General features: G+C 38.0%; 1 protein-coding gene across 1 annotated transcript; it reads right to left on the bottom strand.

The window, feature by feature from the left end:
- Positions 1–641: 641 nt before the first annotated feature.
- On the bottom strand, positions 642–48,992 carry LOC140235836 (toll-like receptor 3). Its single transcript, XM_072315833.1, is given in 3 exon segments — positions 642–830; positions 832–2,724; positions 48,504–48,992. Coding segments are annotated over 3 exon segments (2,571 nt in total).
- Positions 48,993–60,502: the final 11,510 nt, after the last annotated feature.

The following is a 60,502-nucleotide window of genomic DNA, read 5'->3' as shown; positions in this document are numbered from 1 at the left end:
TACATTGTAATGTTGCCAGTGTGAAGATTGTATAGCCAGGTGTACAATATGTGTATGTGTCTATGGAGGGGGGGGGGGGTGTTCTATACTAAGGATCGTTCTATTCAATCTCTTATAAACTAAAAATACCATTTTAAACCATCCAACAACATAAAAAAACTTCCAAAATTTAATTACAATTTCTACACATTAACACACTTCTTAATATACGTACATACACATATACATACATAAAATTCATACACATAAATCTATTTGCCCACATACCTACTTACGTACCCCCACATTACTGTGATAACAATTCAACCTTTACAATGATACATTATTATACAATTGATACATTGCATATCATATATCAACATACATTTGCTTAAACCACTACTAATATTCTCAGTTCCTATCTATCTGAATTATATTTTAAACATATCAAACAATAAAATGTTTATTCCACTGACATTTAAATTATATTGTGAAGTATTGAGTAGCTGTTGATGTAAGTGTATTACAAAGATATAGTTTAGAGTCTTTACTAGATGAGTCTTTGCCCTCTCTGTATGACTGTGAGTAACAAGACTTAGAATAACGTCTAATCTGTGGAACCAATTAAACATTATTACGCTATAACTTGTCATGTTCACTTACTACGGGGGAACAAGAGGGTTACAGTATCTGTTAAAGATCATGTATTTTGCAAGCTGTTCCCAGAAGTAAGGCTGTCCCTCAAGGTCTCGCGGCCACATAAGGTATGCCCGGTTATCACTGAGGAACAGACGGATCAGGAACGGCAGATCAGCGTCCGGTATTTCTTCCCGAAACACCAGCACGATTTTTTTCCATCTGCACCTCATTAACATGGTCCAGGGCGAGTCTGAATTTGAGAAGGAACATGTGGTCCCTGAGAGCATTCTCGCTGATGAGAAAGATCACCTTGAAGCTGTTTTCCACAAGAAGGTTGACGGAATCAAGGTAGTACATCCCAAGCTGAAGGGCCTCATCTCCGATGGCAAGTCGGCCATATTCTGGCAGGTTCTCTTCCATCCCACGTATGAAGATCCTATCCGTCCACTCCTCGTCTGCATCGTGTGTGACAATGTACATATCATATTTGAAATCTTCTCTTTGCTCTCGTGGAATAATTTCCCGGTAACCAATGAAGTGGATCTTGCACAGAAAGAGCCCGTACCTGATTTTCCAGCGATTGTAGTAGATCACGATCAGACCAAGTGTAACAAACGCAGCGCTGGCTACCAATGAAAAGTAGAGTACATACTGTGGGCCACACTCTCTAATTGGATTAAATTCAATCAAAAGCTTTCCTGCAGCAGATTTGAATGAACCTTCGTGAGAACACCTGGTTGCGAGACTATATTCAAGCTTGATAGACCTCTGAGCTACCCACTTAGGTAGCCATTTAAGGGAACAGTTGCATGCCCACTGATTATATTCCAATTCAAGTTCCAAAATAGTATGCAGTATAGGCTCGAATGTTGTGAATTGCAGCGTGACGAGCTTGTTGAATGAGAGATTCAATCGGGTTAGATTCACAAGGTGTTGAAACAGATCGGCTTTCAAGAAATTTAGATTATTGGAAGCTAATGATAGTTCTCTCAATTGGATTGTATCTTTGAAAATATCGCCGAGAATGTAGCGTAGCTCATTGCCTGCCAGGCTAAGAATCTGTAGACTGAAAAGCCCATTAAACACTGGAAGTATTGAAGACAGTATGTCGCATCCATTAAGGTATAACACTTGCAAAGTTGGTAGATTTTGAAAGAAATCGGTGGGCATATAAAACATGTTGGTACCAGCAAGGTTCAATACGCGTAAATCACGCAGTCCTTCAAAAGAGGACATACTATTCTTGTCATCCCAAAGGTCAAAAACATGTATGCCAGTTTTCTCAAAGCTTATTTCCTGCAGAAGAGGTGTGTAGTTTTTGAATGCTCCAGGGGCAACCATGTCTGGAGGAATTCCCTCTGCACCCCAAAAGTCTAATACTATCAGAGAAGGCGCATTCAGTTGAAATGCAACTGAGATAGAGCACTTAGTCAAACTTAGATAATTCAACGAGATTAGATCCGAGAGAACCACGTGCGATAATGGGTCCAGATTGTTGTTCGATAAATCTGAAAACTCTAGATTCTTCAAACCATTGAATGCGCGAGTCCCTATTCGCGCAAAGGCGTTCAGTCCCAGGTAAAGTGTGGTGAGATTTGTCTTCCACACATGATTGTCCAAATTTATAGAAGAAACTCTATTGCCTACCATGGACAGCACTCGTAGCGAGGACATACCCGAAAAGTGGCTAGGTTCAATCGCTTCCAACCAGTTGGAATTAAGGGCCAGGTTATATACATCAGTCAGATTTTCGAATCCTCTTGGAATAAGTTGTCTAAGTTCATTGATACCGAGGTCTAGCTTACGAAGGTATTTTCCCTGTAATGCACCGAATAGTCCAGGTCGTAAGGAAGTGAGGCCCATGTCTCTGATGTATAGGTATGTTATTGATGACGACGACCTTGCACCCTCAAGTAGGTGCTGAAGCTCTTCCTCTGGTAGCAGTATTCCACTCATATCCAGGCCTTCGACTCTGAGGGAGGGAATGGTGGCTGGGCTAACGAAGCGTATCGGGTTGTAAGAAAGATCTAGAAGATCTACTCTGTAGTCCATGACAAAAGATTGTTCTGAAAGCTCAGTAAAATTATTGTCCGAAAGTGAAACGATGTGAAATGCCACGTTGTGTCAATCCGTCCAGCTGATATTCCGCAAAGCGTTGTCTTAAACCAAGTGTGGCTGATACAATCATCACCTTGAAGATATCATCCGAGACATGAGAAAGGTTAGTACGATTTAGTTGAATGTTTGCTAGGGCAGCGTTGGCAAACATGTCCCCTCGTAGTACCGGTAGACGTCCGTTATCCGACAAATCGAGACTTCGCAGAAATGACATCTTAAAGAACGTGCCACTGTCAATGAAAGAAATATCGTTTGACCGAATGATCAGGGCCCTGTTACATAAAACCCTTACCGCTGGACTTACCGCTCCTTTCTAGCGGTAAGTCTTCAAATTAGCGGTAAATTTTATAATCCTTGATGCTGATTGGCTGTGACACCTAATTTTGAAGGTAGTTACCATTGAAATTCAATGGTAAGTTTTATGCAATGGGCCCCAGAACTTCTAATTGCTTGTAGGATGAGAACGATGTTTTGTACAAGGCGGTGATCTTGTTGATGCTCAAATCGAGAATCTCAGTGTCAATGGGCGGATCCCTCGGCACCGAAGTCAGGTCCATAGCTAGACACGTCACGGAGTGAATGTCTCGCTCAAAGAGACATTTCCTAGATGCTACTGGTTTAGAAGTCGTCTGCCCTGCAGGCATCGATAAGAGGCTGTGTATTATTAGAGTGAATAGGACGAGATATGTCTTGTCTGGGCAAGGCATGTCTACTACCATTGTCGCCGTTCTCTGTACCAAGAACAAAAAACAATGAAAAATATTGACATTTAGTCAATCATGAGAGCTTCTGCTTGTAAAACAGTATTTATTTATTTATTTATTTCAATATTCTTTTAGCAGGGTAGCCCTTTCAGTTGGTTGACTGTTCTACCAAGGGGCCCTGCTCACATTATGTACAGATAAAAATGTCATGATCATCAAAGTAAAGTACAAACAATGAAATAACTTATACTACAAATCAACCACTACACCACAACAAGTATACAAACAAACTCAAACATTAATACAATTATAGCTTAATAACAGCTTGATAGGGCAATCAGAAAAGTATTGCCACTTCACCTACCCCCCCCCCTTATAATTGTTATCATACAATATCATCAAATTTCGGATTTCAATATCATTTCTTCATACAAAAGAAAAAAAATTAATGAACTTAGTTATATATACACAAAATAACAAACAGGAATCTCTCTCATACATATTCCATATGCATGCTTTCATAACCTATCAATCATGCATAATTTCTTAAAAACAGACAATGACTGCGCATTTCAAATAAAATTTGGCAAATTATTCCACATATTTGAAGCTTGATAATGAAACGAGTTTTAAAGTAATCTGTTTTGGGGGTATTTATGAATAAGGGACAATTAACGGCATATCGTGTATGAAATGATGTGTGTCTTACAGCAATTAATTGTCTGAGATAACGTGGGCTCATCCCATTGATTATCTTATAAAAATATATGCAAGTCTGATACTGAACTCGTTGATGTATTGATTGCCATTGTAATTTGGAGAGCATTTGCTTATGTGGCGTTAGTATACTGGCTTTCAGAACAATTCTTGCATACCGATTTTGTAGTTTTTGGAGTTTATCCAGATGATAATGTGCACTTCTACCCCAAACAACAATACAATAATCTATTTGTGACAATATCAAACTATTGTACAACAAATGCATTATACTTTCTGGCAAATAAATACTTAATTCTACGAATATATGCAATTATCCGAGAAATCTTACTAAATACTGCATTGATATGCATATCCCATCTGAGATTACTCCTGAGTTTACATTGCTCTTCCCATTTGGTACAAGAATAAGGTCAATGCATGTACGACTACGATCAGTAATTCTCGTGGGCTTGTCAACAATCTGTTGCAACTGAAGGTAAGTACATAGATTATGAATCTTGTCTCACATTGGGTTTTGACTCAACATGTTGATGTTAAAATCACCAAGTATTACATCATTTCTGGAAGTATATAACACTGTTTCTATGCGTGATTCTAGCTCATCGAAAAACTGTGCTGTACTATTTGGTGGTCGATATACCACTCCGACATACCATGGCTGGGATTGTTTTACATTAATCTGTAACCACATGAGCTCCAGTTGCTCACATTCTAAATCACATCGTCTTAAATACAGCAAATTTGAATTTATATAACAGATCACTCCACCTCCACAGATGTTTTTGTCTTTTCTTTCAAAATCATAACCATTCATTTGCAATTCATCGTCAGATATTGTGTCATCTAACCAACTTTCTGAAATGGTTAGCACGTTAATTGGGTTGTGTAATAAAAAATATCTTTTATGATCCATCTTATTTCTTAAACTTCTTACATTCAAATGGCCAATCTTGAGGCCCGTGCCTTTAAGTTCACTGATGACAGGACTATTATCCATCTCAATCGGCGGACTAACCTTCATGCAATTATTGCTTGAAATTGATTCAAAGTCATATTCTTGATGAGCAGCATCAACAAAAGGAAGTTCCTTAAACGTGCATGCATTACAAATCAAATCCTGATCGCTCTGATATACGGCGAGTGGTACATTGCACTTTAAATGACACCATTGTTTACATTTCACACAGAGTATAGCATTCTGATTACTTTTTACAGGTAAGTTGCATGCAAAATATGGATACTTAACGTGTCTAATATATCTAGGTTTAGAATTAAATTGAATACTCTGAGAAATCGACATTATGAAAAAAAAAAACATACCTATCTCTGTAACACAAACTGCATAAATCCATTCAGAGACGGTCAAGATCACGTGCGTTTGCGATGTTTATTACTTTGTTCTGCGTAGTGAGAGCACGAATTCTTCCGTCGTTGGACCAGGCTTTCGACACCGAGTCGTGTTTGAGAGTTTTCCGCATGAGTTCTTGTCGTCGGGGTGTGAGGTCCTCGTGTATGTAGATCTTCGTTCTTGTCAGTTTCGATCGCGCTGCATACACTTTCTGCTTCATGTTGTGTCTTGCAAATTTCACGATGATGGGTCGTGGATGCTCAGATGGTTTCCTTGGAGTGACACGATGACTTCTGTCGAGATCGCCTTCAGTGACTGTTACGTCGAGCTGTAATTTCGTGTTGATGAAGTCTACGACGACCTTATCGGTTATCTCACCACTCTCCTCCTTGATTCCATGCAGTCGCAAGGAGTTGCGTCTCGAGTATTGCTCGTGTTCCTCTTCGACGTCTGTGCTTTTTTGCAGCTCTTCTTCAAGACGCTTGATCTTGGATTGCAGAACGGCCATTTCCTCTCCTTTTGATTCAAGGTCGTGGTTTATGGCTTCGTAGACGTTCTGTGATACGCGTTCCATGATGGCGTCCGTGATCAGCTCCACCAACTTGTTGATGAATGGCTCTGCAGAGATTATCTCTTTTATTTGTCCCTGTAGTTGAATGGAGTTGGACGGGTCAAGGTGAATGGCGGGTCTCCGATGAGCATTGTCCTTGCTTTCGGTTGGTTGAGCAGCTGAACAGTATTAATCGACCTATCAGTAATATAACCGGGGGGCCAAAAGCTAAAAACAGAGGTCGAGTTGCACTCTCTCTACAAACTAAGTAGACCATGCTTATTTTCACGTTTTTATTGTAACAAACAACATTCCACTGGTCTACCTCAAAAAATTTGTTGCGAAAGCCTCCAAATCCAAGATGACGTCCAAGATGGCCGCCATATTTACTGAATTTGTTCTTTAAATGATAGAATTTGATAAAAACATCAAATTTCAACAAATGTGATGTCATATGAAAGAGAATAAAATTGTTTACAAGTTGATACCATTTTTGTGGGTTATTGTGATCACTGGATTGAGATTTTAAGGAAAAAACACTCATTTTTGATATTTTTCTGGAAAAAGGAAAATCATGAAAATGCTTGATTCAGCATAAATCAGAGAAAGACTGAAGGATTATCTTGAAACGTTTCAAGAAATTTGTTTGACATATAATGATATTTGGAGAAAATTAGGGGTCAACACCATTTTTGGTTCAGGAGTTATAATGTCTCAAACTTGAAAACTCACTACGTAAAAATGGCCACTTCAGTTGTGACCAAGACCTTGTTGGTCATAAAAAAGTCTGCGCACACCAAGACTACTACACGCACCACTGGCACTGGCGCTGGTAGCAGCGCCAGTAGTGCGTGTAGTAGTCTTGGCAAATGCAGACTTTTTCTTTGACAAACAAGGGTTTGAGCCTGCAAACTAACTTTTCACATCAAGTGGTAGCTCAGGTGATGCTGATCGCTATTATTTCAAAGTAGATTGTTCTGAAGCAGATGAGATGAAGCAAACAAAATTTCAAATAGAGGTAATAGCTTGAAACTTGGCACCAATCTTGTTATAGATAGTTTAAGACACAATTTAGATCAACCGCTCAAAAAAAAAAAAAATCAAGATGACAGCCATCACAGTTGACATAGTGTATTTCGCCAAATTAAATGTATCATTTCGATTTTGATACAATTTTGTCTGTTGTGATATCTTAAACCGTCTTATGTTTTTATGGACACATTTTTAAAACCAGTGATATTCTACTCTCCGAAAAAGAAAACACAAATCGAGTGGAAGTTTTTACTTTTGATGTGAGGAGTGAATATCAGAAAACGGTGAATTTAGAGTGAAATTGGAGTGACTTTTGAGTGAAAATGTTCATTTTCACTCATTTTAGAGTGACCTTAGGCAGGGCTCCACACTAACTTTTATTTTTGGTGGCCCAAAGGCAAATATCCGACCTTTTTTGGTGGCCCGATCAGGCCACCAAATTCTTCATTTCTGACATTTTGGTGGCCCGACGTGCGTTTTTTGGTGGCCCCGGGCCACCGGACCAACGTTAATGTCGAGCCCTGCCTTTGAATAGGGATCACTCGTCACTCTTCGAGTGATCCCCGAGGACACTCTAAAATAAATGAAAATGAACATTTTCACTCTCGAGTGATCCTGATATCTAATATGGGAAAGCATCTACCAATGGCATAAGCTCAGATCAATTGTGACACTATAACCCACATGAAATCAGCCCAAAAACAATGTAAGAAAAATCTGATAACAGTAAGTACAGTTTCAGCATGCTTATTTGTAAATGTGAATATACAGCACGAATAATCAATTTGGAAAATTTTATTCGAACAATATACTGAAAAGTAATTTCGCACAACACATTTAAGAGCAAAGTTGAGAAATGTCGGATTTTTTTTTTTTTTTTTGGGGGGGGGGGTTCGGATCAGAAGGGCTTTCAAGGACATCTACGGATCAGACATTATTATACATAAACAAATCATCATTCACGTTTCTACAACAGCAGAGTAACATACAAGTAAAAAAGCATATAGTATCTTTGATACAGAAGCATTTCTTATTTTATCAAAGATTGGGCCTTACCCAAACAATGGAATGAGTTCCATCCCCCCCCCCAAAAAAAAGACCCTGAATATGGTTTACACTAGTACAAGATCGTTCGGATGTATAGAAACATGTAATAGACAGAAAGATAAGAAGATTAATATACAAATGATGCGCAGGATAGAGTGCGTTAGTGTAGGCGTATAGTGCACTCGAGGGTATTTACAATTGTGAAACATGCACGAGGCGAAGCCGAGTGCATATTGCACTACATTGTAAATACCCGAGAGTGAACTACGCCTCCACTAACGCCACGAAATAATCCTGTGCATCGTTTGTTTTATAAAATGGGTCGAAAATTCGAAAACTAACAGCATTTGTCAGCGTTTTTCACGTACTTTTGTGGGTCAAGACGTCCGAGGATGTTCGTCCCAAACATTTACGCACGTCGCACTCGGAAATCCCGCACATGTAAGTACTGTACGTATAAGCGTATACGTACGCCACATGATTGTTGTGCACAAGAAAGGCCGGCTGGCAGCCCGAACGAGAAGTTGTTTACAGGATTCACAGCGCGTATGGTAGCGCGCGACGCACTTGTAACAACTGATTAAGTGCGCACTGCTAGTGTAAACATTGTGACGTCAGTGACTTTACGCTTTTTTGCAAGGCCGTGCATGATAGTAAAAATTAATGCACGCACACGTGACTCATTTCAGCGCTTCCAATTGGCTACATTCTTGAACCCATTTTATAAAAATATATATCAAATTATAAGTTATAAGTTGAGATTTAACTTTGACGCAACACACTTAAGGTATTGTTTGCCATTGGGAGAGATATCACATTCGATTTATATGTGCAGGTTAGTTGTATTACAAAACATTCTACCATGTAAAAAAAATTATAATAAAGCCTAAAACATACGGAGATATCACCATTTCTTTTCAAGAAACCATAACCATGATAACTGTTAACAATTTAGTATTTGAATTTGAATTTGAATTTGAATTTGAATTATATATATGTATATAAAAAAACATTCTTATCAGATCTATTTAGTACATCTAATAATATTTAGCATTAAATATACTGATTTAATTTTGTACATTAGTTGTTCTATCCCTAACTCACAGTTTAGAACTAGCTTGAGGAATTAACCCTATAAAGCCCAAGGGGGGGGGGGGGCACATTGTGCCCTCCTACCAGATTTTCGTTTGCCACTCCTTCGCCCTTAATTCGATTTCAACCGAATTTGGTGACTTTTCCTAAAATCTATTGCAAACATTTTGATATATAATTGAGCTATATTTGATGTTGCTGGTTGCCATGGCAACCATAAACTGACAACCATGTCAGTCAGATTTTGCATTTTTTTCTGTTCCCATTTCATTTAACAGCATTATAGTGTATGAAATGGGTGTTTCTTGGCTGAAATTTGTTGAAGGTGCAAAATTTGAAGTAATTATGGTCCTGGAAAGTTTTTCTTATTATTTCCTTTGTTTTTATGTGACAAAGGCGTAAAACAATAGATATGATAGAGATAATTGAAAATAATATTTCCTAAAGATTGCCCTTATATTTTGAGTTATTTTGATTCCTTCACCAAAGTTATGCCTCTAATATCATTAGTTTATCATATCATCAATTTGCAATCTCAAAATTCCAGTATTATGCAAATATGAAATGTCATAACTATACATGTACCCATCCCAAACATTTCATCTCAGGTCTCATAATGTATCACTATGTTGATATGAATAGCGCCCCCACGTGGTGACCTTGAGAAATTTCAACAATAACAAATAATAAAATTCCACTTGGTTATCATATGTGGCAAATATAAAAATGATTGGTCTATAACAAGACATATATAATGGGGATAAAGAAATTACATAGAATAATCATGTTTTTAGCATATTTCCTATGTATTTCTTTATATTTTGGTAAATAGCGCCCTCCATGGGTGACCTTGTGAAAATTTAAATGTACGGTCATGTAGAGTATGAGTTACTCTACCCACGTGCCAAATATGACGATGATACATCAAATAATAAAAAAGTTATATAGGGGGGGGGCACAATGTGCCCCCCCCCCCCCTCCATGGGCCTGCGAGGGGTCAAAATAGCTTGGGCTTAATAGGGTTAAGTAAAGCCGGGTTTTTGTTTTACGTGCACTAATGGGAAATAATGCCTTGAACGACAACCTCGATTGATTACTGCCATCTTGAATTTTGTGTGGATACTGTTTTTTTCGCTAATTATTACACATTGGAAAAATTTGTGCCAAATTCCAAGCTCCTATCCCTTTTTGGAAAATACTTTCTGTTCGATCTTATCTGCCTCAGAACAATCTACTACGATGAAATGCTACAGTAATAGCGACCAGCGTCACCTACCACTTGGCATGAAAAGTTAGTTTGCATGCAGGTACTTGCAAGTCACTCGACCATTACAGTATTACATGTGACCATGTAAACACATTGTATGCAAAATTTATAATGCATGAATATAATTTTTTCAAGTTTTAGATGTTAACTTGTCAACAGTGTATGATATTGTCTGTAATTCCAGAAATATGAATTATGTCTCAATCTCAGTAAATCTCAATCTCAATCGCAGGTTTCAAAATAATTCTTCAGTTCTTCTTTGATAAATACTAAATCATGCATTTCTACATTTCTTCCTTTTTTCAAAAGAAAATATGGATTCCCCCGCCCCCCCCCAAAAAAAGAAGCAAACAACCCCCCCCCCCCCCCAATTTATCACAATACACAGGTTAAGTGGTATCAACTTTTAGGAAGTTTTGCTCTTCTTCATATGACATCAAATTTGTTGCAATCCAATGTCTCTATCAAATTTTATGTTTGATATGTTAAATTCAATAAAAATGGCGGCCCTATTGGACCGCATCTGTACTTTGGAGGTTTTTGCAACAAATCTACTGAGGTGTACTTATGGAACATTGCTTAGTATGCTTACTATTATGTATGGTTTTGTTTATAGAGAGAGTGGAACTCGAAAAGTAAGCACGATCTTGGATTTGACCCTCTGTGACGTCTTTGGGAACAGATGCGTGCAAATACATATTATGTAAGATGGGATTTCAAGCTTGAGACATTATGACTCCTGAACCAAATACAATACTGACCTCCAAATATTGATTATATGGGAAAGATTTTAATTTCTGCGTGGTTTTCATTAACATTTTTAATTTAATTTTTTGTAACTTTTTAGAGAAATATTCATGGTGCATTCTGAAAAATGTCTCCATAAAAACCTAAGATGGTTTGAAATAGCATTAAAATGTTCAGAATATATAAAAAACCATATAAATAGACACCAAAACAGACAAAATTATATAAAAATCGAAATGATACATTTACTTTGGCGCATTACACTATGTCAGCTTTGATGGCCTGCAATCTTGAATTTTTTGAGTGATTGATCCAAATTTTGTTTTAAACTTTCTATAGCAAGGTTATTTCAAGCTTCTACCTCTATTTGAAAGCTATTTTTGCTTCATCTCATCTGCTTCAGAACAATCTACTTTGAAATAATAGCAATCAGCGTCACCTGAGCTACCACTTGGTATGAAAAGTTAGTTTGCAGGCACAAACCCTTGTTTGTCAAAGAAAAAGTCTGCGTTTGCCAAGACTACTACACGCACCACTGGCACTGCTAGCGCCAGTGCCAGTGGTGCGTGTAGTAGTCTTGGCGCGCGCAGGCTTTTTTTACGACCAACAAAGTCTTGTCACAACTAAAGTGGCCATTTTTACATAGTGAGTTTTCACGTTTGAGACATTATAAATCCTGAACTGAGAATGGTACTGACCCGTAATTTTCTCCAATTATCAATTATATGTCAAACAAAATTCTTGAGATGTTTCAAGATAATCCTTCAGTCTTTCTTTGATTTATGATGAATTAAGCATTTTCATGATTTTCCTTTTTTCAGAAAAATATCAAAAAATGAATGTTTTTTCCTTAAAATCTCAATCCAGTTATCACAATAACCCACAAAAATGGTATCAACTTGTAGAAAATTTTATTCTTTTTCATATGACATCAAATTTGTTGAAATCCGATGTTTCAATCAAATTCTATCTTTCAAATAACAAATTAAGTAAATATGGCGGCCATCTTGGATTGGGAGGCTTTCGCAACAAATTTTTTGAGGCAGACCAGTGGAATGTTGTTTGTTACAATAAAAACTTGAAAATAAGCATGGTCTACTTAGTTTGTAGAGAGATTGCAACTCACTCGTTAAGTAAGCGACTTTTTGGGGTTTGGCCCTCCGGTTAATAAGAGGGTTTCTCGGAGGACGACTGCAATGATAAACTGAACACAGTGAATTACCGTTTCAGATCAATTGAGTCATCCGACTCTTTTATTTAAACAAAGTCGGTGCAATGTGGGATGTTGTCTCCCGAACGTCAATACAAAGTCACCGAAAGAAAAATATTTTTCGGGAAGAAAAATGCAAGACAAAAAACTATATGTATATAAATAAATTGTTTTCTGGTATCCTCATTTCTAATAAGCCCCTATATGAGCACGTGCATTTCTACGTATGAAATCCCCCCTATAAATAAAGTCCCTACATATCAAAGGCACTTACACATTGTCGATAACCGCGCGATGACTGTGCAGTGTTGCTCAGGCGAAGCCGGATCCTGGCGTCGGATACGCGGTTCACGCGAGGTGGCGGACGCCTGTTCCTGCAGTCCGTCGCGGGGTGAAGTGTATACGGGTGTGGCAGCACGGCGTGGCCGGATACACACGGTCGAGTGGCGTGGGTATTGTCCGGTTCGCGGGTGTCTGCCTGTGTCTGTCCGCAGCTGGGCGTGGGATTACTCGAAGACTCCAAGACTGGGCGGTATCTGCCTCCGGATACGTCCTCCGGACAAGTCCGGATACTCAGTGCCTGGATACGGACGACTAGAAATATAACAAATCCCTTGTCAAAATAGGTTTCTACCCAACTATTAATCCTCAACTCCTATAATACAACATTTGTGCTCACCCTTGCAGTAGTGTATTAAGGTACAAATATATCTGAACATCCTCAGCGTATTATCACATGGAGCTTTCTCCTTTCATGTTCACTTTAACCTTTCTTACGAAAGAGAGCAAAAATCTATGTCACATTTCAGTTACGTGCAATAAGTTGCCATAGAATGAAATACATAAGCAAAGCAATACTCACTACTAGGGGACCTCTGCGAGTAATTAAAAATTCACACCCTTAATGGGACAGTTATCACAATCCGGCGATATAATTAATCTACCAAACAATACAAATCTCTCCCGTAGAAGCTCACTCTTTTCTAGCTGCTTTTACTAATTTTGCATATAATTATGCTCCTTACACAATATCTCTCGTGTTTCTAAAATTCCCATCCGAATTTTACGGAAAACATACTTTCTCTTAACATTAATTTCTGAATCGATTCATAGCTGCACTTTATCGATCCTCATACATATCGCCCTGAACGTAGATATGTGTATCAACACAGATCAATAATATTACTAATATCATAATTAATACAATTATCGAAAAAAAAAATCATCGTAGCAATTACACCAGCAACAAAACTCGTCGTTTAGGATTTGAATCTCAGTGCTATTTCTTTTACTCAAACGGTCTCACTTTTGGCGTAATACAAACAACCTACCCCTCTCACTGCCAGACCGGTTCTCTCTCTGGCTTAAATACTTTGGCTCATTACGTACACAAAAGCAAGCATCATTTCATGCTATATTTCGAGAACCTCGCAGTATATTTACTTTATACTCTGTAACATTAACATTTCTTTACGACTATTCTAATCGATCCCCCCCCCCCCAAAAAAAAAAAAACAACAAAAAAACCTCTTTCCTACCGGGTGCTAAATTGAGTAATAATATGAAATTCTGCAAAACTTACAGCTTCTCAGTCCCTTTTCCTTTTTGAGTGACGGCAGCGGTGTCTACGGGGAATGCACCAAGCGACGCAGTCGAATTAAGTGCAATGATGCTCAGGCCCTGCTCTTGGCTTGTCAACCCGTCTGCGCACCTTCTCGCCAGCAAGCCTCAAATGCAACTGTTCACTCTCACTGCTCACTCACTTCACACTCACACCCTAACCACACATTCCTGTCACATACCATTCAAATAATATTTAAATTATCATTCCAAAGTATTTGTCTACATCTCACCAGCTCCCTCTATTGACACCAAAACAAAATATACTATATCACCAATGTCAGATTCATTTTGACAGTCGTATTTTAGCACAAAGAGATAAGACAGTATAGTCAATAGGATTCAGCTGCGAGATATATTTTTGTAAATGTCTTTATGAGACAGATTATACACAGGGGCGGATCCAGGGAGGACCACAACCGGCGCACGCCCCCGGCCCCTTTATTTTTGTTGAAACAAAAGGAAAAAAAAAAAGGAAAAAAACAATGGGGGAGTGGTGCGTGCACCCCCCTTTAAAGGGGGAGTCTTTTAATTTGGACATTGGGGCTATATAGAAGGTATTTGAGCTCACTAACACGATTCTGGCGTTTTTATCCACCAAAAATTACTCAGTAACAAGAAATCGCTCAAAATGTTCACTGATTTGGGAACGCCCCCCAAAATTGACAGCTGATTGGCTTATGCGATTTGACGTATCAGGGGGTAGACCCCGCGAAGCCACCGAGATCGTCTAATGCGTTGGCAATGTAAAATGAGTGAAACTTTATCTATTTTTAAATCAAGATTCTACCAGTTCTGACAATCTTTGCGTCCCAAAAGTGATTTGAATATGTTGTTTAGACATTTTAGTAGAGGCCCAGTGACGCCACTGACATTTTTTTGAACACTTTACCCATGATAATTGCCTTTGTGGATCCGGTTTACGTTTGGAAAAAACTAGATATTTTCTGCGAGAGAAAAAGACAAGTAGACGCGCAGACAGCCGCTTTACTGCTGACCGTACATTGTGACTCTGTGTGTGTGCGTGGATGATAACAACAAATTTCAACTGGAGACTGGATGGCACTCTAATTTTTACGATAACAGCGTACCTTGCTAGCTCCGCGGATATCGCGTTGCATTAGCTTTATACACGGCAAACAAGCTGGTAGCACTACGTGGTCAACAAGACAGTGTTCTCAATATGGATTCACTGACCGCCCCCATCGCCCCCCCCCCCCTAAGATTTGGACCGGGGATTTGGGAGGCGGAAAAAAAAAATGCGTGTATACTGTTTGCATGCACATGAAGCGGGTCTCCTTTGCAACCTTTCATCAAATAAGATATTTTTTTGAATATTTCACTCAAAGTGTGCACCAGATCGTTGAATTTCAATTCAAAATATGCAAAATTTCTCGTGCTTGGGAGGGGGTATCCCCCTCCCAAACCCTCCCCCTCTGTGCCTCTTTCCCTAGCTTAGTACACTTTTTAGATTTACACACACACACAAATATGAATAATTCTGAGTGCACATGCAAGACTTATCACTTATATTCCGAAAACTCAAGGTTCCCTCATGTATAAGGGGAATTTCCCCTTTTAATCGACCCTTTCCTCCCTCAGCCCCCCCCCCATCAGTTTTTTTTTTTTTTTTTTGATTTCCCAAATGTTGATTCCATCAATTATGCGTATACGAGATATCTCAATTTCAGGCAAAAGCTCCATCGGAAGGGAAGGGTGGAGATAACACTCGCCCACGCCTTCTCCCTGCTCGCCCGCCCCTCCCCCCCCCCTTCCGCCATGCATAGAAGTAGACTGTGGCTATACCCAGATCGCTTTATTTCAATTCTAAAAACGCAAAAGCTCCGCGAGCGGGAGGGGGAATCCCCCTTCCCCTAAGCTCTACCTCACTAGACTTTATACATACACACAGATGGTGCACATTCGGAATAAGAGCTAAATTCCGTGATTTTAACACTTCGATGAAAAAGTATAATATTGCACCAAAAATTTGCACCAGATCGCTGAATTTCAGGTCTGAAAACGCAAAAACACCTTCGTGTGGGAGGGGATATGCCCCTATCTACACCCTCGTGTGCATGCTTTTTCTGTTTGATTGCTGAACTGCAGACAGCGTTCATGATATTCAGTGTAAGAATTAATACAAGAAGATTATTTAAATGATATACCATTTTATAGGCAAATTGTTCAATAATAATCTACGCTAAAATATACTGCAACCTTAAACAAGTGGGACTGTTTCAACTCGTTGAAACACGCAAAAACATGCATCAAATTGCACCATTTGCAACATCAAAATGCAAAAAGTTCTCACCGTGGGAGGGGGGACACCCCCTCCCACACCCTCCCCTCCCCCTTCGCTCGCTCCGCTCGCTCGGGTTCAGTCGCGTTCATGATATTCAGTGAAAAGAATTAACACAAGAAGTGTATTTAAATTGTACCATTTGATAGGCAAATTGTTCAATAATAATCTACATCAAAATATACTGCTACCTTAAACAAGTGGGACTGTTTCTCGTCGATAAAACGCGCAAAACATGCATCAAATTGCACCATTTACAACATCAAAATGCAAAAAGTTCTTACCGTGGGAGGGGGGACACCCCCTCCCACACCCTCCCCCCTCGCTCGCTCCGCTCGCTCGGGTTCAGTCGCGTTCATGATATTCAGTGAAAAGAATTAATATTGAGAAGTGTGTTTAAATTATACCATTTTAAAGGCAAATTGTTCAATAATAATCTACAATAAAATATACTGCTACCTTAAACAAGTAGGACTGTTTCACGTCGATAAAACGAGCAAAAACATGCATCAAATTGCACCATTTGCAACATCAAAATGCAAAAAGTTCTTACCGTGGGAGGGGGGACACCCCCCTCCCACACCCTCCCCTCCCTCCTCGCTCGCTCCGCTCGCTCGGGTTCAGTCGCGTTCATGATATTCAGTGAAAAGAATTAATACAAGAAGTGTATTTAAAAATATACCATTTTATAGGCAAATTGTTCAATAATAATCTACACTAAAATATACTGCTACCTTAAACAAGTGGGACTGTTTCACGTCGATAAAACGCGCAATAACATGCATCAAATTGCACCATTTACAACATCAAAATGCAAAAAAGTTCTTACCGTGGGAGGGGGGACACCCCCCTCCCACACCCTACCCTCCCCCCTCTCCCCCCTCTCTCGCTCCGCTCGCTCGGGTTCAGTCGCGTTCATGATATTCAGTGAAAAGAATTAACACAAGAAGTGTATTTAAATTGTACCATTTGATAGGCAAATTGTTCAATAATAATCTACATCAAAATATACTGCTACCTTAAACAAGTGGGAATGTTTCTCGTCGATAAAACGCGCAAAACATGCATCAAATTGCACCATTTACAACATCAAAATGCAAAAAGTTCTTACCGTGGGAGGGGGGACACCCCCTCCCACACCCTCCCCCCTCGCTCGCTCCGCTCGCTCGGGTTCAGTCGCGTTCATGATATTCAGTGAAAAGAATTAATATTGAGAAGTGTGTTTAAATTATACCATTTTAAAGGCAAATTGTTCAATAATAATCTACAATAAAATATACTGCTACCTTAAACAAGTAGGACTGTTTCACGTCGATAAAACGAGCAAAAACATGCATCAAATTGCACCATTTGCAACATCAAAATGCAAAAAGTTCTTACCGTGGGAGGGGGGACACCCCCCTCCCACACCCTCCCCTCCCCCCTCGCTCGCTCCGCTCGCTCGGTTTCAGTCGCGTTCATGATATTCAGTGAAAAGAATTAATACAAGAAGTGTATTTAAAAATATACCATTTTATAGGCAAATTGTTCAATAATAATCTACACTAAAATATACTGCTACCTTAAACAAGTGGGACTGTTTCACGTCGATAAAACGCGCAATAACATGCATCAAATTGCACCATTTACAACATGAAAATGCAAAAAAGTTCTTACCGTGGGAGGGGGGACACCCCCCTCCCACACCCTACCCTCCCTCCCCTCCCCCCTCTCTCGCTCCGCTCGCTCGGGTTCAGTCGCGTTCATGACATTCAGTGAAAAGAATTAACACAAGAAGTGTATTTAAATTGTACCATTTGATAGGCAAATTGTTCAATAATAATCTACATCAAAATATACTGCTACCTTAAACAAGTGGGACTGTTTCTCGTCGATAAAACGCGCAAAACATGCATCAAATTGCACCATTTACAACATCAAAATGCAGAAAGTTCTTACCGTGGGAGGGGGACACCCCCCTCCCACACCCTCCCCCCTCGCTCGCTCCGCTCGCTCGGGTTCAGTTGCGTTCATGATATTCAGTGAAAAGAATTGATATTGAGAAGTGTGTTTAAATTATACCATTTTATAGGCAAATTGTTCAATAATAATCTACACTAAAATATACTGCTACCTTAAACAAGTGGGACTGTTTCTTGTCGATAAAACGCGTAAAACATGCATCAAACTGCACCATTTACAACATCAAAATGCAAAAAGTTCTTACCGTGGGAGGGGGGACACCCCACTCCCACACCCTCCCCCCCCCCCCTCGCTCGCTCCGCTCGCTCGGGCTAGGTCGCTTCGCTCCCTCGCAGAGTAACCGCCCCCCCTAAGATCAAATCCTGGCTACGCCGTATGGATTCAGACCTTGATTCGCCTTTCTGGCTACGACCCCCACCGAGATGATGAAGGCGAAGGTAAAGCAGCCCTTCGTCAGCTCCAGCTCCAGCCCCACGCAACCCTAAATCTAATCTGTATTGAGTTTACCCCGCCCGTAGCCGTACCGTTCTGGAGTATATGAACCCGACTCTTCACCTCCCGCCCCCGGGGCAGTGGCCCGTGAGGATGCTGCTCGACGAACAGGGTGATGGCAACGAGCCCGCGACGAGGTTGGGACTTGGGAGATAATAATTTGGATATTGGTAACTATCATTAGTATCAAGTACGCTGAGAGTCTAGATAGTTCACTCTAACGTGAGGCCTAACGTTAATTTTTGCAGAATGCAGGTCGATTGGGGTCGGACAAACCAAAACAGAATTTTGTTTACAATACAACATGAACGTGAAACTGGAGTGGAAGAGGGACATCGGTAAACGACGGTATGAATTGAAAGGCTATGCACTGAGCTGGCGAGGCACATTTGTCATACAAGCTCTCATATCTCTCGATCTCATTCATAATGTCACAAGGACAAACTGATTTTTCAGATCCCGATTTTTTTTTTTCGCATTTAACTGTATTTTACTTGAGTCTTGGTATAGAACTTTTGATGTAATTCATAGTGTACCGTACCTGTATACGCATGTACCCGGTATATAAGGAGGTCATTTCTCTGGGCCCAAAGGACCTTCCTATAATGAGGTAATCGACTGGTAAATTCCAACCAAGTTTGTTTCCACTAGGCCCTCTACTACAGTTTCACATGTAAATTGCCGAGCACTGGCGAGACAAGTTATGAAAGGATAAGTAAACAACTGCTGTTTGCAATAAGGTACTCGTGTTTGCCATACCATAACTGCAATTTCAATTACCGTATGTGGCTGGGCTCAGCAGTTGTTGGAAGAGTCTGGTATCAGTGGTAACCTCTCTGGCAGTAGGGGTTCCTATAGGCCTAGTCATGAACGATATTTTGTTCACACTAGGCTAGAACTCAAACAATGATTTCACTAATGACTAACATAGTCTCAATCTCATTGTGTGACAGTGCAGTACTACTTCAAAACACCAACTAATAAACACAAAGAAGGAAATACAATGTAGGAATGTGTTGTACGTTATGTTTCTTTTTCCCCCCTTTTTTTCTTCGTTTTCAGGTGCCTCTGTCGCAGCTGTGTTCCCACATGACCACTGCCAGGGAATCCATTTGCTGCAAAGAGACAGAGCACATAATGGACAAGATTGAGAATTACGGTACACGAAAGACATTTCGATGCTCCAATATGCTGTATTACAGCACATCCAGATTTCTCAACAGTGGGCCTCGATGAATGGGTGAAAGAAACTGGAAACTACCAGGACACCCAACAGTAGGACTATGGAGAAGGTGCTTGAACAAATGCTGCAGATAACAAGTGAGTTTGTTAGGCACATTTAATTCCCTATTTTGTTTTCCAAATGTTGCAATGAAAGTAGTAGGTGTAGGCTTTCTCGCAAGAGATATTGTTTGAAGCGGAGTGTATGAATGGAAGGATTAACGAGTGACAAAAGGCGACGGAAGGAAAGGATTAGGCCTATTGATAAAAGATGCAGCTGCAATAGTAGGAATAGAATTAAAAGATTAACTAGTATAATCCTTTCTTTGTGAATGAATTTGGCGTTGGTAGTATAGGGACAGCTGTGGTAGAAAAGGGGCGATGAAAATGAAGAAGGTTGCTTTGGTTAATAGAAGGGGAAGCGTTAAAACAAAGGTCCGTCGTTGCATCAACTGCAGCTGGATGGAGGATTATTCCGGTGCGTCGGTGGAAGAAAAATGAAGGGAAATATAGAAACAATGGCGCTGAGAAAGAACCAGACGAAAGATAGAAGCTATATAGGGTGCCGAGCGTCAATCTCTTGGTTACTTCTCCTATATTTACATCGTTGACAACGCATACCAGTACCTGCAAAGATGGCTACTCCGAGCAAACTTCAACTTTGCAACGCAGTGGAAACCAGCCAATCCACCATGGCATCCGAGGGATCTCCTTTTATGTATCAGGGGAAAAGGACAACGCCTTCTATTGCGGCTATACGGGTAAGTTGAAATAAACATCACATAAAGTTATATGCATTTTGCGTACGTGAAATTGCATAATATGCACTGCACAGCATGTTTGATCGAGTGATTTGTAGAGGAAGGAGTAAAACGAATGAAATACAAGTGCAAGGAATAGTACGTTTATCAAGCTGTTTTACGGTAATGCGAAAGGTAATAAGGTACGCTTTTCCCCCTTAACGTTGATTTGAATATCTGCATAAAAAGCATTGACACTGTATTCATCTAGACAAAATGAGTAACAGAGTATCTGTATAATTGTTTTATTTTGTATGGTATAGGCACGGTTGTGAGAGAAGAAGGAGAAAGGGTTGTCGGTACTTAAAGAGGTAGGCAGTCGGTATGGCCAAAAAATAGATTACGATCTCTGTGAATTTGAATCGGGATTTTCACCATTTCAGTTGGGAGGAAACGTTTTGCCGTTGATAGCGGACAGCGATGAAATATTTGCTGTCCATGGTGTTTGGAATCATTGCTTTGGATGAGGAGTAAGAGCAATATCAAAATGTATAACAAATTACAACGAACAAAGATGATAACATTGCAGCTTCGCCATATGAAAGCATGGGGAGGGGGCTCAAGGAAGCAGAACAAAAGAAGAAAGCGTGCGTACATTTTACAGAGGCGATGTAATTGAATTTACATTGGTACATGTCATGAAATTTGAGCATCTATGTCAGCTTTCTTATGCGATTTTGTTTTTTTTTGTTTTTAGAGCAGTAGGTTGTTTTTTTTTTTTTCTGCTCAAGCATCACAATATAATTCCACATATCTAAGACATGTAGCTGTCGATTTATATAGGGCTTACTACATGATATGACATTACAGTAATCGTACTGACGTTCCCCTTTAACAATATACTGTAGTAGTCTGCGATGGCAAGAAGATCGTGAGCGCGTAATATTTTTTTAGAGAGTCATGATGAACGCTTTGATTTGACTTTATTTACGTGCCGATTATGTAAAGTCAAGAATATCCATCGGATTGACGATATGATTGCACAGCATTAAGAGAAACGCACTTAAAAATACATCTGCGGTGAGATTTTTTTGCTTGTTTGTTATAGTCGCAGTGTACGATAAAAAAAAAAAAAAAAAAACACCCAGTAAATTGCAAGACGCAGATGGTCCGATCAAGTTTATTATTTCTTTACTTCGAGCGTACTCAAAGTACTGGCGAACACGTACTAAATCATTGCATAGCGCAAAAAGTCATATGTAGCAAATGTTGCCACTGTAATTTTGAGAGGGAGTGTCAAATATCATGCGGTGATGAAAGGATGAAACGCTGTCAATGAGTACTGCAAGTGGCTGTTTGGAGATGAATCGAATGTGGATTTATAGCGCGCAATTTAAACGCTACGATGGGATCTTTGTTCAAAAGTATCTGTACAGTGTCAAACCTCATTTTCACCGTTCAGGGGGCCCGTTTCATAAAACTTGTTATTAGTGACAACTGCCACATTTCTATGACAAATTTGCTCTCAGCCAATCAGATGCAAGGATTTCAGTAGCTTGTCACATCTATGACAACTTGTCACTGACGACAAATTTTATGAATGGCTCTGGCCTTTATGTCGAACACATTTGCGCTGTTAGAACTGAAACAAAGAGTATTTCCCTCATTTTTTTAACACGATTAAAAAAAAACAGTGAAGGGAAGAATTTTTGATAACTTCATGCAATTACTTCAGAGGCTCCTATATTCATCATTCCCACTTTCTCACCGGTGAATACCAAACATGGCTCCTTCTTCAACTTTATCATAGGCAGCTGTACCTGTGGTAGCAGCTACTTGAGAAAACTGTGCGCGTCAGTTGGCAGAAAATGCTTTTCATGTAAGATGCAAGACGCACTCTGGTATCGTACTGTTTGTGTTGTGGATAACTTATCATGTTGTAATGATCGAGTGTCGCTTGCCATATTTTTGATGATGTGAGTAATGTTAAAGTCGATGTTGAAAGCTTTTTTATTGTTGAGCAGAATAAAGATGATTGTGACACGTGATAATGTAGGCCTAGTATATGGTAAAACACGTATCTGAAAATGTCTGTACCGATACGATGGCTATGTTTTGACTTTTCAGGAGAAAAAAAGAAATAATTTGCCGATTTCTGAATTTAGTTTTGAAGATCTCATTTTAGTGTATAGTCGTAACAAGTCAAAACAAGTTTGATTTTACAAAATGGATGAAAAAAGCAGACATACAAGGAACGAGAGCATTGACTATAAAACAAGAATATAAAGTGAAAAAAACCGGTGGATGAATTGTGTGAGAGGGGATAGATTTGAAGCGTTCTGAAAGAAACAACAGAAGAATAACTGAAGGTAGTGTGGAATTATTTTACGCTTGATTTCTTCACTATGCATTATCACCGCATGCTTTACAACAGGATGCTCACACTGAAGTGAAAACCAAAAATCATCAACAAGAAAGACCAAAGTTGCCGTTCCCTGCCTGGGTTATTGAGCTGGAGAAGACATTGATGGAGCTTTTTGAAAAGAGGAGGCAAGCACGATGCTTTCGATGTGGAAAGGTGGGACATTGGAAGAGAGAGTGCCCTGTTAGACTGAGAAACAAAAACACGCAGGTAAGAAATTTGGTGAACAGTGTCTCTGTCAGACCCGTTAGATCGCACAAAATTCGTATTCAACAAGAGAATCTTAACGCACGATTTTAAAACTATGCCGTGTACATGGTTATTGTCAAACGAAGAAATCAATCGAGTTTCTTGCACTACTTTTTTAGATTACGTACTGTCGGTGAATTTCAGTTTCCATATTGCGATGATAAAGACTAATGTAGATTTCTTACAAGCGGATTTCATAAGGGACAGAAGTGTATATCGTATTAAACATTTTCTGTGAATATCGTTAGTTTGTCATAATAACGTAGTTCCGGATCTTTGACAAGATTTCGATGTGATATCTTTTTGTTGATATTCGAAACCTTATTTTAGTATTAGCAATAAACGAAGAGAAATGTGAATGCTTGTTACGTTACCCTCGTGTATTCTATGCAACAGTATAGTTTATGCAAACGAAGAGAAATAAGCTAGTTACGTTACCCTTGTGTATTCTATGCAACTCTATAGTTTAACTCTGAATACCTCCATTTCAGTTCAAGAGTTACTGTAACGCTCTTTGGTACAACGCCTTTTTTTTTTTTTTTTTTTTTTTTTTACCAATGTGACGTATTGGAAACGAATAGGACGTATTTCACATCAATCAATAGTTAGGTGGAAGTTTTTGTGTAGATATCGAATCTGTGATTGTTTTAAACAGTATATTTTTGTCCAATATGACAACAATCAGTTGTAACGAAATTGACGCCAACCACAATCTGTTATCAACTTGTAATTTTCTGTCATATATATATATATATATATATATGTTTTAAATGGACGAGATGTCGATACATTTTGTTAAAGTTTATTTGGCAAAACTCAATACAATGCAGTCTTATTTTGTGTGCTTAATTGTTTGTTTGTTTGTTTGTTTGTTTGTTTGATTGATTGATTTTCCATCTGACAAGATGGCTGGATAGGCCATATTCGGCTGTACTAGGCTGGTCTTCCCTCGGGTTCTGCTGGATGACGTGACGGAACGACTACTTTAGCGGATTGTGTATCCTGCTCTTTACGATGAATGAATGAAGCGGCATCTTCTACGAGCATGAGTTATGCCCTTCCTCACACACGAGATCTCCGTTTGAGTCAAACGAGTAGGGAAATCCATTTTTTTTTTAAATGTTCAATAACCGTAACGCTCACGATGGTTAAAAGCATTAGCCACAGAATGATTATAGCATTAAGCGTACGTTCCAGCGTTTGTATCAAGCATGTCGTGATGCCGTATCTCCTGTAAATCAAAGTATAATTGCTTTTTAAAAGATTGAACTGTTTATGCATGCAAGTTAGTAGAAATCAATAATCGTATATACTTGTCCTTGTCGTGTAGGATTGGCAATTCGTCTAAATTTTCAATGACAAGATTGATCAAGTAATTTTTAGGAAAAAAAAATGTGTAGGGCCTACGAACACTGACACAGTTATCTCTCTAGTATGATGAAAGGCCAATATGATTTAAGGATGAAATAATTGCAGGAAAAATAGCAATGTCTTAATTTATAAAGACCTTTTGATGTTTGACGAATATTTTTAAACTTTACTGATTTACACTTGTACGGTTGTTCGTCACGAGCATCACGTTCAGCAGCATTTCTTAACGATAAAAATATTTCGTAAGTGGTCAGAATGTCTTTGGTACTTGCAGATTCTATTTGATAGTTGATTTGAGTGTCATGACATACCTACGTGTTGTGAATGTTTAAACATGCAGTCATTCAAGCGTGTGAATATGTTTAATGAAGTGACAAGAGAAAACGAAGCAGTTTGAAAAAAAACAAACAACAACATTGAAACGTGATTTACTTCTCGTTCATTAAACAGCTGATATTGTGAACGAAGGAATACAATCTTTGAAAAATGCGTTCTTTTTCTGACAGTATATATATGATAAGCTCATGGTACATGTACAGTGTGTTTGTGTGTGTGTGTGTGTGTGTGTGTGTGTGTGTGTGGTGCGTGATTTATTCTACATAAACTGTTCGCGCGCGAGAGGTGCTTGCGGCGTTCCCGGTATATCCTATACTATCGTAAATCACGATGTAAAGTTAACGTTTGCAGTAACATTTCGATACGTTACAAATTTCTAGTCACATATTTTCTATTCTACATCAAAGATTTTGATGTATTCGATACAAACATGAAATAATTTCCAATCACAAAGAAACACAGGTGCGCAAAAATTCGTACTCATTGATACTTTTCGCAACTTGTCTGAACATCTTTTGATATTTGACAGATATTCCTGTCTTAATAAACAGTCTGTATGGTTGTTCATCGCGAGCATCATGTTCAGTAACATTTTTTTTTCTAACGATCAAAATATCTCGGAAGTTGTTACAATGTGTTTGATATTTGAAGTTTTAATTTGATATTTCGTTTAATCTTGTCAAACGTTCTTTAGGTAATAGCATTAAGAATGAATTAGTGTTTTTTTTTTTTCCGGAACGGACTTAAAGAGCGACGACAAAAAAGTCAACGATTGTTTTAATCGACGAAATAACAACAGAATGTAAATGATTGTTTTAATCGGAAAAACAAGGCATTTCTACTCCGCATACACACGTTTCTTTCACTCTCAGACAAATTGCAAAAAGTATTGACGACTACGAAGTTAGTCTAAAAGATGAGTAATATCTTCCTTTTTTTTTTCAACTGCGCTGTTTTTTCACACAATATTTGTACAGAGTCACGCACAGAGCGCATGATTTATTTCCGATTTTATTCAAGCAACATTTACAGCACGCTTTTAAATGAAAAAAAAAATACGATAACATGTATTTATGCGCACCTGTGTTTGTTTGTGATTGCAAATTATTTAATGTTTGTATCGAATGCATCTAAATCTTTGATGAACGTACACAGAAGACGTCAAAGGACGAATATTCTTAGATTAATAAACAGTCTGTTTGGTTGTTTGTCGCGAGCATCACGTTCACTAACAATTTTTTAACGATCAAAATATCTCGTAAAGTGTTACAATGTGTTTGATATTTCAAGTTTTGATTTATTTCGTTTAATCTTGTCAAACGTTCTTTAGTGGCGACATAAAAGTCAACGATTGATTTAATCGACAAAACAACAACACAATCGACAAAACAATAAGACAATGTAAATACTTCTTTTTATCGGAAACATAATGTAAATGTTCTAATCGATCACACAACGCACTTCTACTCATACATATGTTTCTTTCATTCTCAGGCAATTTTCGAAAAGTATTGACTATGACAATGTAGATAATTGTTTTAATCGGAAATACAACGCATTTCCACTCCGCATACACTGTTTCTTTCACTCTCAGACAATATGCCAAAAAAAAAAAATTGACGACTACGAAGTTAGTCTGAAAGATGAGTAATAACTTCTTCTTTTTTTTTTTTTTGAACTGCGCCATTTGTTCACACAATATTTGTACAGAGTCACGCACAGGAGCGCATAAATACGGCATGTTGTCGTAATTTTTCAGTTTAAAGCTTGCTGTAAATGTTGCCTGAATAAAATCGGAGATAGATAATGCGCAGTTCAAAAAAAAAAGAAAAAAAAGAAGAAGTTATTACTCATCTTTCAGACTAACTTCGTAGTCGTCAATTTTTTTTTTTTGCATATTGTCTGAGAGTGAAAGAAACAGTGTATGCGGAGTGGAAATGCGTTGTATTTCCGATTAAAACAATTATCTACATTGTGCATAGTCAATACTTTTCGAAAATTGTCTGAGAATGAAAGAAACATGTGTATGAGTAGAAGTGCGTTGTGTGATCGATTAGAACATTTACATTATGTTTCCGATAAAAAGAAGTATTTACATTGTCTTATTGTTTTGTCGATTGTGTTGTTGTTTTGTCGATTAAATCAATCGTTGACTTTTATGTCGCCACTAAAGAACGTTTGACAAGATTAAACGAAATATCAAATCAAAACTTGAAATATCAAACACATTGTAACACTTTACGAGATATTTTGATCGTTAAAAAATTGTTAGTGAACGTGATGCTCGCGACAAACAACCAAACAGACTGTTTATTAATCTAAGAATATTCGTCCTTTGACGTTTTCTGTGTACGTTCATCAAAGATTTAGATGCATTCGATACAAACATTAAATAATTTGCAATCACAAACAAACACAGGTGCGCATAAATACATGTTATCGTATTTTTTTTTTCATTTAAAAGCGTGCTGTAAATGTTGCTTGAATAAAATCGGAAATAAATCATGCGCTCTGTGCGTGACTCTGTACAAATATTATGTGAAAAAACAGCGCAGTTGAAAAAAAAAAAGGAAGATATTACTCATCTTTTAGACTAACTTCGTAGTCGTCAATACTTTTTGCAATTTGTCTGAGAGTGAAAGAAACGTGTGTATGCGGAGTAGAAATGCCTTGTGTTTCCGATTAAAACAATCATTTACATTCTGTTGTTATTTCGTCGATTAAAACAATCGTTGACTTTTTTGTCGTCGCTCTTTAAGTCCGTTCCGGAAAAAAAACCCCACTAATTCATTCTTAATGCTATTACCTAAAGAACGTTTGACAAGATTAAACGAAATATCAAATTAAAACTTCAAATATCAAACACATTGTAACAACTTCCGAGATATTTTGATCGTTAGAAAAAAAAAAATGTTACTGAACATGATGCTCGCGATGAACAACCATACAGACTGTTTATTAAGACAGGAATATTTGTCAAATATCAAAAGATGTTCAGACAAGTTGCGAAAAGTATCAATGAGTACGAATTTTTGCGCACCTGTGTTTCTTTGTGATTGTAAATTATTTCATGTTTGTATCGAATACATCAAAATCTTTGATGTAGAATAGAAAATATGTGACTAGAAATTTGTAACGTATCGAAATGTTACTGCAAACGTTAACTTTACATCGTGATTTACGATAGTATAGGATATACCGGGAACGCCGCAAGCACCTCTCGCGCGCGAACAGTTTATGTAGAATAAATCACGCACCACACACACACACACACACACACACACACACAAACACACTGTACATGTACCATGAGCTTATCATATATATACTGTCAGAAAAAGAACGCATTTTTCAAAGATTGTATTCCTTCGTTCACAATATCAGCTGTTTAATGAACGAGAAGTAAATCACGTTTCAATGTTGTTGTTGTTTTTTTTTTCAAACTGCTTCGTTTTCTCTTGTCACTTCATTAAACATATTCACACGCTTGAATGAGTGCATGTTTAAACATTCACAACACGTAGGTATGTCATGACACTCAAATCAACTATCAAATAGAATCTGCAAGTACCAAAGACATTCTGACCACTTACGAAATATTTTTATCGTTAAGAAATGCTGCTGAACGTGATGCTCGTGACGAACAACCGTACAAGTGTAAATCAGTAAAGTTTAAAAATATTCGTCAAACATCAAAAGGTCTTTATAGATTAAGACATTGTTATTTTTCCTGCAATTATTTCATCCTTAAATCATATTGGCGTTTCATCATACTAGAGAGATAACTGTGTCAGTGTTCGTAGGCTCTACACATTTTTTTTTTCCTAAAAATTACTTGATCAATCTTGTCATTGAAAATTTAGACGAATTGCCAATCCTACACTACAAGGACAAGTATATACGATTATTGATTTCTACTAACTTGCATGCATAAACAGTTCAATCTTTTAAAAAGCAATTATACTTTGATTTACAGGAGATACGGCATCACGACATGCTTGATACAAACGCTGGAACGTTCGCTTAATGCTATAATCATTCTGTGGCTAATGCTTTTAACCATCGTGAGCGTTACGGTTATTGAACATTTAAAAAAAAATGGATTTCCCTACTCGTTTGACTCAAACGGAGATCTCGTGTGTGAGGAAGGGCATAACTCATGCTCGTAGAAGATGCCGCTTCATTCATTCATCGTAAAGAGCAGGATACACAATCCGCTAAAGTAGTCGTTCCGTCACGTCATCCAGCAGAACCCGAGGGAAGACCAGCCTAGTACAGCCGAATATGGCCTATTCAGCCATCTTGTCAGATGGAAAATCAATCAAACAAACAAACAAACAAACAATTAAGCACACAAAATAAGACTACATTGTATTGAGTTTTGCCAAATAAACTTTAACAAAATGTATCGACATCTCGTCCATTTAAAACATATATATATATATATATATATATGACAGAAAATTACAAGTTGATAACAGATTGTGGTTGGCGTCAATTTCGTTACAACTGATTGTTGTCATATTGGACAAAAATATACTGTTTAAAACAATCACAGATTCGATATCTACACAAAAATTTCCACCTAACTATTGATTGATGTGAAATTCGTCCTATTCGTTTCCAATACGTCACATTGGTAAAAAAAAAAAAAAAAAAGGCGTTGTACCAAAGAGCGTTACAGTAACTCTTGAACTGAAATGGAGGTATTCAGAGTTAAACTATAGAGTTGCATAGAATACACAAGGGTAACGTAACTAGCTTATTTCTCTTCGTTTGCATAAACTGTACTGTTGCATAGAATACACGAGGGTAACGTAACAAGCATTCACATTTCTCTTCGTTTATTGCTAATACTAAAATAAGGTTTCGAATATCAACAAAAAGATATCACATCGAAATCTTGTCAAAGATCCGGAACTACGTTATTATGACAAACTAACGATATTCACAGAAAATGTTTAATACGATATACACTTCTGTCCCTTATGAAATCCGCTGGTAAGAAATCTACATTAGTCTTTATCATCGCAATATGGAAACTGAAATTCACCGACAGTACGTAATCTAAAAAAGTAGTGCAAGAAACTCGATTGATTTCTTCGTTTGACAATAACCATGTACACGGCATAGTTTTAAAATCGTGCGTTAAGATTCTCTTGTTGAGTACGAATTTTGTGCGATCTAACGGGTCTGACAGAGACACTGTTCACCAAATTTCTTACCTGCGTGTTTTTGTTTCTCAGTCTAACAGGGCACTCTCTCTTCCAATGTCCCACCTTTCCACATCGAAAGCATCGTGCTTGCCTCCTCTTTTCAAAAAGCTCCATCAATGTCTTCTCCAGCTCAATAACCCAGGCAGGGAACGGCAACTTTGGTCTTTCTTGTTGATGATTTTTGGTTTTCAGTTCAGTGTGAGCATCCTGTTGTAAAGCATGCGGTGATAATGCATAGTGAAGAAATCAAGCGTAAAATAATTCCACACTACCTTCAGTTATTCTTCTGTTGTTTCTTTCAGAACGCTTCAAATCTATCCCCTCTCACACAATTCATCCACCGGTTTTTTTCACTTTATATTCTTGTTTTATAGTCAATGCTCTCGTTCCTTGTATGTCTGCTTTTTTTCATCCATTTTGTAAAATCAAACTTGTTTTGACTTGTTACGACTATACACTAAAATAAGATCTTCAAAACTAAATTCAGAAATCGGCAAATTATTTCTTTTTTTCTCCTGAAAAGTCAAAACATAGCCATCGTATCGGTACAGACATTTTCAGATACGTGTTTTACCATATACTAGGCCTACATTATCACGTGTCACAATCATCTTTATTCTGCTCAACAATATAGTTAAGCTTTCAACATCGACTTTAACATTACTCACATCATCAAAAATATGGCAAGCGACACTCGATCATTACAACATGATAGTTATCCACAACACAAACAGTACGATACCAGAGTGCGTCTTGCATCTTACATGAAAAGCATTTTCTGCCAACTGACGCGCACAGTTTTCTCAAGTAGCTGCTACCACAGGTACAGCTGCCTATGATAAAGTTGAAGAAGGAGCCATGTTTGGTATTCACCGGTGAGAAAGTGGGAATGATGAATATAGGAGCCTCTGAAGTAATTGCATGAAGTTATCAAAAATTCTTCCCTTCACTGTTTTTTTTTTATCGTGTTAAAAAAATGGGGGAAATACTCTTTGTTTCAGTTCTAACAGCGCAAATGTGTTCGACATAAAAGCCAGAGCCATTCATAAAATTTGTCGTCAGTGACAAGTTGTCATAGATGTGACAAGCTACTGAAATCCTTGCATCTGATTGGCTGAGAGCAAATTTGTCATAGAAATGTGGCAGTTGTCACTAATAACAAGTTTTATGAAACGGGCCCCCTGAACGGTGAAAATGAGGTTTGACACTGTACAGATACTTTTGAACAAAGATCCCATCGTAGCGTTTAAATTGCGCGCTATAAATCCACATTCGATTCATCTCCAAACAGCCACTTGCAGTACTCATTGACAGCGTTTCATCCTTTCATCACCGCATGATATTTGACACTCCCTCTCAAAATTACAGTGGCAACATTTGCTACATATGACTTTTTGCGCTATGCAATGATTTAGTACGTGTTCGCCAGTACTTTGAGTACGCTCGAAGTAAAGAAATAATAAACTTGATCGGACCATCTGCGTCTTGCAATTTACTGGGTGTTTTTTTTTTTTTTAATCGTACACTGCGACTATAACAAACAAGCAAAAAAATCTCACCGCAGATGTATTTTTAAGTGCGTTTCTCTTAATGCTGTGCAATCATATCGTCAATCCGATGGATATTCTTGACTTTTGCATAATCGGCACGTAAATAAAGTCAAATCAAAGCGTTCATCATGACTCTCTAAAAAAATATTACGCGCTCACGATCTTCTTGCCATCGCAGACTACTACAGTATATTGTTAAAGGGGAACGTCAGTACGATTACTGTAATGTCATATCATGTAGTAAGCCCTATATAAATCGACAGCTACATGTCTTAGATATGTGGAATTATATTGTGATGCTTGAGCAGAAAAAAAAAAACAACCTACTGCTCTAAAAACAAAAAAAAAACAAAATCGCATAAGAAAGCTGACATAGATGCTCAAATTTCATGACATGTACCAATGAAAATTCAATTACATCGCCTCTGTAAAATGTACGCATGCTTTCTTATTTTGTTCTGCTTCCTTGAGCCCCCTCCCCATGCTTTCATATGGCGAAGCTGCAATGTTATCATCTTTGTTCGTTGTAATTTGTTATACATTTTGATATTGCTCTTACTCCTCATCCAAAGCAATGATTCCAAACACCATGGACAGCAAATATTTCATCGCTGCCCGCTATCAACGGCAAAACGTTTCCTCCCAACTGAAATGGTGAAAATCCCGATTCAAATTCACAGAGATCGTAATCTATTTTTTGGCCATACCGACTACCTACCTCTTTAAGTACCGACAACCCTTTCTCCTTCTTCTCTCACAACCGTGCCTATACCATACAAAATAAAAACAATTATACAGATACTCTGTTACTCATTTTGTCTAGATGAATACAGTGTCAATGCTTTTTATGCAGATATTCAAATCAACGTTAAGGGGGAAAAGCGTACCTTATTACCTTTCGCATTACCGTAAAACAGCTTGATAAACGTACCATTCCTTGCACTTGTATTTCATTCGTTTTACTCCTTCCTCTACAAATCACTCGATCAAACATGCTGTGCAGTGCATATTATGCAATTTCACGTACGCAAAATGCATATAACTTTATGTGATGTTTATTTCAACTTACCCGTATAGCCGGAATAGAAGACGTTGTCCTTTTCCCCTGATACATAGAAGGAGATCCCTCGGATGCCATGGTGGATTGGCTGGTTTCCACTGCGTTGCAAAGTTGAAGTTTGCTCGGAGTAGCCATCTTTGCAGGTACTGGTATGCGTTGTCAACGATGTAAATATAGGAGAAGTAACCAAGAGATTGACGCTCGGCACCCTATATAGCTTCTATCTTTCATCTGGTTCTTTCTCAGCGCCATTGTTTCTATATTTCCCTTCATTTTTCTTCCACCGACGCACCGGAATAATCCTCCAACCAGCTGCAGTTGATGCAACGACGGACCTTTGTTTTAACGCTTCCCCTTCTATTAACCAAAGCAACCTTCTTCATTTTCATCGCCCCTTTTCTACCACAGCTGTCCCTATACTACCAACGCCAAATTCATTCACAAAGAAAGGATTATACTAGTTAATCTTTTAATTCTATTCCTACTATTGCAGCTGCATCTTTTATCAATAGGCCTAATCCTTTCCTTCCGTCGCCTTTTGTCACTCGTTAATCCTTCCATTCATACACTCCGCTTCAAACAATATCTCTTGCGAGAAAGCCTACACCTACTACTAATGAAAATTAGGCTTTTTTCATATCCCTGATAATTTCCTAATGAATTTTATGGTGTCATTATACGATTCTACCAAAAGTACCGATTACCTGGTACCACACCCCATGAAAGATCCATTCACATTGTGTAATTTTATTCCTGTTCTCACGATTTCTAGAGTAACACTTATGTAATATATTATCAAATTTTAGCCCCTTTGCATTCCATAGCATTCCATTTCATTTCATTTTTGTTGCAATTTCAGGCAGTCAATACATGTTTTTATACATGTATTTTATCCTGCCATTATACAGTTGTCCCCAAAATTATGATTACCATACCCCATGGGTCCCATTTACATTGTCTAATTTAAATCCTATTCTCAAGATAAATTCCTAGATGAACACATGATGTCATATAATAGGATTATCAAATTTTACTCCTTTTGCATTCCATTTTGTTTCACTTTTGTTTCAATATCAGGCGATCAAGACATGTTGCATACCGGCAATTGGTTGAGATGATGCTGGAAATTTCTGGGCCAAAATTAGCCCGACCAGACGCTGTTACGCTATGCGAAAACAGCGTCTGACGTGCGCGGCATGCAGCCTCGAAGTGAGGAACCTCAACACAACTACAAAACTTAGGAAAATGTATACTTTTCTCCTTTAAACAGAATACTTTACTCACGTTAAATGCATGTTTCTATTACAGAAGAATAGTCCGCCACACTGGGTCCATGGAGACCACTTGCGATAAGTCCGTGGAACAAATAAAATTACACTTTCTGGCGCAATTCCTGACCGTCGGGCTTCGTCGTTGCAGGATTCAAAATGGCGCCTTGACTTATGCGCATGCGTGACCGGATGTGCTCCAGAGCGAGCGCGTGTGCGTTGAAAGTGTCGAACAAACCTTGGCGTCTGCTACACAATAACCGTGGCATGGAGCTCAATGCTCGTCGCCCGACCAGACGCCAGCCGTAGCCGCCGCCAAGCCCAGTACAGTTTATAGCTGTATACTAGTAACCGTGCGTACGCTGCTTGAGTGTAACAGCACGGTCGACAGCGCGACCTTTTGAAAGGGCATTCACATCACGTGACCACCCGATATCTAAACTTGGCCTGGCGTGAAAGATTGTGTACGGTGTGGACATGCTTGATATGATGATCAATTTCGGTAAGTTTCATTTTGTACATTTGAATACTGATAGCATCAGATGTAGAGTAAATATTGAAGAGTGTACTCGATGGGTTTGAGGTGACAAAAATGAACGTAAGTATCAAAAGTCAAAGCTATCGTGATACGATTACGTCGCTCTCCTAGTGGTTGGTGGTCGCGCGCGTACAGCCCTGTCGCGACGTACCATGTACAGCGACTGGGCTATGTATAGTTAGGCCAAAATGTGAGAGTCCTACTGCCATCTTCTGCTGTTAGAAAAATCTGATAAACTCATCCATCAGAAATAGTGACAGGCTTTCATTTTGCATAGGTTGTAATAAGACTGTATATGCAGCACTGATATTGGGTGTAGAATGTGACAACTTGTCACATTGCGATTTGCTTAACGGGAACATGGTCACAGTGTAGAAATGCATCAGATAAGTTTGTACATTGCGAAATGTCACATGTATACTTTGTCAGACACCTTGTCCATTACAGGTATGTTGGGTATACTGATGATATGCAGCGTCCAACACCAAATCATCAAGGCACACAGCTGAGAAACATGCTGTTGGACTTCAGCCTCTCTGTACAAATGATCATGTGTTACAGTACATTGTATTTTATTGTAATTTATTGATGCATGTTCAGTGGAACCTCAATATTATAAGCAGTGATTTGACAAACTGTAGTTATAACAAGATCTTGATATGCAGGAGTGATATCTCTGGTCCCATAATGTACCTCATTATAATAAGGTTCGACTGTATGTCAAATGCACTCAGATTGTCTCAATTCTTACTCTTGCTATGGTCCCCCTCTCTCTTTTGTAATGTAGTCCTGCTGCATGTTTTAGCAATTGGAAAGTGACACTTTCACAACCATACAACTGAAGGTAATTTTGATTGTGTAGAATTGACATGTTGAACAGCTATATTGTCAATCATGGTCACAAAAAATAAATAACGATCTAATATGATTAAGATGCTGTGGCCTTTCCGGCAATAGCTTCACAGCCTCTATCTAGATAACAGGACCAAGTCCAGTTACGAACTCATTGAACTGGAATGTAGCTGGCTCATATAGTAGTATTCTGTCATGAACCAGTATTCATTTGTCAAACATTCCTTCCAGCTGATTACACCAATTATATTTTGTAAGCAAATGGAAAAAAAAGTGTGTTGTGTTTTATATATGTAGTTGTAGCGGTTGTAGTAATACAGTACATGCAGTATAAATTCATCCTTATTAAAAAAGAAAGATTAGCTTCATACAGACACATAAAAATGAACAAACATACACATATATACACACACCCTCAGTACACTCATGCATATGAGATACAAACATGCACAAACACACACCAACATCAGACACACATAGGACGAATATATCATTGATATATTTGCCCTATGTTTGATGTTCCCCCTCATGGAATGGATAGAAATATTCCCCTCATAGATATATGTACAGGTAAGATTTGTATGGCATTGTACATCTGTATGCGATTTGCATGTTGGTGGGAGTGTTCAAGTGATGCCTGTTTAAAGGTGTTTGTGGGTATGTGTGTAGTATGGCAAAGGGTGTGTGTGTGTGTTGATGTGTGTATAGATAGGAGACCAAAGAAAATTAGTAAAAGGGAGTGAGGAAAAGATGGGGGGAGGGGTAGTGTACTTACAGGAGTGAGATTGTAAAACCCTACCAGTGTGTTATCTCCATATCCTAATGTTGGAACAAAATGGAATTTATTCCACTGGATCAATGGCAGCTGGTCAGTCAAGCATGCATGAGTGACATCCACATTTGACATCAAATCAGTCCGGAAGAGTTATCTTTTCCACATACATACTGTATATTTCATATCAATATTATGAGACATTCTCATATAACATTGAATCAAAAGCTTTGTGATTTCTTCTTCACTATACAGAAATCTCTACAGAACTCAAATTTAGGATAAAAATAATATATACATTGCAAGTGTACATATATACAAAACAATACAGGTGAGTGATGTTATTCAATCTTTCACACATTTAAAAATGTGTACAAATGTGTGAATGTATGTGAGCATATGTGCATGTGGGTGTTTGCTTGTGTGCACATTTTCAGAAGTACCTATCTGCATGAATAATTATGAATGTCTGAGTCTGAGTGACCTAGCAACTGTTCTTTCATAAGACCCCTGACACCATATTCATAAAAAAAAAAAACCAATGCTTAACTTTTAATGCTTGACTACAATGATTATATATGGAGAACTATAATAGAAATCAACAGAATAATTCCCCAACTAGACTTAGCATCGCATTATGAATTCGGATTCTCCCTGTGGATGCATTCCAGGTCTCGGAATTTGAGTAACTGGGCCTCGGTCTGCTTAAACACAGATGAAGATTATGTAAAATGCTAATGCTTAGAACACATCTTGTTCTCCTTTTTCATAAATCTGTGAATCATATACCAAGAGTAAATCATTGCATTTCTTCTCAAAACTACATGTATATACAATTTTTTTTTCAATCCCTTTTGAGCGTGTTGTATTCTATAATGCATGCACATCTTATTCTAAATTATCTTGTCAAAAATATCAATTTGATCATAAGAGTGACAAGCTCTAATCTAGAACAGCAAACATGCAATGATAAAATCATAGTAAGGGACAGCATCCATGTAGAAATCCTCTAAACTTACCATTTTAATACAACACTGAATATCTCTACAGAATAGTGTTAAGAATGCAAGCTCATCTGTCCATAAATATGGTCATTTATGCTTTAAACATCAACAAAAGAATACACAGTTTTCCTTTTGTATCCAAATGACTCCTGTATTGTAAATGAATTATGATTTTGCTATTAAAAGGACAATATTCAATTGGCAAAGAAATGGTCTTTGAAACACTATATCAAGTTGGGATCACATTCTTTGTGATGAAATGCTACATACATGTTATACAGACGGAACACAACAGTAACCAAGGTGATCTTACCTTGTCTTTAGATGATCACTCATGAATAGAGCGCATAAGAATGCTGGGTATGTATAACAACATTTTGAGTGTTTGTATCCAACATCTGACAGAAGATCAGATGAAAAAATCATTTCACAACAATTTAAAAAAATTGCAAAGTATCATATTGTACATAATATGAACTTCAATCTCAATTGCAAGGATTCCTGAAACCATCACATCATTTGTCAGGTGCAAATTGTCTCCTGTGATATTCAATAACTTCCTCCCTTGGATGACACACGATGGCACTCACAAGGGGAGGCGTTGAAGGCTGGCAGGATGCAGGAGTTTTGTCATCGTACTCCACAACAGCAGAAAGGACATCATCAACATGTGCTGTAGAAAATTCAACAAAAAGAAACAAAGGGACACACAAAATAGATGGAATTAAGATGTTTGCATTGGTTTTTAGCAACAAAGTCCTTGAGGTGTCATGAACAGAAACCACCACTTTGATAATGACATTTAAAAAGATCTTTGCAAATTCATATCAAAATTGGGGTTCGCCCTCCTCAATGCAAAGACTTGATTTGAGAATGCCAAAGTAGCCATTGGTCGTGGAATGTGGAGTGGTGGTCTTCGGGAATGGAAAACTGACTGCCTCCCTTCTATGACTTTTGATTAGTGGAACAGGCATAAGACCTGCCCCTCCACCCCCCCCCCCAAAAAAAAGAGAAAATGTATATCTAGACCTTTTAAAATTGATCATTTATATGTGTACTCAGTGGTCAAGAAACCCATGCTTCTACAGAGACAAACAAACAATAAAATGTGTAGTTGACAAATTGTGCCATTCTAATATTTTTCTCTTCATTGAAAGAAAGTTCCTTGTCTGATTGGAAAGTGACTTTTTTGTACATTTTAGTCAACTAATATATGGGAAACATTTTGGGGCAAGGAAAAAAAAATGGATATTGAAGATTTCACTTGCCTAATGACAAATGGGCAAGTGAAGACAAACAATAATGCCCAGTTCTGGATCAATTCAATCTAACAATTTGTTTTGGAACATACCATCCAACCATTCGGTTACTTCAACTCTTTAGAGCTTTATTGGGGAAGCAAGGCAGTCCCACTCGAAACGCTAGACAGAGCTTATCAACCTATCGAAACCGTGAAACTGTTAGTAAATAATGATACTAGTAGAATATTTGCAATAGGCCATAACCAGACGCCGTGCGAACCCTGTCCCGATTTATACAGCAACTGGGCTGTGTATAGATCTAGTTACGATACTCATACGATAGCTAGTGAGTCGTCTATACAGAACATACCCGACTCTATAGATCTAGAGATTTAGAGTCTCTATATAAATTGGTCTCGTGTCTCTATCTCGACTCTATTATAGAGTCGTCTAGACGCTATACAGAACATACCCGCTTTCTCTCCAGCTTCAGAACTGCTGATCCGCTTTGTTTTTCAGCTCTCTGACGATGAGATTGGCTTCCAGTTCCCAGCTTGATGACGGGATAGCTATGGGCTGCAGGATCCTCTTTTTGGGCGCAAATCCTAGCCAAGTATACAGCCCCTAGTTTACATGTACTTGGCTCCACTCCTCCAAGCGATCACTGCATAAGAGGTTGTACAACCTGACGACTAACGTTAGAAGAACCATTCATTGCATGTATCCCACTGCACTGCACTGCTGGGCTCGCTTCAGCAAATGAAATGAGTCTCAAAACCCAATTCTTTCGAATGGCGTCATCTTTAGAGAAGTTGTGCAGACTTACACCCATCTTTTGTGTCTTTGCTGCGGTGACGACACACCTCCACGGCATTTATTTTCTCTAACTTTCCTACAAATACACAAGACTCACTGCACTGTGAAGTACGGTATACGGCGAGACAGTCGGCACTATGAATACCCCCTGCTACGTCAAAGTGTCACCTGACAAGGCACGTGACCGGTCCTTGCTTTTTCTGGGGGCGTTCCCGACTACCCGAAAAATGAGCGATTTAGGCGATTTCAACTGAGTTTTTTGAAGTTCACAGATCTCGTTGAAGAAAAGCATATGCGATTTCTAATAGTATTGACACAGTATTTTCATATGATCATGCATTATAAAGTTAAAAGACTGCCCCTTTAATTTTGTAAACGCGCCCCCTCTTTACGGAATTCCTAGATCCGCCCTTGATACATACACCCCTTGAGTCTGCTTCTGTAGCTTAGCGCTACTATTGGTGTCCTACAACGTAGTTTTCCAATATCATTGACTGACCCTGTGTGAAGTGTGAGTACCATGCATTATTGTACACTACTCAATGTAAAGTTGAGCGAGACACGTTTGAACCAGCAGCAGAAAGTGCCTTTTCATGATAACAGCGCACTACATCCTTGAAGTCCGGTAATTAGAAATTTGCAGATCGAAATGCTTCTCTACTTCAAAGGGTGAAATGTGGCAAACATGATGTTGAGTTCAAAGTTAAATTGTGCAAGATACGGTTTCCAGTAGCAGCAGGACGTTACCATGAAATAGTAAAGTTAGCCTCAAAATCAAGAAAAATGAATGCAAATCAAAGTACTTTTAAAGTTTTCAAGCGATTAATATAAAATTTTGCACGCATCTCGAGTTGTGAAGATTTCCAAGACACAACTTTGAACAACTGCAGAAAGGTACAATATAGCCCAAATCAGATATGATACTTGAAAATCGAACAACTAGTACCCCAAGGTCAAATGCTATAGCCTTTATTACAGTTTATTATTTGAGAAAGCATGTAAAAAATCCGACTTGACAATGAGTGCATTAACATTCTTGTAACGAGGAGTGTTTCGAAGGCATTCCCTGCAGGAAAGAACACATGTGTCCCATCTCACATAGTGTGTTCACACGTGAAAACACTCGAATTTAACAGTGTGAAGATTTTTTTTTCACACCGTTTTTTTTTTTTTTTTACAGGCATTCACATAAAAGTATCAATGTTTTGTTTCACACTATGAACTGATGATTCACAATGTTCATACTGTTAAAACGCCCGAATTCAACAGTGTGAAAAGTTTCACACTGTGTTCACGATATGTTCACCCTGCTTTTGGGATTGCGTTTCACATTGTGGGACACTGTGTTCTTTTCAGCAGGGCAGTTTCTTTTTTTTTAAGGACGCCCTGATGAGGAAAGCTCCTAAATGCAAAGAAAGTTTATGTACAACTGAGCTTCGAAAAACCGTCGGCAATAGCTTTGGTGGCGATCTGGTGACAAAAAAAAAAAAAAAAAAAAAAAAAATCCGTCAGTGGAGAACGCCTTGGAGTCGAGTGCGGGCACGATGTTCTGATGCACAGTCGTAAAATGATATAAATAATAGTTCTCATACATAATTCTTATTCGATACGTATACCTGCACGTAACCCACACGCTTCCCCTACAAACTGTCATAAATGAACCCCAGTGATGCGCTTAAAAGGGATGTTATAGTATTTGTGAGAAGGATTGGGCTTTTAACTTTTTGCGAGATACCAAGAAGTAACTATGAAATAATACAGACCATGCCCTTCTAAGTAGAATTCAAAGTCTATTTGACGAAATTGGTTTTGGAATGGCTGAGATATATAAAAAGGAAGTATATTAAAAACAAAGCGATCGATCCTTATAGAAGATGACTTTTTTATGACCTTTTATTAGGTCGGCCATTTCAAAACCAATTTTCAACAAATAAGCGCTGAATCCCTCTGGGAATTACATGCTCCTTTATGATTTATATCAAAACAGGTTTCTCATTATCTCACCAAAAGAAAAGGTAAAAACTTGAAGTTAAGTCTCAACCAAAACTATACCAACCCTTTAAACACCTGGAAAAAATAAATCAGAAAATTAGAGGACGGTGAAAACTGCAGGCGTGAGTATAGATGCTTCTCTGGGTGAATATTTATTGCTAAAAGTAATCTAAAGCAGTGGACTACATGATTGATTGTCGTAGGTTTTGAAACACTTGAGTTCTGTTAGTTTCGACAGACTGATGTGCTCAGACTGTGAATTGTCAGAGATGAATATACAACTAAGTTGTCTTCGATGATTTATTGCCACTTGGTCAACTATCTGATGCTCTACTTCCCAGTTCGTCTAACACCACTACTGCTAAGTTCACTTGGTCTACTATTATTACTTTCGTGTAATGCCCGTTTGGTTTACTTGTCACTTGGTCTAATGCCCAGCTTGGCTACTTATCGTTTCGTCTAATGACCAAATGGTCTATGTAATTGGAATGTTGACTCCTTGGATTTTTTTTTCATTTTGTCTAATAAACTGTGGGTATTAGACGAAATGGGCATAGCAAATCTGGAAGTAGACCAACTGGTAATGAGGCTAAGTGGCAATTGGACGAAATTGTCATGAGACGAACTGGTTGTAGATGAAACAGGATTAGACAATGTGGGTCGAGTGTAAATGGCTATTAGATGAAGTGAGGGTAGAGCAAGTGATAGATCACCGTCTTCAATGAAGGGCAGAAACTATTTCCTCTGAACTATAAGCTGTAAGGTGATGGAAAGCATTAGTTTTACAGTGACAACTCATTTTCACATGCTACGTTCATTGTATTTTATTCAAATGAGACATTACTTTTGTGGTGCCCCATTGAAACGAATCTTTAGATGCCCTCATCTCATAGAGTAATTGACAAAATTTGCGAGCTATACTTCTCTTGTGAATTCCTCTTTTCCTTATAGAGATACAAAATGGGATTGTATTTCTTACTTGTTTATTTATCTAAAGACCAAAGTTGATATCATTATAATATTGTATCCATGGTTAGTTGAAACTTATGAGATGCAAAGTTCCTTACAATGTTATGTACTCATGGAAGCGTTATGTTTATTGCTTTGTATCACTTTATGTGGAAATAAAATTACTTGAATTGAAATTGATATTGAAGTAGCTGTATCGACACATGCTATTGCTATTCACTGCGATTCACAGTATGATAGTGAGTGGCGACATATGTGATAGAGATGTACCTTAAAGTGTACAATGCCCTTGAGCATTATGTTTTGTATATTTATAGAATGTATCATAATAATATTATGTGAGACATAACCTTTGCAAAATATAATAATTTTTGTCGGTCTGATTTTCATTCATTAGGGTTTAAATAAAAAAACTACAGAGTATAGAAAGAACCCCCAAAACGACTTGAAATTGAGTAGTCGAACATCGATTCTTTGGCGTAAATACTCACTCCTGACTGATACACGCCATTAAAGGCCTGGTCACACAGCCCCAAAGGCGCGTAAACGCATGAATCACGCACGAAATTCGAGCCTTATGCAATATATGGGCGATTTGTGCATTTCATCAGTTTGTCTGACGTGGAACCTTCGTAGTTGTCCGCCGATGTTCGCCGGATCGGCGCTTTACGCCATTCCAGGTTTGGAGCAGTATGTTGAGTTGTACGCAGTATTGCGTTGTTTTACGTAATTGTGTGTAGTTTGCATATTTCTTACGCGAACAATGAACGAAATATGCGTGGAATCTCAGTGATCGTTCGCGAAAATGTTGCCGTTATCACGTTTATCAACGACTTTCAACTGACGACTAGCAGACATTATAGAATTATGACGCATGTTTCGCGCTTATATTCCTACCATGCCTACGTATCATTGAAGATCACTGAAAATCACACTTCATGCGCAAATCATGCGCGATTCATACACAGTTCATTAGTGATATTGCGCAGATTACGCGTGGTTTTCCGTGGACCTTTCGTTACGTACAACCAAGTATTCGCCCTGTTTTAGACCTATGCGTGCCTATGCGCTAAAAGTGCGTGGTTTGTTAGTGTTTTTTGTGTGATCTTTCCCTACTTCTTGCGCACAGTATGTTATTCATCGGTGATTTTCATCGCGTAAACCAGTGAAAATGGTCAAAATCTCGACGGACAAGCACGCACAACCAAATTTCATGCGTGATCCATGCATTTACGCGACTTATGAGAACAACAGCAACAACAACAACATCTTTCAATCGATCGAATAAGAAAAAGTCTTGAACGATTCCGTGGTATGCAATACAATCATGTACTTCGATCAAAAGCTCGCTACAAAAACTCGCTATAAACGCGTACATTAGACGTCGCCAGACCACGAGTTTACAAGAAAAATATAATATAATTTCACAAAATGCCATGTCTTTTGTTAGTCACATTAGTATGACAGAAACATGTAAGTTATGCTGAGTCGAGAGGAAGGTGCATTCCATTGTCTTTTGTCAAGCATTTCAGTACCTTAGCAATGATTGACAGATGATGTCATCTCAAGAATATTAATATGGATTGGTTTGGAAGGATTTTTGTGGAGGGTTCCCAAGTAATCTGAAAAAGAAAAAAATAGACGAAAAATCGTTAAAAAAATATGGAATGTTTCTAGATATTTGCTTTACCGCAAAAGTGATGTTGAGGGTATCATAAATCAACACAAATCAACATGGATTTGGATTTCAGGGCCCCTTTAATGTTGTTAATATGTAGATGTTGCTGTTCAATTATATGCAATTTCTCGCTCGATCTAGCGTGGCGAAATTTATCGTGATGTAGTCTACAAGCATATAGATTTAGGATGAGCGGCTGCCCCCAGTGTTCCGTCTTTCATGTTGTTGGTGGATGGATTGTGTGCGCTCTATAGGCTACATTTCTAGGCGGATTTCATTCAAATTTGGTATGAAGGTCTACCCTAGCTGATACAATCTACAAGCCGATATGTTTTAGATCTGCTGCCCCCAGTTTTCAATCTTTTATAGGGTCAAAGGTTATGTTGGCAGATGGTTTGTGTGCGCTCTATAAGCTGCATTTTTCATAACGGTTTTTTTTTTTTCAAATTTGGTACGAAGGTCTATCATGACATGTCATAGAGCTACAAGTCGAAATATTTTGGATGTGCCGCCTCCAGTGTTCCGTCTTTTATAGGGTCAAGGGTCATATTGTTGATGGATAGTTTGTGTGCGCTCTGGAAGGCTACATTTCTTGACGGATTTTAATCAAATTTAGCATGGCGGTTTATCATGATATAATCTACCTCATTGTTACGTCTTTTATAGGGTCAAAAGTCATATTGTTGGTGGGTGGTTTGTGTGCAATCTATATAGGCTACATTTCCGAACGGATTTTGTTCAAATTTCGTATGAAGATTTTGGATCTGCTACCCCAGTGTTAAGTCTTTTATAGGCTCGAAGGTCATAATGTTGGTGGATATTTTTGTGTGTGTGTCCCTTGTATAGGCTACATTTCTTGACAGATTTTGTTCAAATTCGGTATGAAGGTCTACCATGATATGCGCTACAAATCTAAAGATTTTGAATGAGCTGCCCCCAGTGTTCCGTCTTTTATAGGGTCAAAGGTCATATTGTTGGTGGATGGTTTGTGTGTGCTCTATAGGTTACATTTCTGAACGGATTTTGTTCAAATTTCGTATGAAGGTCTACCATGATATAGTCTACAAGGGTAAAGATTTTGAAAGTGCTGCCCCCTCCCCCCAATATTCCGTCTTTTATAGGGTCAAAGGTCATATTGCTGGTGGATGGTTTGTGTACCCTCTCTAGTGCCTAAAAGGTTCATATATTAGGTTTTTTTCTGAAGCCAGTAACAGAAAGGAGATTACTGATATAGTACTAAGTTTTAAAAATGGTAAACCTCCTGGTTATGATTCTATAGATATTAAAGTTATTAAAAGAGCAATTCATGTTTTATATAAACCTTTGAGTATTTCGATCAATCATTGTTTTGAAAAGGGGGTCTTTCCTGATACAGGCAAGATATCAAAAGTTATTCCTGTATATAAAATGGTGCAAAAGATGATTTTACCAATTATCGTCCAATTTGATTGTTAAAATTTTTGAAAAATGTGTAAGTGCGCGTTTATTGCAATTTTTACATAAAAATGATGTTTTATTTAAGAACTTCTGTTGCGTAAGTTTAATTTTTATGGTATAAGGGGGACACCATTGCAGCTGATTAAAAGTTATTTAGAAAACAGAAAACAACTCACTAGCTATAACTCATATTGTTCACAAATGCAAACAATATCATGTGGTGTTCCGCAGGGTTCAATATTGGGCTCTATATTATTACTTATTTAAATTAATGATTTGCCTTCTGCCTAATCAGTTTTGCACTTTTTGATGTTTGCTGATGATACCAACATATTTTTTAAACATAAAAATATTGATCAAGCTAAAAATTTGATGATAAATGAAATGGCTGAAGTTGATGATTGGGGTTCTCTAAATAAATCAGTTTTGAATGTCACTAACACACATTTTATGAAATTTGATAATAATAACTCAGTTAATGTGGACACAGATTTATACATTAATTTCATTTATTTCCATCAATCCACAAGGATAAAAAACACATAACATACAAATCAAAATACATGCAACAATAACTCAAGGTATTGATACATTCACATACTATACAAATCAGCACAGAGTACGCATTTGAACATAACTGTAATGATGAAAAATGGAATGTGCATGAGAAAGCCTTTTAATGGCTTGTAAGACTGTACATACCTAACAGTGTAAAGAAACAGATTTGAGGTAAAAACAAACAAACAAACAAACAAAACAGAAACAAACAAGCACACAAATTGGCATAATCAAAATACAAAGAGATATCAACCTAACTTTAAAAGCGATACTTTCACACGGAACTGTTTTTTTTACTGTTTTTTAAAAGTATTATTAAATTGTAGATTCAAAACATGGTTCTCGTTCAAATCATTCCACAATACAGGTCCAGTATACCATAATGAATATTTAGACTTATCGTTTGAGAAAGACCATCGGTAAAACTGATAATATGATGTAGTATAATGAGTGTGAACATCGCCATATATTGTAAATATATTCATAAAATACGGAGGAAGATATTTTTAATGATAACGTTGCATCAACAAAGCAATTTGCATCTTATTTATATCGATTGATTTCAAAGTTTTTAATGATTTAAATAATTCAGATGTGGGTGCTTGATATGCAGAGCCAGTGCAGATACGTATAGCCTTCTTTTGTAAACTTATAAACTTTTGCAAATGGGAAGAGTATGTATTCCCCCAGATAGAATTACAATATGTCAAATGTGATAGAACATAAGAATTATAAAAAATAATAACATAGGCTTTGGAAATATATACTTCAGCCGGTTTAAAATACCGACAAAACGAGACACTTTTGGGCAAACAGAATTGATATGTTCCTTCCAACTTAAAGTGGTAGTCAATATAACTCCAAGAAAATTAATAGAATCATGAAACATTAAAGAATCTGAATCTATTTTTACAGACAAATTACCAATATCCTGTTGCTCACATTTCCTTTTAAAGTGGATGCACTGTGTCTTACTAATAATTCAAAAATAATTCATTTGTCTTCAACCAAGAAGATATATAAACTAAACTTCTGTTCAACTTACAAATCAACATATTAATGCCTTTGTGAGATGCAAGCACTGTAGAATCATCAGCATATAAAATAAAGCGACAGTCAGAACAAACATTCACAATGTCATCGATATAAAACAAAAACAGTAATGGCCCAAGAATCGAGCCCTGAGGTACTCCTGAACTAATAATTTTCTGCGTAGATATACAAGAATTAAATACAGTGTTGTTTCCTCTCTCACAGATATGATTTAAACCAGTCGAAACAAACACCTCTTATTCCATAATGATGTAACTTTTAAGCAAAATTTCATGTGAAAGAGAATCAAAGGCTTTGTATAAATCCATAAAAACTGCGATAACCTCTTTCCCCGAATTTAACTCATGCAATATCCTATCATAAATTTCAATAACGGCAAGGTCTGTTGAATGATTATTAAGAAAACCATACTGGCTGTCATACAGCACATGTTTTATTGAAAATAAATTAAGTCTATCAAACACTAATCTATCTAAAATTTTAGAAAAGCAGGGTAAAATTGATTTTGGGCGATAATTATAGCACAAACTTGGAACACTTATTTTTAAGAATGCTCCAGGGGCAACCATGTCTGGAGGAATTCTCTCTGCACCCCAAAAGTTTAAGACTCTCAGAGAGGGCGCATTCAGTTGAAATGCAACTGAGATAGAGCACTCAGTCAAACTTAGATAATTCAACGAGATTAGATCCGAGAGAACCACGTGCGATAATGGGTCCAGATTGTTGTTCGATAAATCTAAAAACTCTAGATTCTTCAAACCATAGAATGCGTGAGTCCCTATTCTCGCAAAGGTGTTCAGTCCCATGTAAAGTGTGGTGAGATTTGCCTTCTACACATGATTGTCCAAATTTATAGAAGAAATTATACTGCCTACCAGGGACAGCACTCGTATCGAGGAAATACCCGAAAAGTGGCTAGGTTCAATCGCTTCCAGCCAGTTGGCATTAAGGGCCAGGTTATATACATCAGTCAGATTTTCGAATCCTCTTGGAATAAGTTGTCTAAGTTCATTGATACCGAGATCTAGCTTACGAAGGTATTTTCCCTGTAATGCACCGAATAGTCCAGGTCGTTAGGAAGTGAGGCCCCTGTCTCTGATGTATAGGTATTTATTGATGACGACGACCTTACACCCTCAAATAGGTGCTGAAGCTCTTTCTCTGGTAGCAGTATTCCACTCATATCCAGGCCTTCGACTCTGAGGGAGGAAATGGTGGCTGGGCTAACGAAGCGTATCGGGTTGTAAGAAAGATCTAGAAGATACTCTGCAGTCCATGACAAAATATTGTTCTAAAAGCTCAGTAAAATTATTGTCCGGAAGTGAAACGATGTGAAATGCCACGTTGTGGCAATCCGTCCAGCTGATATTCCGCAAAGCGTTGTCTCTTAAACCAAGTGTGGCTGGTACAATCATCGCCTTGAAGATATTATCCGGGACATGAGCAAGGTTAGTACGATTTTTCTGAATGTTTGCTAGGGCAGCGTTGACAAACATGTCCCCTCGTAGTACCGGTAGACGTCCGTTATCCGACAAATCGAGACTTTGCAGAAATGACATCTTCAAGAACGTGCCACTGTCAATGAAAGAAATACCGTTTGACCGAATGATCAGAACTTCTAATTGCTTGTAAGGTGAGAACGATGTTTTGTACAAGGTGGTGATCTTGTTGATGCTCAAATCGAGAATCTCAGTGTCAATGGGCAGATCCCTCGGCACCGAAGTCAGGTCCATAGCTCGACACATCCCGGAGTGAATGTCTCGCTGGAAGAGACATTTCCTAGATGCTACTGGTTTAGAAGTCGTCTGCATTGCAGGCATCAATGAGAGGCTGTGTATTATTAGAGTGAATAGGACGAGATATGTCTTGTCTGAGCAAGGCATGTCTACTACCATTGTCGCCGTTCTCTGTACCAAGAACAAAAAACAATGAAAAATATTGACATTTATTCAATTATATGCTAGTAAAACAGTATTAATCGACCTATCAGTAATAAGGTCGTATTTTAGCACAAACAGATAAGACAGTATTAATAGTCAATAGGATTCAGCTGCGAGATATATTTTTGTAAATGTCTTTATGAGACAGATTTTACACAGGGGCGGATCCAGGGAGGACCGCAACCGGCGCACACCCCCGCCCCCTTTATTTTTTGTTGAAACAAAAGAAATAAAAAGAAAAAAATGGGGGGAGGGGTGCATGCTTCTCTACTTCAAAGGGTGAAATGTAGCAAACATGATGTTGAGTTCAAAGTTAAGTTGTGCAAGATACGGTTTCCAGTAGCAGCAGGACGTTACCATGATAATAGTAACGTTAGCCTCAAAATCAAGAAAAATGAATGCAAATCAAAGTACTTTTAAAGTTTTCAAGCGATTAATATAAAATTTTGCACGCATCTCGAGTTGTGAAGATTTCAAAGACACAACTTTGAACAACTGCAGAAAGGTACAATATAGCCCCAAATCAGATATGATACTTGAAAATCGAACTAGTACCCCAAGGTCAAATGCTATAGCCTTTATTACGGTTTATTATTTGAGAAAGCATGTAAAAAATCCGACTTGACAATGAGTGCATTAACATTCTTGTAACGAGGAGTGTTTCGAAGGCATTCCCTGCAGGAAAGAACACATGTGTCCCATCTCACATAGTGTGTTCACACGTGAAAACACTCGAATTTAACAGTGTGAAGAATTTTTTTTTTCACACAATGGTGTGTTTTTTTGTTTTTTTTTTACAGGGCATTCACATAAAAGTATCAATGTTCTGTTACACACTGTGAACTGATGATTCACAATATGTTCATACTGTTAAAACGCCCGAATTTAACAGTGTGAAAAGTTTCACACTGTGTTCACGATGTGTTCACCCTGCTTTTGGCATTGCGTTTCACATTGTGGGACACTGTGTTCTTTTCAGCAGGGCAGTTTCTTTTTTTTTTTAAGGACGCCCTGATGAGGAAAGCTCCTAAATGCAAAGAAAGTTTATGTACAACTGAGCTCCGAGAAACCGTCGGCAATAGCTTTGGTGGCGATCTGGCGACAAAAAAAAAAAAAAAAAAAAAGAATCCGTCAGTGGAGAACGCCTTGGAGTCGAGTGCGGGCATGATGTTCTGATGCACAGTCGTAAAATGATATAAATAATACTTCTCATATATAATTCTTATTCGATACGTACCTGCACGTAACCCACACGCTTCCCCTACAAACTGTAATAAATGAACCCCAGTGATGCACTTAAAAGGGATGTTATAGTATTTGTGAGAAGGATTGGGCTTTTAACTTTTTGCGAGATACCAAGAAGTAACTATGAAATAATACAGACCATGCCCTTCTAAGAAGAATTCAAAGTCTATTTGACGAAATTGGTTTTGGAATGGCTGAGATATAAAAAAAGGAAGTATATTAAAAACAAAGCGATCGATCCTCATATAACTTTTTATGACCTTTTATTAGGTCGGCCATTTCAAAACCAATTTTCAACAAATAAGCGCTGAATCCCTCTGGGAATTACATGCTCCTTTATGATTTATATCAAAACAGGTTTCTCATTATCTCACCAAAACAAAAGGTAAAAACTTGAAGTTAAGTCTCAACCAAAACTATACCAACCCTTTAAACACCTGGAAAAAATAAATCAGAAAATTAGAGGACGGTGACAACTGCAGGCGTGAGTATAGATGCTTCTCTGGGTGAATATTTATTGCTAAAAGTAATCTAAAGCAGTGGACTACATGATTGATTGTCGTAGGTTTTGAAACATTTGAGTTCTGTTAGTTTCGACAGACTGATGTGCTCAGACTGTGAATTGTCAGAGATGAATATACAACTAAGTTGTCTTCGATGATTTATTGCCACTTGGTCAACTATCTGATGCTCTACTTCCCAGTTCGTCTAACACCACTACTGCTAAGTTCACTTGGTCTACTATTATTACTTTCGTGTAATGCCCGTTTGGTTTACTTGTCACTTGGTCTAATGCCCAGCTTGGCTACTTATCGTTTCGTCTAATGACCAAATGGTCTAATTGGAATTTTGACTCCTTGGATTTTTTTTTTCATTTTGTCTATAAACTGTGGGTATTAGACGAAATGGGCATAGCGAATCTGGAAGTAGACCAACTGGTAATGAGGCTAAGTGGCAATTGGACGAAATTGTCATGAGACGAACTGGTTGTAGATGAAACAGGATTAGACAATGGGGTCGAGTGTAAATGGCTATTAGATGAAGTGAGGGTAGAGCAAGTGATAGATCACCGTCTTCAATGAAGGGCAGAAACTATTTCCTCTGAACTATAAGCTGTAAGGTGATGGAAAGCATTAGTTTTACAGTGACAACTCATTTTCACATGCTACGTTCATTGTATTTTATTCAAATGAGACATTACTTTTGTGGTGTCCCATTGAAACGAATCTTTAGATGCCCTCATCTCCTATAGAGTAATTGACAAAATTTACGAGCTATACTTCTCTTGTGAATTCCTCTTTTCCTTAAAGAGATACAAAATGGGATTAGATTGCTTACTTGTTTATTTATCTAAAGATCAAAGGTGATATGATTATAATATTGTATTCATGGTTAGTTGAAACTTATGAGATTCAAAGTTCCTTATAATGTTATGTACTCATGCAAGCGTTATGTTTATTGCTTTGTATCACTTTATGTGGAAATAAAATTACTTGAATTGAAATTGATATTGAAGTAGCTGTATCGACACATGCTATTGCTATTCACTGCAATTCACAGTATGATAGTGAGTGGCGACATATGTGATAGAGATGTACCTTAAAGTGTACAATGCCCTTGAACATTATGTTTTCTATATTTAGAAAATGTAGCATAATAATATTATGTGAGACATACCCTCTGCAAAATATAATAATTTTTGTCGGTCTGATTTTCATTCATTAGGGTTTAAATAAAAAAACTACAGAGTATAGAAAGAACCCCCAAAACGACTTGAAATTGAGTAGTCGAACATCGATTCTTTGGCGTAAATACTCACTCCTGACTGATACACGCCATTAAAGGCCTGGTCACACAGCCCCAAAGGCGCGTAAACGCATGAATCACGCACGAAATTCGAGCCTTATGCAATATATGGGCGATTTGTGCATTTCATCAGTTTGTCTGACGTGGAACCTTCGTAGTTGTCCGCCGATGTTCGCCGGATCGGCGCTTTACGCCATTCCAGGTTTGGAGCAGTATGTTGAGTTGTACGCAGTATTGCGTTGTTTTACGTAATTGTGTGTAGTTTGCATATTTCTTACGCGAACAATGAACGAAATATGCGTGGAATCTCAGTGATCGTTCGCGAAAATGTTGCCGTTATCACGTTTATCAACGACTTTCAACTGACGACTAGCAGACATTTATGACGCATGTTTCGCGCTTATACACCTACCATGCCTACGTATCATTCAGCGTGTTTCTACAGAATCCCAAATTCCGGGTCTATCGGATTGTATCCGATAGAGGGGCCTGTAGAAACGCACCAGTAACGGTTTCTTTCCGATGCAGATTCCGATACCGATTCCGATTATCTTAACCGTCTAATGAGGTATTTCTTTCCGGGGCAGTTTCCAGTGTCAGCGCTGTTTATAGAAACACGCCAGGTTCAATAATCCGATACTGACCCGGAAGACAATCACCAGTTTGACATTTGTGGCCATGACTTGTTTTGCTGCTACGTACGTACGTTAGTTGGGTGTCTCCAACACGTCCGAGTATCAATAATAGATTAGATCATCCACCGTTAGTCACAATTTGCCTGAGATTTGACTCACTTGTAAAGAAAATACTCTGAATTTTAAAATAAAGAAAAGACACACGATTATGAACAGGGGTGTTATTTTTACACAGTCACAGTTGCGCTGTAATTTTAAAACCAAGGCAACTAACACTAAAGATTCTAACTATCGTCCAGGCCTAATAGAATTTTAGTTCGGAAAAGACAAACTCTAGTCTAGCAAACTAGTGTTAGGGTTTATTTTACGAAATTTTGGCGTTCTTCTAAAGGTTCGTTACTATAGTTCGTTAATCCGACAAAGAAATATGGATCTTGGTATACGACGTTTCGTTAGTCCGAAAATAAAAGCAAATTCAAGCATTCATTTATCGAAACATTTGAAGCACATTTTCTCAATCCAAAAGTGGAAAAGGTGAGTCCATTACATTACAAAAGGGTGTAGTCTAGATGTCTAGTGAACATTATAGAGGTAGGGTGCCTACCTAACAAACTTATACGGAATACGTTAGAATCAACGCTATCTAACTTAGGCATCCTAGTTCCTACTGCTAAAATCTAACGTTGGAATCTAACGTTACACTACAGTTCTACAAACTTCTAGTCTAGGAAAAAGTTTCATAGACCCTAACGTTAGTTTCTACCTGAATTAAATCCTACCTGCCCGAAGAGGTCTAAAACTTAAAAGCTAACACAGTTAACAGTTAACGTTAGGCCCTAACGTGAGGCCTTTGCTCTAACTGTTACTTATAAATCCAATGACACACCTTCAGTCGAGCCTAGTAACGTTAGGCTGTTTGTGTTAGACTCTAACACTGCCAGTTGAATAGACTACTGTAACGTTCTAACGTTAACTTGTTAAGTTAGACTAGATTCTAGAGTGGTTCTCTAGTAGGTCTAGGGCCTAATTTATATTTCACTTTAATAAAGGGGCCCAGAAATTCAAATGCATGTTGATTTGTGTGGATTTAAAATACCCTCAATATCACTTTTGTGGTGAAACGAATATCTAACGTTAGAAACGTTCCATTTATTTTTAACAATTTGTTCTTTTATTATTCTTCAGATTAACAGTTACTTGGGAACGCCCACAAAAAAATCCTTCCAAACTAGAATTTAGAAACGTTCTAACGGTTAACCGTTAGACGTTTTTATAAAATGGGTTCAAGAATGTAGCCAATTGGAAGCGCTGAAATGAGTCACGTGTGCGTGCATTAATTTCTTCAGGTATGCACTAAGAAGAGTCTCTCTTCCACCTCCCTGGCCTGACGTACGTCACAATGTTTACACTAGCAGTGCGCACTCAATCAGTTGTTAAAAGTGCGTCACGCGCTACTATACGCGCTGTCAATCCTGTAAACAACTTCTAGTTCGGGCCGCGGGCTGCCACAACAACCGGCGGCCTTTCTTGTGCATAACAGTACGTGGCGTACGTATACTCTTATACGTACGTACAGTACTTATGTGCGGGATTTCCGAGTGCGACGTGCGTAAATGTTTGGGACGAGCATCTTCGGACATCTTGACTTTTGAGCGAGTGCTACATGTAGCTGACTGGTATTGACCCACAAAGGTACGTGAATAATGCTGTTAGTTTTCGACCCATTTTATAAAACAAATGATGCACAGGATTATTTCGTGGCGTTAGTGAAGGTGCGGCGCACTCTCGAGTATTGACAACGGTTGCAAACATGCACTCGGCTGCGCCTCGTGCATGTCGCACCATTGTCAATACTCTCGAGCGCGCCGCACCTTCACTAACACACTCTATCCTGTGCATCATTTGTATACTATGACCTCATCTGTCAAGCACTGGTAGAGGCTATATAACAAAAGACATTGGATTTGGAATACACTTTCCCCTCGACTCAGCAAAACTTACATGTTCCCTCGCCATGTTTTTTGTTAGTCACATTGATAATAAATATGACAGAAACATGCAACTTGCAAGTTATGCTGAGTCGAGAGGAAGGTGCATTCCAATGTCTTTTGTTAAACATTTCTCATTTTCTGTACTTCAGCAATGATTGACAGATGATGTCATCTCAAGAATATTTATATCAATACTTAACTGTTAACGTTAGAACTATTGATTAGTTTGGAAGGATTTTTTTTTTTTTGTGTGTGTGGGCGTTCCCAAAATAACCTCAAGAAAAATAGAAGAAAAAATTGTTAAAGATATATGGAATGTTTCTTAGAACCACCCTAACTGGATATTTGTTTCACCGCGAAAGTTATGTTGAGCTTGAGTGGTCGGTGAGGGTATCATAAATCAACACAAATAAAATTGGATTTCAGGGCCCCTTTAGCGTTAGTAAAAGTAGGCCTAGAAACGGTCTAGAAAGGCCTAACTATAGAAATGTGGAAATGTGGAAATCACTAACGTGTTAACGTTATACTAAAGTTATAGTCGCAGTAGGCCTAGAACATATAGATGGCTAGGCCCTATGATCTAGTTACGCCTAAAAAACGTGTAACGTTAGGCCCTAATCATTTTTTATCTTAACTTGTTAACGTTAAATGTTAGACTAGTAGAAATAGGCCTAACGTAACGTTAGGGCCTAGCCCTAACATAAACAGTTGAGTTAGTTAGATAGAACTTACAGAAGCTGTGTCTCTGTGAATTGATGTTGTCTCGTCACATGTGATAATCCAGTTATAAAAATCCAACCTTAAGATCCGTGAAAATTGACGAACCAAAGAATGGGTAGAAAACTAGTTTCTAATCCAGGGTATAAACGTTGGAGCTAACGTTAGAGTAGGAGCCCTAACGTTTAGTTAGATGAAAACATATTCATCCAACAGCCGGTTGTAACTATACCCACACTTAGGCCCAGGCCCTGGGGGTGTTTCATCAAGCCGTTCTTAAACTAAAAATGACTTAAGTGCGACTGGTGACCATTTCTTGTGCTGAATTATTTAGATTCTGATAAGTATAGCACATCAGAACTGATCACCAGTCGCACTTGGAGTTAAGTCCTTCTTAACTTTAAGAACGGCTTTGTGAAACACCCCCCTGCTCAGTTTCTACTACTAGTTCAATCGGTGATCGCATCATCAGTAACGAACACCGTTAGATGCTCCACCCAACTTTCCAGACATCCGGTCACAACTGTATTCAGGTGGAGAATCGGATTCTTTTCGATTATTAAATGCGCTTTCTGTAGAAACAACCCGGGTCTGCGTTAGCGCAGTGTTTGATTACGCGCTTGCAAATTCCAGGTCTATCGGATTCTCTGTAGAAACACGCTGATTGAAGATCACTGAAAATCACACTTCATGCGCAAATCATGCGCGATTCATATACAGTTCATTAGTGATATTGCGCAGATTACGCGTGGTTTTCCGTGGACCTTTCGTTACGCACTAACCAAGTATTCGCCCTGTTTTGGACTTATGCGTGCCTATGCGCTACGTGCGTGGTTTGTTAGTGTTTTTTTTGTGTGTGATCTTTCCCTACTTGCGCAGTACGTTATTCATCGGTGATTTTCATCGCGTAAACCAGAGAAAATGGTCAAATTCTCGACGGACAAGCACGCACAACCAAATTTCATGCGTGATCCATGCATTTACGCGAGTTACTGAGTATGAGAACAACAGCAACAATGTGCATCTTTCAATCGATCGACAAGAACGATTCCGTGGTATGCAATACAATCATGTACTTCGATCAAAACTCGCTACAAAAACTCGCTATGAACGCGTACATTAGACGTCGCCAGACCACGAGTTTACAAGAAAATATAATTTCACAAAATGCCATGTCTTTTGTTAGTCACATTAGTATGACAGAAACATGCAAGTTATGCTGAGTCGAGAGGAAGGTGCATTCCAATGTCTTTTGTCAAGCATTTCAGTACTTTAGCAATGATTGACAGATGATGTCATCTCAAGAATATCAATATGGATTGGTTTGGAAGGATTTTTTGTGAGGGTTCCCAATTAATCTGAAAAAGAAACAAGGAAAAGTAGAAATTACGCGGTGCGTAATATATGTCCCCGCCAAAGTAGCATTTAGTAGCAAAATGTACAATATAGGTAAAAAGATCAAGGTCAAAGGTCAAAAAAGTCAAAGGTCAAAATTCTATGTAGAAGTTTTGAAGCCCTCACCTAGTGCCATCACATAAAGCAAACGGAATCGAAATCGGGTTAGAAATGGCGAAGGAGTAGCATTTTGTAGCCAATGTACAATATAGGTAAAAAACCAAGGTCAGAGGTCAAAGAAGTCAAAGGTCAAAATTCTGTGTAGAAGTTTTGAAGCCCTCACCTAGTGCCATCACATAAAGCAAACGGAATCGAAATCGGGTTAGAAATGGCGAAGGAGTAGCATTTGGTAGCAAAATGTACACTACAGGTCAAAAATCAAGGTCAGAGGTCAAAGAAGTCCAAGGTCAAAATTCTGTGTAGAAGTTTTGAAGCCCTCACCTAGTGCCATCACTTAAAGCAAACGGAATTGAAATCGGGTTACAAATGGCGAAGGAGTAGCATTTTGTAGCAAAATGTACAATATAGGTAAAAAATCAAGGTCAAAGGTCAAAGAAGTCCAAGGTCAAAATTCTGTGTAGAAGTTTTGAAGCCCTCACCTAGTGCCATCACATAAAGCAAACGGAATCAAAATCGGGTTAGAAATGGCGAAGGAGTAGCATTTTGTAGGCAATGTACAATATAGGTCAAAAATCAAGATCAAAGGTCAAAGAAGTCAAAGGTCAAAATTCTGTGTAGAAGTTTTGAAGCCCTCACCTAGTGCCATCATATAAAGCAAACGGAATCAAAATCGGGTTAGAAATGGCGAAGGAGTAGCATTTTGAAGCAAAATGTACAATAAAAGGTCAAAGGTCAAGGTCAAAGGTCACAACTGAAATTCTGTATAGAAGTTTCAAAGCTCCCATGTAGTGCTATCATATAAAGCAAACAGAATCAAAATCGGGTTAGAAATGGCGAAGGAGTAGGATTTTGAACATTTTGATCACACACGGACGCACAGACAGACGGACAGACAGACGGACACACGGACACACACACGTACGGAGCCCGTTTCATAGTCCCCTGCTCGAACTCGTTCGGCGGGGACAAAAATAGACGAAAAATTGTTAAAAAAATATGGAATGTTTCTAGATATTTGCTTTACCGCAATAAGTGATGTTGAGAGTATCATAAATCAACACAAATCAACATGCATTTAGATTTCAGGGCCCCTTTAATGTTGTTAATATGTAGATGGTGCTGTTCAATTAGATGCAATTTCTTGCTCGATCTAGCGTGGCGAAATTTATCGTGATGTAGTCTACAAGCATATAGATTTAGGATGAGCGGCTGCCCCCAGTGCTCCGTCTTTCATGTTGTTGGTGGATGGATTGTGTGCGCTCTATAGGCTACATTTCTAGGCGGATTTCATTCAAATTTGGTATGAAGGTCTACCCTGATACAATCTACAAGCCGATATGTTTTGGATCTGCTGCCCCCAGTGTTCAGTCTTTTATAGGGTCAAAGGTTATGTTGGTAGATGGTTTGTGTGCGCTCTATAAGCTGCATTTTTCATAACGGTTTTTTTTTTTCAAATTTAGTACGAAGGTCTATCATGACATGTCATAGAGCTACAAGTCGAAATATTTTGGATGTGCCGGCTCCAGTGTTCCGTCTTTTATAGGGTCAAGGGTCATATTGTTGATGGATAGTTTGTGTGCGCTCTGTAAGGCTACATTTCTTGACGGATTTTAATCAAATTTAGCATGGCGGTTTATCATGATGTTATCTATACAAGTCTATAGATATTGGAAGTGCTATCCTCAGTGGTACGTCTTTTATAGGGTCAAAAGTCATATTGTTGGTGGGTGGTTTGTGTGCAATTTATAGGCTACATTTCTGAACGGATTTTGTTCAAATTTCGCATGAAGGTCTACCATAATTAAGTTTACAAGGCTAAAGATTTTGGATCTACTACCCCAGTGTTACGTCTTTTGTAGGCTCGAAGGTCATAATGTTGGTGGATATTGTGTGTGTGTGTGTGTGTCCCTTGTATAGGCTACATTTCTTGACAGATTTTGCTCAAATTCGGTATGAAGGTCTACCGTGATATGAGCTACAAATATAAAGATTTTGAATGAGCTGCCCCTAGTGTTCCGTCTTTTATAGGGTCAAAGGTCATGTTGTTGGTGGATGGTTTGTGTGTGCTCTATAGGTTACATTTCTGAACGGATTTTGTTCAAATTTCGTACGAAGGTCTATCATGATATTCTACAAGGGTAAAGATTTTGAAAGTGCTGCCCCCTCCCCCCAATGTTTCGTCTTTTATAGGGTCAAAGGTCATATTGTTGGTGGATGGTTTGTGTACCCTCTCTAGTGCCTAAAAGGTTCATATATTAATTTTTTCTGAAGCCAGTAACAGAAAGGATATTACTGATATTGTACTAAGTTTTAAAAATGGTAAACCTCCTGGTTATGATTCTATAGATATTAAAGTTATTAAAAGAGCAATTCATGTTTTATGTAAACCTTTGAGTATTTTGATCAATTATTGTTTTCAAAAGGGGGTCTTTCCTGATACAGGCAAGATATCAAAAGTTATTCCTGTATATAAAATGGTGCAAAAGATGATTTTACCAATTATCGTCCAATTTGATTGTTAAAATTTTTGAAAAATGTGTAAGTGCGCGTTTATTGCAATTTTTACATAAAAATGATGTTTTATTTAAGAACTTCTGTTGCGTAAGTTTAATTTTTATGGTATAAGGGGGACACCATTGCAGCTGATTAAAAGTTATTTAGAAAACAGACAACAACTCACTAGCTATAACTCATATTCTTCACAAGTGCAAACAATATCATGTGGTGTTCCGCAGGGTTCAATATTGGGCTCTATATTATTACTGATTTAGATTAATGATTTGCCTTCTGCCTAATCAGTTTTGCACTTTTTGATGTTTGCTGATGATACCAACATATTTTTTAAACAAAAAAATATTGATCAAGCTAAAGATTTGATGATAAATGAATTGGCTAAAGTTAATGATTGGGCTTCTCTAAATAAATCACTTTTAAATGTCACTAACACACATTTTATGACATTTGATAATAATAACTCAGTTAATGTCGACACAGATTTATATATTAATTTCATTTATTTCCATCAATACACAAGGATAAAAAACACATAACATACAAATCAAAATACATGTAACGTTAACACAAGGTATTGATACATTCACATACTATACAAATCAGCACAGAGTACGCATTTGAACATAACTGTAATGATGAAAAATGGAATGTGCATGAGAAAGCCTTTTAATGGCTTGTAAGACTGTACATACCTAACAGTGTAAAGAAACAGATTTGAGGTAAAAACAAACAAACAAACAAAACAGAAACAAACAAGCACACAAATTGGCATAGTCAAAATACAAAGAGATATCAACCTAACTCTAAAAGCGATACTTTCGCACGGAACTTCAGTATGATCTCAGAAGAGTCTTTTTATACTGTTTTTAAAAGTATTATTAAATTGTAGATTCAAAACATGGTTCTCGTTCAAATCATTCCTTACAGGTCCAATATACCATAATGAATATTTAGACTTATCGTTTGA

Source organism: Diadema setosum, chromosome 12 (genome assembly GCF_964275005.1).
Source record: "Diadema setosum chromosome 12, eeDiaSeto1, whole genome shotgun sequence".
Classification (NCBI taxonomy): domain Eukaryota; kingdom Metazoa; phylum Echinodermata; class Echinoidea; order Diadematoida; family Diadematidae; genus Diadema; species Diadema setosum.
The sequence above is the reverse complement of the archived record's forward strand: the minus strand, read 5'-3'. Positions and strand labels throughout refer to the sequence as shown.